General features: G+C 38.5%; 2 protein-coding genes and 1 non-coding gene across 3 annotated transcripts; 1 reads left to right on the top strand and 2 right to left on the bottom strand.

Annotated features, from left to right (window-relative positions):
- The first annotated feature begins 14,757 nt into the window (after window positions 1-14,757).
- LOC141601070 (uncharacterized) lies at window positions 14,758-15,516 on the top strand. The gene has a single exon (XM_074421332.1). It carries the CDS (start codon window positions 14,758-14,760, stop codon window positions 15,514-15,516), a length of 759 nt encoding a protein of 252 aa, XP_074277433.1.
- Window positions 15,517-17,566: 2,050 nt separating this feature from the next.
- Window positions 17,567-22,380, bottom strand: LOC141599796 (nuclear pore complex protein NUP35). Its single transcript, XM_074419912.1, has 4 exons — window positions 22,246-22,380; window positions 21,325-21,934; window positions 21,089-21,200; window positions 17,567-18,242 (listed from the first exon to the last, which is right to left on the bottom strand). Exons 2-4 carry the CDS (start codon window positions 21,894-21,896, stop codon window positions 17,943-17,945), a joined length of 984 nt encoding a protein of 327 aa, XP_074276013.1. The 5' UTR covers window positions 21,897-21,934; window positions 22,246-22,380; the 3' UTR covers window positions 17,567-17,942.
- Window positions 22,381-36,461: 14,081 nt separating this feature from the next.
- LOC141603088 (small nucleolar RNA R71) lies at window positions 36,462-36,569 on the bottom strand. Its single transcript, XR_012524984.1, has one exon. It is a non-coding gene; the product is annotated as a small nucleolar RNA R71 (small nucleolar RNA).
- Between the last annotated feature and the right edge of the window lie 35,520 nt (window positions 36,570-72,089).

Consider the following 72,089-nt stretch of genomic DNA (forward strand, 5'->3'; position numbering starts at 1 on the left):
TATGTTATGAAGGGCACCTGAGTTAAGTCCGGATGGGAGATATTCATTACCAAGTGGTAACTTACGTAATCAGGATTGGCTAGTTACATTTGATTAAGGGTCCTTGTTCTGTGTAGATGTTTGTGTGAGGTTCTGACCTCACGAGTCATGGTATGAATAATATTTATAAGGTTGGTGTCTGTGATTCCGTGTAATATGCTGCGTCGTGATCTAGTAGAGCAGTTTTAAGAAAGTCATGTGGTCAAGGATGTTGTGCTCAGTCAGTGTTATGAGATTGTAAAAGTTGTGATGACTATCGATATGGTTGTTATGTCTCGAGTGGCGATCTGAGCACGGTAATTCGTGTGGTGATACGAGTATTTTCGTGGTGTCATAGATTGTTGTTTGGTTACTGCTATTTCCTGTCAGTGTCGGTCGGGGCATATAAACCGTTGTTTTGTTTCTCGATGTTTCTTACCAGTGTCGGTATGGGTATGGTTCTGTTGGTTTTTATAGAGTATGATATGAAAGAGAGTTGGGTATGGTTCTGTTGTTGTCATGATATAGTAATAGGCTGTTAATGGGACACAGTTGTGAGAGGTTGTGGAGTACTTTTGATCTTGTTTTAGATGAGACGTTGGTGGACATAGTTGTGGCAAGAGATTGTGGAGCATGTGTGGTATTGATTTGGAACTACATGTGGTTAAGCACCTTTTCGTGAGACAGTGAGTATGGAGTTTTGGGACTTAGTATCATGTTAAGTCAAGGGTGAGTTTTGTGGTAATAAAAGAGGTGAACTTGAGAAGCTAATGTGAGTGTGTGTAATAATCATGGATCGTGAGTTAAGATCGTGGAGATGAGTGTATATGTATATAGGAGTATGTCGTTTTGCGGTAATTGGAAGAGATGGAGTAATGGTGATACTAAGGATTTTATGTTATATGTTATGTGAGTACAGAGTAATTGGAGGCACGAGAACTGTGAGAGAAAGAGAGCCCTGGATATAGGAATGGTTGTAGGTCTTGAGGTTATAGTGGGTGATCGTTGACATGCGATGGTAATGAGGTTTATGGGAGGCATAGCAAAGGACATAGTATTAGTGAGTTACGAGGACGTAACATGTATCTTAAGAGAAGTAGGATGCGACAAACAGAGTTTGATGGTTGTACATGTTATAGTATAATGGGAAGTTTGAGTGTTGGTGTAGAGTAAAGGATGGATTTGTGTTGGGGTTGATTTTATTACAGGTAATGGCAGTGCTTGTAGTAGTATGCTGTTTACGAGTGTGAGTAAACTCCGAGGACGAAGTTTGTTTTTAGGGAGATGTAATGTGATACTATGTCTTTCTATGTGGTTATTTGGATTTCCATTAGTAATTACTACTTCAATCAATGCGGTAACATGTTTGTTATATTGAATGATAACTTCCGTGTGTGGTCGAACTATAGTTGTATATGCTGTTTATATGTTTTATTTAGAATTGTATAGCTGCATATGTTGTTTATATGTTTTATTATGAATTGTATTCGTATGGAAAGACCGTGATATCGCATGGCTTGCGTGGTTTTATATGAGTTAGGTTACGGGGACATAACCTTCTTTTATGGGGGATAAAATGTGACAACCCGAGTTTACTCAAGTCTATATGAATTAGCATAGATTCTACTAGTTATGCATATGAGTTATATTATGAGTGTGAGTTATATTAGGATAATTATATGTGATGTTAGGTGTCGTTGGTTGTAGTTGGTGCGAACTTCGGGGACGAAGTTCTTTTTAAGGAAGGAAGACTGTAATACTCCGTATTTTAGTGGGAGTACTCGGTCGAGTACTTGGTTAGTAATCGGTCGAGTGTGTGTTACTCGGCCGAGTGCACTTGACCGAGTAAACCGGTTCAGCGAGTTAGACGGTTTAATTTATGTTTTGGCCAAGGTTTTTTTTATATAACAGTTGAGTCATTTCTAATTTTATTTTAGCATTTCTAAAACCATTTCTAAACCTAGAGAGAGGGAGAGGAAGAATAATTGTCGAGCCTTTCATTTGATTGAAGATTTCTCACCGATTTCAACCTAGTTCGATTTCCCTGTTTGTAAGTCGATTTCATTCCATTGTTTATACTGTTTTAAAATCTTTACCTTCGAAAAATTTGAATAGAGAGTCCTATTTATTTTATGTCTAATTTATGCATATCAAATATCGTAGTCAAATTCTTTATGGTTTGTCCTAGGTGATTTATTTATGAACATGTCGCTGAAAAGTCCGCGAATTTGATTTGGTTGTTCCAAATGATTTGAAACCCTAATTTATATGTCGACTCAGTTATGGGTCTTTTTTATACATCATCGTTGTAGAGTCTAGATGACAATAGAATTTGGAATTACTGAAAAATAATGTTTTAAACTCGTTTTATGAATCAATACTTTTTATGCGACGGTTTCTGTCAGTTTTTGGAAATCAGTCTGAAAACCCTTGATAAGTTTTGAATTTGAGAAAAATACGTTAGATGTAATTTGTAGCTAAGACTCATGGGGTTCCAATTCAATTGGCCTTGTATCAATTCGATTTTTCTAGAATTAGTTATGCATATTATACCGAGTCTGGCATGTGCTAGAAAATCAGGAAAAGTCGTGTTTGTTCTTTAAGTTGATATTCCTATTAAGTTATGATGAGTCTAGGTTATGTGTATGATTAATTGATTGAGTAGGTGGTAATTATACATAATTATGTTATGTAGGTGATGGATATGTGAAGGATCATAATTGATTGCTTGTGTGTGCTTGGATTGCGAAAAGGTAGGGTTTCTCCTACTCAGTACTGTTAATTGATTGAGATTGCATATTTTTTATAATTGTTGTTATCTGCTGATCATCGGAGGTTGGGTGTTGTGGTGACGGTATTGGTGTGGTTGTGCTGTGACGGTTGTGGTGTTGTGACAGCTATGATGCTGTGTGTGTGATTGTGGTGGAGTCACTTGCGGGAGTGGCTTCACACCATAGTTCGCCCTCCGTGGAACCCGTCATGGGAGGGGATGTGCACATTAAGGGATAGGGATTGTTAGTCGCTCGTTGATGAGCTGGACTAGGTGGGGATGGGTTGCGGTCACCCACTTGCGGCTAGGATTACCTGTTGCGATGGGTAATCTGGCAGGGCTACACACTTCGGTGTGTAGTCGGTTACTGTGTGAGATCGGGAGACCGGGATGGAGGATGATCAGCTGGTTGTATTGTTTGTTGTATTATATTGATTGAACGGTACTGACCCCGTTATTGTTGTTTAGTAAAACCTGCGGTGATCCATTCGGAAATGGTGATCAGATTATGACAGGTAATGCAGATGTGTAGCTTTGGGACAGTCATGGGGAGTCATCACTTCGAGTCTAGCTTCCGCTGTTACGAGTTTAGCTGTCTTTGATTTCAGTTGTATTGAGTTTCTTACACTTTTATTTTGAGTTGGGCTGAGATTATATAATTGTTAAACTCTTCATACTTTAATAAAGTTGTTTGGATTGTTGCTTTTGATATACTAACCTCGGGCAACCGAGATGGTAACAACCTCTCATGCTAGGGTAGTCCTTGGTAAGGTACCTTGGTATGAGGGGGTGTTACAAAGTGGTATCAGAGCCGATGATTCCGGCACCTGAAACAAATGAACCCAATGAACTTAGGGAGTCTAAATAAAATGAACCCGGGGAGAGTTGTTTGGAGCTACCGCAAAGACTTGGGAGACGTCTCGAAGTCGCATTAAGGCCCTTACGATCTCAAGCCGGTCACGGGGGGGACTGTGTTGTGTGTTTATTTGATTCATGCATGTGGTGTGTCGAAATTGAATGCTTGGAACATGTGGTAGAAGGTGTAATGCGTGAAAAATCTGTGAAGGACATTGTGGAAGTGGTAGAAAGGCATGATGGAATTGATGTGTGAAATCAGTTGAAACGGTTTTGGCATGAAAAGTATTGGCATGTTATGTGTTTACTATGTGGCTGGTCGGACTATATCTTTTCGGTAACTTGTCGTTAGGAGCACCTAGACCAAAACACAATGTATAGCTTCACAAACAACTCTACAATTAGTAAAGAGGCAAGCAAAGGTCGGATCCCAAGGGACGGGAATTGAGATGAGATTTCTATTGAGACTAGTGGTGTCTTAGGGGTGTCACAATTGGGGTTGATGTAGAAGGTCACTAAACTAAATAACAATGAAAGTAAACAAGCAAGATGAATTAAAAGGGTTGTAAACAATTGATAAAAAGCACTAGGGTATCATGGGGTCATAGGGGAATCATGGGAATTGATCATACAAACATGTTCTCAAATTATAAGCAAGCAATTATTGTTGTGATGGATTGAGTTGGGTTATATCTTACAATCCTAGGAAAGTTTGGGTCCCGGAGCCGAATCGATTAGATTGTACAACACCTACAAGTCGACTTAGTCTTCCCTACTCAACAACATGCATGGTCTAATAAGACTCGAGTTGGTTTATGTCTTACAAGTCTCATTGAAAAGATAGGTGATGGGTAAAAAATGCAAGGATTCATAGGCTCGCATTTCATCAAACATAACATGTGCATGAGTTGAGATTATAACAAGCAAGCAAATAAACCATGAAAGCATATTAATTTAAGCATGAATCATTCCCCATGTTGGTTTCCCCTAATTACCCATTAACCCTAGCTAGGTGACTACTCACTCATTATCATGTTGATCATGCTAGCAAGGTTGTCAATCATACCAACAAAGTGAAACATGATGAATAAATGAAAGTAATTAACAATAATTAAGAAGGGATTAAGAGAATTATACCTACTAATGATTCCAATAATAAAGCAAAGAATAAAAGAAGTACTTGATACTTGATTGAGAGGTTGTCAATCTCCCAATAATAACCCAAATAATCTTCAATTACCCAAAATAAAGGATGAACAAAAGAGAGATTAAGGAAATAAAACTTGTATTAAAACTTGATTAATTGTTGATTACAAAATTAAAGAGAGATTTGATTGATATTAACTACACTAGAGATTGCTAAGAAGAACATGCTCTTCAAATTAGACTAATGGGGTATTTATAGTGGGGATTAGGTGTAGGAATTAGGGTTAACTAAGGGCTTAAATGACGATTAAGTCCCTACTTAAGGAAACGCCGGTTTTTTTGGAAGGATGGGCATCTTTCTTTGAAGCTTGAAGAAACGAAATGGTCTGCTTGGGAATCCGTGCGTCTTAGGCACGGGACGGGCGGATTCGAAGGTCTCTGCCCGGGCGTCTTTGGGATAAGACGGGCGTCTTTGGGAGAAGACGCCGGTATTTTTGGGAGAAGACGCCGGTATTTTTGGTGACGGTATTGGTGTGGTTGTGCTGTGACGGTTGTGGTGTTGTGACAACTATGATGCTGTCTGTGTGATTGTGGTGGAGTCACTTGCGGGAGTGGCTTCACACCATAGTTTGCCCTCCGTGGAACCCGTCACGGGAGGGGATGTGCACATTAAGGGACAGGGATTGTTAGTCGCTCGTTGATGAGCTGGACTAGGTGGGGATGGGCTGCGGTCACCCACTGGCGGCTAGGATTACCTTTTGCGATGGGTAATCTGGCAGGGCTACACACTTCGGTGTGTAGTCGGTTACTGTGTGAGATCGGGAGACCGGGGATGGAGGATGATCAGCTGGTTGTATTGTTTGTTGTCTTATATTGATTGAACGGTACTGACCCCGTTGTTGTTGTTTTGTAAAACCTGCGGTGATCCATTCGGGGATGGTGAGCAGATTATAACAGGTAATGCAGATGTGTAGCTTTGGGAGAGTCATGGGGAGTCATCACTTCGAGTCTAGCTTCCGCTGTTACGAGTTTAGCTGTCTTTGATTTCAGTTGTATTGAGTTTCTTACACTTTTATTTTGAGTTGGGCTGAGATTATGTAATCGTTAAACTCTTCATACTTTAATAAAGTTGTTTGGATTGTTGCTTTTGATATACTAACCTCGGGCAACCGAGATGGTAACAACCTCTCATGCTAGGGTAGTCCTTGGTAAGGTACCTTGGTATGAGGGAGTGTTACAAATGATGTGTAAAAGAATTGGCTAGAGTGAAGAATTAAACAACAAAAAGGACGATTCCAGCAGTAAACTCGCACGGTGCGAGTTTTCTGGACCTGTTTTTCGCACCGTGCGAGAAATCGCCATTTCCCAGTTTTCAGCCTAATTTCCCACGAGTTCCTTATTTGTTCTTCCACAATTCTCTTAACACTCATCCTCTCTCTTCATCCTAACCTTAACCCACTCAAAATCACTCCCTAAAACCTTCACAAATCATCAAATTCAAGCAATTAACCTTCAATTTTCATCAATTTTCATTACCCAATATCAATTTGGGCAAGGTAATTGCAGAAAAATCACGCCACTATCAACAAAACCTCGACCTAGGGTTTCGTGTGATTTAAGATTGAAGATTTTCGGGTTTGCAAATTGGATTTAAGGGACTATTGAAGCATTCTTGGGTAATAATCATCATCCTACAACACAAACAAGGATCAAAGGGAGGTATAAACCTTATTCTTATCCTTGTCATTCATAGTTAACTTGATTTCGAAAATTTGTGTGGTTTAAGTCGAAATTTGGTTGTTTAATTGTGTTGTAGTTTGTCCCTAAACAATTTCTAAACTTGTGAGGTGTTTTAATTCCAACAAATAACTAATTAGCACATCATTCTTGTAGTGCATATTAGGTGTTTGTTCTTTTGCCTCGCCCAAAATCATTTCCAAAATTGTGTTTTTCTGAAAAATAATTGTTATATAATGGGAAAAGGTAAAGCTACCGAGGCTTCCTCCTCACAAGGATCCAAGGGAGCCTCGGCTTATGATGAGAATGAGTACTCGAGCAAGGAGGGCCTCCGAGACAAAGCCCTCACAAATTGGAAAAAGTTTGCTTTGGTGTCAACTGTAGCACAAACTAAATTCCTTGACCAAAACGTTCTTATCGGGTTGGGAATGCTTCCCATGGCCCGAATGCTCTTAGAAAAGGTCGGGCTTGAGTCTTACATTAACATGGCCGCACCCACCCGAAGAGGTGTTACCTTTGAGTTTCTTTCTTCCTTGGAGAGAGTGAAATTGGGAAGGGATAAGACCCCGGGGATCAAATTCCGGGCATGCCGGCTTACCCACACCTTGACTTATGATGAGGTAAGAGAGGCCCTCCATTCACCAAAGCCCCCATCAATGGAACCCTTGACAAAAAAAAAAGATGAGTGCCTTTTGGAATGATATCATGGGGGATGTGAGACATGGAAACTCAAAGAACACCACCATTCCCAACCCGGTTTTGCGCCTCTTAAGCCGCCACATAAACACCAACTTCTTGGTCATGACCGAACCTACAAAAATGAACTACCAACAAATACAATGCCTATGGTCCATGACCCCGGAGGGGAGGGGAATATCGGATTAGGTTGACTTGTTTGTGAGCGGTTGCCTTGAGTTACAAAAGGATCCAAAGGGGACCATTTTCATTGGGGGTATGATTGAATTGATTGTGGAAAAGACGGGTGTACCAATTCCGCCTAATGCTTATGAACTTGACGGTAGTGGTCTCATGGACTACCATTACTTGAAGAAAGCACACATGCTTGAGGTGGTCGACAAAATCACCTCCTTTGTAATTTGGTGCATGGGTGGCCAAAACTACAAGTACTACATGTACTTACCCCGTCCCCCCAACTCACCCTTGGGTTGGGGAAGTGCACAAGACTTCTATATGCCTCCCGACGACACATTTGTGGACCTTTAGGTTGATAGAGCCCAAGTAGTTGAACCGAATAATGATGAGGGTGGAGAGCAACCACAAGTGGGAGGAGCTTTAACTTTTGGTGACATGCCACATTATGATGCACCATATGATGAACCCATGCCTAATGCTCCGTATGATGAACCCCATTTCACTCCACCTCAAATGCCACAAGAACAACAACAACAATATCCTTTCACGGATCCTCAATTCAACTACCCGGCTTTCCAAACATGGCAATCGAACATCACAAACCGTGTCACAAACCTTGAGTCTACCCTTTTTCAAATGCAACTTACGGAGAATGCTCGGTGGGGAATCACCGAAAACCGCTACCACCACTACCAAGAGGATTTGGAAGAGATGCGTTATACCCAAAACGCAACTTTTGATATGGTGGCGGCTATGAATGCTCAATACATGCAACAATTCCCCACCCAATACCAAGGGTATAATGAGACTAAGGTTAATGAAACAAGAGCCGAAATGGCTAGATTTAGAAGAAGAAGAGAGTCAAGAAGAAGGGGAGGACCTCCGGGACATGGAGGTGTCTCAAGCTCACACTCTTGAGTGAGTTTAGGGTGTTCACCTCACACTTTGGGGACAAAGTGAAGATTTAAGTGTGGGGTGGGCATGAGTTGGTAAAATCATGTATATATTGTAATATATTTGTTTCATGCATCGTATTTCAATTCAAAACAAAAAGAAAAAAAAAGAAAAAAAGAAAAAAAAAAGAGAAAAAAAAAAAGAGAAAAAGAAAAAGAAAAAGAAGAAAAGAAAAGAAAAAGAAAAACCCGGCTAGGATGAAAACCCGGAAGGGCATCCTAGGCAAAAGTGGGAAAGTGGCCGAGGCCGGAGTGAAAACCCGAAAGGGCGCTCCGGGCAAAATGAAAAAAAGAGTGTGAGCCACGAGAGTAGAGGTGAGGAAAAGAGCTAAACCGAAAACCCGAAAGGGCGGTTTAGGCAAAATGAGAGAATTAGGAAAAAAATATTGAAAAATCTTGTTGAACTCTTTGAAGCCTTGAAATCATGTCACATACATGACTATTTCCTTTTGGTGTTGGTGACATAAGTGGTGGAGCTCTAGAAGGCCGGAAGGGTAGGTTAGTAGTGTGCCAAGACTAGGAAGGGGATTTGGAAGCTTACTTTGTTACTAGTGCTTGGCATACTTGTTGTTGGAGTTGATTTGTTTTGACTTGTCTTATGCATTGTTGGTAAGGTTGAGTTTGGTTATTGAGTTGTGAATTGTTGGAGAATTGTTGAAGTATGGAGGTAATTGAGGTTGCCTAATTGATAGGTTAGGACAGGCTTTGATGACTATGGTAGCCTTGTGTTGAACCAAGTGGAGTGATAAGGGGGAGTAATAAGGAGGATGCGATGAGTTTGGGAAAGAGGTGAATGATTGAATTGGTGGACTTAGGATCATCTTAGAAGAGGGATAACATAAGGAGGGGGAGTGAGAGAAGAGAGGTTAGTATTGGTGGAATTTGGGTCACTTACTCACTTGTTGGAGCTATGACGAAAAGTGACCATGTGCTTTAGTCGAGGGATGATATAAGAAGGAAGAGTGAGATGAAGAGAGGGGAATTAGGAGTGCCCATACTTTCTTGGCCTAGGTGGTGATTACGTTTACTCTAGTTTGCTCGGGACGAGCAAAGGGCTAAGTGTGGGGTGTTTGATGAGCTCTTATTTCTACATAGTTTTGGCACCATTTGGAGCTCATTTGGTAACATTTGGGGATGGTTTTTGACGATTTTCACATTATTTAACCAATTCCGAATGCATTATCAATTAGCATGTTTCTAATGAATTACAAGATGCCAAGAGAACAATGGAAGTGTCCAAGGAAGGGTGAAGAACAAGCATTGAAGAAATACCACGAGAAAGCCTTCCAAGGATCAAGCAAAGCACGAAAGAAAAGCGCACTACAGCAAGGAACTCGCACCGTGCGAGTTTCCAGACACCAGAACTCGCACGGTGCGACTTTTCTGGGTTTCATGCCGTTTTGTGTTACGGGCTTTTCCTGTGTTAAGCCCATGATTATTAGGTTACGTTAGACTATAAATAGGGTTTTTTCAAGTAGGTTAAGACATCTTATGCACACTTTTAATTAATCAAGTTGTAATTTGGGAATTATTCATCTTTGTTATTGGGTTTAGATCTAGCATGGAGAACTAATCTCCCTTTCTTAATCCGACTCAAAGGTGTAATCTTTGGTTGTAAGACTCTTTAATCTTTCCTTAATTATTATTATTGTTCTTAATCTCTTGTGTTTAATTGCTTAATTTTGGAATCCTTGTTAGATTGTTATGATTAAGTGTCATTTTCTTGTTACTTAATCTTTCCAAGTTCCTTAATTTACATGTTGTTGGTTTTGTTAAGTGTGATTTCCTTGTAATCCCATGTTGCAACAACTTGTTATTAGACTAATGAATGTGATTTCTTCTTGGTTTAATTAACATTAGAGAGATTAAGTTGTGATTGCTCATTAATTGTGATTTCAATGTGAGTAATTCCACCTATTAGATTCCTATTGCTTCATCTTCTTGTTAATTAATCTATGTGTGTGATTTCCACTAGAGGAGTTAATAAGTTGGGTCAATTATTAAGTGTGATTTCCTTGTGATTGACTTCTGGTTTTATCAACTAAAGTGCTTAAATTTGGATCGGATTAAGTCTCTCTTAAAATTGATTAATTTCTAACTTAAAACTCTTGAATGATTGCTTGCCTCATACTCTTGTTTGAATTTTGTCTTGCTCTTTTTTTTGACAACAATAAACTATCATATTAAAACTGAAAGTACGATACAAGAAACGGTTAGCCTGTTGCAAGGCTTACAGACCATAAACTACGAAGGACAAACAAAGTACGGATCTGAAAGACAGATTTCCGTACAGTAATTGGTACTGGCAGTAAGTTTGCCAGAATAGAGGATAGTTTTCGACATGTAACTCGGAAGCTAACGTTGCTGTAATCCATGCTTTGAGCATAACGCATAGCCAAAAGGAGGGCTCTTGCAGACGCGTCAATTGAGGTTTCGGCACGTATTTTGTGTGAAAATAAACAGCTCAAAGCAGAATCCCAAAAGGAGCAAGTGAAGATTGTTGAAGCACGATGACGTTGTGTAGAGACGGTTATCCAACTACTTCCAGATTGATAGGAAGAGGTACCTGTGATAGCAGTAGGAGAGAAACAAAGAGCAGGAGTCGTGAATAATGATCTACTCATTTGCAAATGAGTACAAGAACTTACCAGTTCATCGGTGAGTCGATAAACAAAACCAGGATCAACAGGATAGTTTTGAAACACAACCAGATTGCGCGAAGTCCAAATCGCCCGGATTAAAGAACAAAAGTAAATCAAGCTGTAGTCCTCATTCTGGCTCAAAGAATGATGAGAAAGGTAAGATAATAAATCCGCAGTCCATGTGCTAAAAGGAGTAAGCGGGTTCGCCATGGAATTGATACCAAGCCAGGAAGACCTCCATAAATGTTGTGTTATCAAACAAGATCTAAATAAGTGATCCATCGATTCAATCGAATTATGACAGAAGTGACATTCCTGTGGCACATTCAAACCGCGTGAAAGTAAATTCGCATTCGTTGGCAAAATATTGTGAGCCATTCGCCAGAGAAGCAAAGACAACTTTCATGGCAGGTTCTTTCTCCAGACAATATGCCAAGGAAAACGCGGTGCACTAGATCTAACAGAGGAACCAGACGAAGTTTGTGACCAGAGGAAACAATACCCGGACTTGGCAGAATAAGAACCATCCTCCGTAAATTTCCAATAAATAAAATCATCAATCTCAGGTACGGGAGGTTCCATAGCAATGATTACCTTTGCTGTTGTTGTCGAAAAGTAACGGAAGAGCATTGTTGGATTCCAATTCCCAGATGGCAAAATAAAGGATGATAAAGGTGGTAATGGGTCTTGACATTGTGGATTAAGAGTAGGTAGCTCGCCATTAACCCATCGACTGGACCAAATATTAATCAACTTACCACTTCCAATTTTCCAACAGACAGCCTCTTTAGTTAAATTCACAGCACGGCAAATTCCCGACCATGCGTAAGAAACATTTGAAACCAAAGACTTGGACTTCGGAATAGGTAAGTCTTTTTTATATTTAACCGTCCAGAATTTTGCAAGTAAAGAAGTTGGTTGAGAAGTTATGTGCCAGAATTTTTTAAGGAGTAAGGCTTGGCCCAGCACGAAAGTATTTTTAATACCAAGTCCGCCATATGACTTGGGAGCATGTAAAATATCACGACGAAGCCAGTGAATCGAATTCTTGTTCCAGTCACTTCTCCACCAGAATGCAGCAATCAAAGCATCAATCTTTCGACAAACCCCATGCGGTATAGGAATGCAGGAGAGGATATGGTTTAAAGAAGCCAGCAAGATAGAAGAGACAATAACAAGTTTGCTTGATTGGCTCAAATGAAGCGCGCACCACGAGGCAATGCGAGTAGTAAACTTGTCAATTAAAGGGAGAAACGGTTTCGATCTCTTGCGAGGGATATCAATTGGAACACCCAAGTAGTCACCAAAATAAGAGACCGTAGGCATCTTGAGTATTGACTTCATGTGTGTCTGAAAATCAGCTGGCGAATTCGGACTGAATTTGATGTAGGATTTATCCAAATTAATCATTTGACCCGATACAACTTCGAATTTCTTCAGCAAATCTCGTAGAACTTCAAAAGAGTTAGGAGTTGCTTTACAGCAAAGTAAAGCATCATCCGCAAAGAACAAGTGTGACAAAGTTGGTGCATATCGCGAGATTTTGATTCCCGTAAAAAGTTTCATCCTTTCGGCCATGGCCAGCTGACGAGATAAAGCCTCTATGCAGATAATAAACAAATACGGGGAAAGTGGGTCGCCTTGACGTAGACCAGAAGTAGGTCGTAAAATACTTGAAGGAGTCCCATTTATAAGAACACTGTAAGAAACTGTGGAGATGCATTCCCAAATAAGGTCGCGCCAGTGAGTAGGAAACCCCATATAGCGCAGAACCGCCATAAGAAAGTGCCAGGATACTCGGTCGAAAGCCTTGCTCATGTCTAGCTTCAGAACTGCATAATAAGTAGTCCCTTTCTTGGTTTTGTTGATATAATGCAGAACTTCATGAGCAACAAGGCAGCCATCCGACATTAGAAGACCTGGAATAAATGCTTGCTGTGAATCCGAAACAATCGAAGGGATAACAAGCTTGAGTCTATTTGCAAGGCATTTAGAAGCTATGCGGTAAATAACATTGCATAGGCTAATAGGACGATATTGAGTAACCAACTCAGGATGGTCAATCTTTGGGATGAGGACAATGTGTGTGTTATTCCATTCCTTGAGCATAACCCCCGAATTCAGGAATTGTAGTACAGCCGCGGACACAAGAGAACCGATTTGAGGCCAAAAGAACTGGTAGAACCATGGTGTGATACCATCTGGACCAGGAGATTTCGAACCATTCATAGTGCGGAGTGCTCGAAGAACATCAAATTCAGTGAATGGTGCAGATAAAATGGAGCTTTATGCCGAGGAAAGTGATGGCAAGTCCAAAGACAGAAGAAATGATTCCAAAGAAGCAAAGGATGAATCAGCCGACGAAATTGTAGGTGCACACAAAAGATTCTTAAAGTAAGATAGAATTTCATGCTCAACTTGTTCCGGTTCATGTAGCCATATCCCAGCAGGTGTGTGAATCGAAATCAGCCGTTGTCTAACAGAACGCTGTCGGACTCGATTAAAGAGAAATCGAGTTGGCAACCCATCTAAGACCTCATTGCGAAGCTTAACCCGCTGGGCCAATATCCATGTTGTTTGGAAATGAGCTGAAGATGATTAGAACGTAGCAATTGGAAATCATCAGCAGAATCAAAATCCGAAATATCAGTAGCTGATAGTTCCAGGTCCTTCTCAATGCACGACCAATTTATACCATAAGTAAGACGATGGTGAAGAACCCATTGTAGGATAGAAAATCTCACGGTAGCTAGTTTACGGGAAAGAACAAAAGGTAAGGAGCCATAGATCGGGGTTTGAAAGGCTGAATTAACAAGGGAGACAACTTTTGGAAAATTTAAACACCAGTTATCAATACGGTAAGGGCGTTTGAAGGTATTTTGAGCATGGAACAAATGTAAAATGATCGGGGAATGATCGGAAATAAGAATAGGTAAGTTTAGTAAAGAGGTCTGAGGAAACATGTCAAACCATTCCTGCGTTGCATAAGCCCAATCAAGTCTTTCCATGATACAATTATCACCTAACTGTCCATTCATCCAAGTGAAGCGAGGCCCAAAGAAAGGAATGTCTACCAAACAGTTTAGAAGTTTCCATGTCGTGAAATCAACCTGACCGCGTATAGAGCTGGAGCCACCGAATTTGTCGGAGTGCAATTCAACCTGATTAAAATCCCCAATTACAAGAAAAGGGGTACAACCCAAAATAACATTAGAGATCCGATCCCATAAACTTGAACGATACTGAAACATAGATTCCCCATATATGAACATAATGTACATATCATTATACACACCCTGAGGTAGATGCAAACCCAATTTACAGAAGATAAAATGCGGGTTACTACAAAGGACATGAACATCAACCGAATTTGGGTAGGCGCAAATAAAAAAAAATCCCTCTCTATCTCTAGAGAGTTTCTCTCTAAATGAGAGTTTCCTTGTTCAATAGGTTTTCTCCGCCGACTCAATTTTCCGACAAACAACAACTCCATCCACCCACTTCCTTATCTTTACGGCCAAACCCACTCTTCTTTCCCACTTGTTTATCTTTCTGCCAACCTTTCCACTTCCACATGAAGTGATGAGGTGTCCGGCTACCGGCCTTTGTTTTAACACGTGTCCTCCTTAGCTCTTGCTTTGCCACCGCGTGTTTCTTCGGCCAACCCTGCAATTAGTTGCTCCTTCTATATATTGCATTCTACATTTTTTAATTATCCCAGATCAACACACCTTTTTAAAATCAAAACCAAAAACAATAAACAATGGCCTCATCTTCATCCTTTGCTCCTTGTCGGGCAGGGGTGAGTATAAAACTTCCCCCACATCTTTGTGTTGATCTCACGGGTCTTGATTTCAACAAAGTTCTCACTGCTCGCTTTATAGACCAACGTTATCTGACTATTGACCGGATTTTGTTTCTGATTGGCATCAACTGGAGGTTAAATGGGTCGATTTCTATTCGACCCATGAAACCTTATTACTTGTTCAGCTTCTCCTCTACTGTTGACTACCAGTATTTCAGAAACCGTCAGACTGTCAATATTGATGGCAGTCTTTTGGTTCTTCGTCCTTGCTATGCTACTACCTTTCCTGACAATATGTTATTTCATATTGTCCCGGTCTGGGTGCGAGTTCTACATATTCCCTTTCATTTAATGCACTCTTCTGTTGTGGCTTACCTCTTGTCTCACGTTGGTGACGTCTGTGAGGAGGAGGTTGTCAATACTTTAACTCCTACTCGCTGTTTTGTTAGGGTGAAGGTCTGGGTTGACCTTTCAAAACCTCTGATCCCTGACTGCTATCTAGCTATTAGTGACAGGGATCATCAATGGATCGGGTTTTCTTATGAGGGAGTTTTTAGATTCTGCAAAACTTGTGGCGAAGTGGGTCACCGGGTATCCTTCTGTCCATCTGGTAAAATTCAAGGTGCTCGTCGTATTCATGCGCGAATGGAAGAGCTTAGAGCCAGGGGAATGTTGGTCCTTCATGGACCGCCTGGTTCGCGTTTTTATACTCCTTAAGTTATGGGCTTACCTTCTCGTGCCAAGTATTTGACCTCTAAGATTAACATCGCCGCTCCTGATGACTCTGCCCATGTTGACTCCGGAGGGGATTCACCGATTTTTTTCTTTCTCTTCTTCTCCATCTCAAAATGGAGATGATGAGGAAGCTCCTTTCTCTGCACCAGCACCTGAGCTTGTGGTTCATGAGGATGAGTCAAGGGAAGTTCTACTGGAGCATCATCCCCTGATTCGCGCTCTGCCTGACCCCACTGGAGCTTCTACTTCTGCAACTCCAGCTTCCCCTGCTTTTAAAATGACGGTTCCAGAAGAGGATTTGGATGCTACCATGGCTTTGGGACTCGTAGAACCAGTTACGCCCCCTCGACAGGTTGATGTGGGCATTCTTTTTCGCGACACTCTGGGTGTTGGTCCTAGTCGTGGGTCTGGTTTTAGTCATGATCCTATGGACTCGTCTGGTAGGAAATTAAAATTTGTTTTCAAAAAGAAGCGCTGAAGATGGGAGGCATCTCTTAGGTCAGGTGGTGGACCGTAAATCACCACCCGGGGAACAATGACTATCTTTTGTTGGAATTGTAGGGGCTTTGGTGAAGCGGATGATCCTACAATTCCGTATCTACATAGATGTGTCCTTAAATTCCATCCGCTACTTTTGTTTTTACAAGAAACTCATACCTCTGTAGATATTGCTTGTATGAAGACTTCTCTTTTAGGGTTTCCCAATTACTTTGGGGTGGATTCTAGTGGTCGTAGTGGAGGTCTTCTTTTATCTTGCTCTTGTTACAATTAAAAACCAAACCAAACCAAACCCCCTCACTCCCCCCTCCCCCCTCCCCCTTCCTTTTTTTTACATATTTGTTGTCACTTTGTCACACCCTTTTAATTTCACTATTGCAAAACCCCCCTTCTCTTGGGTTCGATCCCTTGCTTACTACTTTACTAGTTTAGAATTAGTGTTAATTAGTATGCTTTGTGGTATATAAATTGTTAATTTGGCCGTCTTTTATTGCGACATTTTAGGCGCGTCACCCGTCTAATTTCACATCCTTAATAATACTAGAAATTTTGCAAGGAATTTATTACCTTCCACAATTAACTTTGAGATTCTTAATTGTTTGGCTGCTAAAATGACTTATTTTAAAGCGAGAGCTTTCGCAACAAAAATACTATTAGATCTGCACTTTTTTTCTCCTAACAAAACGACTTTACCATTATAATCTCTTATAAAATATCTTAAAGCAACTTTATTATAATTTGTTTTCGATGCATCAAAATTTAGCTTTAGAAAACTAATTATATGTTTCTCCCACCAGATTTCTAATTGTGGAATAGTTTATTAAGAATGGTGACACTTTTTCTTTTTGTTGCTTTGTCACAATCCTTCATATTTTTTACGAACATGTCACGAAATTAATACTTTTCTTACCAGTTTGGGCATTTGGTTGTTTGTCCGCAGAATTTTAAATGAAAAAAATAGTGTAACGGGCCAGTGGTGTGGTTTCACGTTTGCTGCGCATCATAGACGATCGCTCAGCCAATACAAGATGATAATCGACGACCATCACAAGTCCACAACAACGATGAAAATATGTCGAGAATAGTATGAAGGCTACATCATTTGTTTGCTCACCAGTATGTCGAGATATCACTAATTTAAATACATACTGCCTATATCATCTCAAATTCTCCATGGTCACTGAAACAGAGGAAATAACCCAAACCTAGATACAAAAGCCGACAGTTGCACGGTTGCACCCTCAAAAATGCAGAAAATTGCTACAATATTAGATCACAATACCAGGAAAGTAAAAATTGCAAACTGTAAATGCAATAAAAGTTTAATTAGCTCAATTCTAAGATAGACCAAAAATAGCAATGTTGCTTTTACTTTTCTACTAAGCAAAGTTGATGGGTAAAGGTGAATATCGCCCTGTAGCGCACTGAGCACAAGTAAAATCATGCATACAGCTTTTCACTTGTGTACTTCAATAACTTGACCGCAATACGATATCCGGGTGTAGACTGTAGAGTATGGGTGACTGATGCACAGTTTGAAAGTACAAGTCTTGCCATATCACGAAGTGGAGAACATAATAGATCCTCCCAAGTCTCCAACAAGCAAGCAACTCGCTACAAACAGTGTGTTTTCAGATTACAAAGGTTTGCTAAAGATAACTCAAACCAGGTCCCCAACAAATGTGACAAAAATGAATGATTTAAGATACAAAATCCACCCTTTGGTGGTTACCATGCATTTAACATTTTTTTTTTCTCATCTTCCAAGCTCTTAAATACTGCAGACACATCGCTGCTTCTTGAGGAAACATTTAACATTCCTGGATACACAATAATACACTCAATTGTGCTGAAAATTAGTCATAACCTGCCTGTGATTTGAAGCCATAACGCGTCCGCTTGATTCCTTCCTAGACACCGAACATCAAATCGACGATCTTGGATACAACAGATTTCTCAGGGGATGCAATAGCGTTAGACTGTCGGGTTGTACCGGTGCCATTTTGAAGAAAAGGACGGCCGACAGTTCTAGAACCATTTTGTTCGATATTCGAGGCAGATGGAGGAGGTAAAGGGGTAAATCCTTGCCGATTCGCCCTTTCATCCAAATCCCGGCGTTGTGTTGGGTCTACGGGTTTGACACCTACTATAAGAACTCCATTAATTTGCATCCCATTCTTGCTTAGTGCTCTCTGAGCACCAGCTCGGTTCTGCATATAGGAAATCACGTGAAAAGTGTCAACGATGACCATCCAAGTCAGAATTCACTAACAAGACATGATGATTACAAAGGTCATTAGAGTGTTGGGATCTTTAACAGAAAAGTTGAAAAAATCTTAGAAGATAATTACTCCCTCCATTCACTTGAATTCACTACATGGGTTGAGGGCTTTTGGACAAAATTTTAGGAGATGGAAAAACGTCACACAAGAATGTCCCCAAAAAGGAACGTGTAATAAATCCAAAAGTCTAGAGGGAAAATTGGATAGTGCACAAAAAACCATATCATTACACTGTACAAAGAATATCAAAGCTAACATCTTTCACATTAAACACTTCGTGCTGTTTAGATATAGACACTAGTTATGCAACATGGTATTAAAATGCGGTATCTTATATTAAGCAATTCTCGACATAATTTTCATCTTCGGTCATTCGGAAACACAACCTCTTTATGTCGCTAACACAAGGATAAATCTGCATACATCCCCCTCCCCCCTACCCCGCAATTTGCTGCGGGAGGCATTGAGGCACCTGGGGTAATGTTGTTGTATGGTACCATGGTCCGTACTTGGTGTCTCTCCCAAACTAAATAGAATTAGAAAGTGAAATAGACTTGTTAATGCTGTTAATGTTTGAATTACTCAATTTCATGTAACATTCATATCTTAACAATCTCTACCAGGCTTCATGTCACGAGGGACTTAAAAAATATCCCTTACATGTTCAGTAAAGATGAGGTAAAAAGCTGCAGCACCCAATTACATAATGCTACATTTTATTTAGCTAACAATTAAAATTTGCAAACAATATCCCGGGAATAATTTGGCTTCTTATTTATCCCAATGAAAGGCCTGACTTGAGAAGGGGCGACATAGTTTGGACAAATCTGGATAATTTGCTGATAAATTGGATTTAGCAGTCAGCGTCATGTTTACATTTAAGGTGCTATTTGGCCAAGCTTTAAAAGTGTTTTTGTAACTGAAAAAGTAGTAGCTTGGCCAAACACCCTAAATTAGGAGTTTTAAAACTACTTTTAAAAAGTTAAAAACTGATTAATCACCCCCAAAAGTAGAAGTAGATATTTTCTACTCCTAATTCTACTTCTACTTTTTACATAAACAACCAAAAAAAAGCAAAACAAAAGTTGTATGAAAGTAGTTAGGCCAAACACATACATTTTATATAAACCGCTTTTACAAAAGTATGGCCAAACAACCAAAACATTTCCAAAAAGTAACTTGTGAATAAACCCCTTTTATGAAGGAAAATCTATTTTACACAAACAAGGCCAAACAGCACCTAAGAGAAAGTTAGGCCCTATTCTTTTGAACTTAAAGACACTCCCTTTAAGTTCATTTCAGATCCTACAAGTTCACTTCAATTCAGATCCTATCATCCTACAAGTCCAGTTCGGTCAGATCCTATTAAGTTCAACTATACTCCGTATTAGGTTATATTATGTTAAAAATTGTCAAGCAACTTGTTAAATTAAACTAATTTAGTTATGTTATGTGCTTTTCCTAAACCACCACTGTGCAACCAACACAACACCCAAATAACTAGCTCATACCTAGCAGACCCACGATGACAACGACACACACAACTACCGCTGTTACACCGAGCCAAGAGCTTGCCATTGATTTCTTCTTTATAACAATATGCTAGATTACTAGGTTACATGGTTCGGGGTTCGATTCGGTTCGAAATTCGTGATTCGCTATGTCTACTGAACTGGGTTCGAGGTGTAAATAAATAGTCTATAATTTAATTCGTAAAACTAAAATTTTTTTTATACAAGCTTTTTTTTTTAAAAAAAATTAAATACATTCAAAGAACTACCGTATTGAAAATAGGAAGTCTTATATTTCTGTCTTTGGAAGTTGTGTAAAATAAAGTAACACTGTCATAAATACTACGTATTACACTTTGGAAGAGTCTTAAAAGTAAGTGTTGCAAAAGACCAAACCACCCTTCTAAAAAGTAACCTAGTAGTCAGCCGCCCCCACTCTTTTAAGGGAGTAAAGATGTATTTTAATAAAATCTTACCTACCAATTATTCTCCATCTACTTTTTACAATCACTCAATAAAATATTAAGCGCGTTCCCTCCCTTCACCTCCAGCCACCAAACCCACCGTGCTAAGTCCTTCTCCGGTGAAGCTATATGGTCTTAACTCTCTCTGTCAACACAGTTCGTGGCTCTGACCGGCCTGGGTCGCAAACTCCGGCGACCTGGTTCGCGAACGACCCCGGTTCGGGTACGACGAACCTGGTTCGGGAATCGGGGGTGCGAACTCCGAATCATGTAACCATGTGCTAGAAAACATGGCTTACTAGGTTGACCATGTATTTTCACAACCAAGGCAGCTCAAGGATTTACTTTTAAATGACCATAGCCCTTGATGCACGTTGTGCACCTCTTAGTTTTGGTACACCACTAAATAAAATCTCGCTACCAAGCTCCTAACAACCAGAGCAATACTAACTGGTTTAGTTTTACACATTATATCCTTGATTTGGCCGCTGAAGAAACAATAATTTTTCATAATCCAGTAAAGTGATAGGGAATAACCACACTTATTGATACAACTAAAGTAAACGATCTAAGAGAAGCTTTGCTGATTAGTTGGTTTAAAAAGATGCACACGACAGTATATTGTTGCAAAACATGCAGAGCAATGATCAATTGGACATAAATACTAGTCAAATCCATCCTTCGCCACTTACAGCTAGCCATATTTTTCACATGGTAATGTTGACATGAATTTACCAAAAAGAGGGGAAAAGACGAACAGAGAACAAGAGAAACATAGCAAAACAGGCAAGTAACAAACCTGATACAGAATGTACATCCAATTAGCATTTCTAGGTCCTGGAACGTACTTCGAGATTACCCCACACTTTTCGAATTCCCGCAAGACAAAATTCGTGTCACCAGGGGAGAATCTACACGAGAGTGAAAATGTACTTTAACCATTTCTACTACGAAAAATAAACAAAACACTGCAGAATATGAATATCTAAGAAAAGAACTTCATCAATAGACATAACTGGTGCCGATGTAACATACCCATAAACAGTAACCCACTCTTCCTCGTTGAGGTTCCCAGCAGGAAAGCTACTTCTTTGTGTCTCGGGTCTCGCTACTTCCCTTGGAGGAGGAAGTGTAATCAATGCTCCAGGCTGGACTACACCCTCAACAGGGGAACCCTTCCCTTTCTCTTCTTGATCGCTAGTGCTTTTACCAGGCGACCACCAATTCAAACTCAAGGTCCCTTGTTGATTTTGCTGGCTTGGCGTCACACCATTTGATGTACTGGCCTCAGATTTATTTTTAAATGAAGAAGAAAAATCTCGGCCAGAACCTTGAAGAGGAGTTCTCGGGTCTGACTTGGCGTCAGGGGACATTGGATAGTCCATGATGCCAGACTCAGGCGAAAAATCAGAGCGGTCTTCTAAGGTAAAAACGGGGGGCGGTGGAAGATCAGAATTAGCAAAATTTTCACGCCATAACGCAGAAACTGCAGCAGCCTGACCAGTAGTGGAGAATTTACCCCTCCTAGAAGAAACCGGTGTAGCTAAATCATTGAAAAACAAGGACTGCCTTCCAGAATTAGGAGTTCTTTGATGCGGTGTACTCATCTTGTAATACTAATCCCAGAAATCCAAATTGAGTATAACTGCATGAACCGACACATGAGACGAGTATGTTCAAAGTAGAGAACACAAACTTAGTCTTGTGCAAGACGGTTTTACACTGATATAGTTGTAAAACGGATCCAAACACAACCCTATTAGCACAATTAGTATTTGTGTGAATAATTTTAATTAAAAAAGTTTGACAACCTTATTTAGTTTATTTGACACATTATAAATCGAAAAATAATCACTCCAACTTTAATTGACACATTAAAATTGACAAAATTACAACTTTGAATTGAATTAAAGAAGCAACGAAAACGAAGAATAGGAAGGAGAGAGACGAAATTACCTTGATAGAAACAGGATTTGTGCGGCGGAATTGAGAAGCTTGAAGAGGATGTACTACTGGGTTGATTTCAGGGATTACGGAGACTAGGGTTAGGGGGGACGAGACTACTGGGAGCTACGGAGTAATGTGTAATTCAAATTTGAGAGATGCCTTTTAATTTTATTTTATTTTATTTTTTTATCAGTCTTTAACCGTGTAAAAAGGTACGGGCTTGTTTCTATATTAGTGCCGATTACGTGTTAATACACAGTATTTCAGATTATGTTGATGAGATTTTAGTAATTAATAAAGGATTATTAGAGCTGATCAAATGCGGGCCGGTCCGTTTGACCTAACACATTCGACCCGTTAAAATAGCGGGTTTGGACAAGAAAAATCAAAAATTAAACGGGTAACGGACAAGAAAATTAGGCCCGCTAGAATAAATGGACGGGCTTGGACTAAACAAAATTGCCCACGGGCGGCCCGCTAGGCCCGCTATAAAAAGTAACCTCATAAAAGTCATCAAGCCCTTGATCCTGATTCTCCAAGAATGGACATGCTAACGGGATTATCGTATAATGATAGTACCTTTCAAGTATTTACACGAGAGTGTATATAACCGCTAACAATGCCGCACAAATACCAAGACAAAAATGAACTTTTAATGTTTGTAGTAGAACAGTAGAACATTGCCAAACTTGTGTTATTTTCCAAATTCTAGTAAACTTATTTTCTGAAAATTAGTATAATTTCTTAAGGGTAAACTTTTAAAGACAATTGTTAAGTTTTAGTGGGATGTAGCGATAAAAAACTCGTGTTTTAATAGAAACACTAATTTTTGTATTTGATTTAAGTTAGGCCCACGGGTCGGCCCGCTCTCTTGAAGTGGGCGGGTACGGACAATGGAAACTGGCCCGCTTAACGGGCCTGGGCTAAAAAAATAAGGCCCATCGGACACTTTTTTAGCAGTTGGACCCGGCCCGTGTCCGGCCCAAGCCCGCTTTCGATCAGCTCTAAGGATTATGCTCATTCATGTGCATGATTTACTCAATCATGGACATGAATGACTATTATACCCTTCCATTTCAACAACTATTACAATTTACTCAATTACCCTTTCAATTTCATCCCTCCAATTAACCACCACCAATCACCACCACCCAACAACCACCGCCCTCCCTTGTCCCACCGTTTCCTCCTCCGCACCCCGCCGGCCAGGCCTACTCTATATACCCCGCCACCCACCTTACTACTCCTAGTTTTGGCAGCACGGTCTTTCTTATTTTCTTTCTTCCGTTTCGACTTCCACACACTTACTACTACTATCATTGCTATTACGAGTATCATTCCCATATCTCTGATTACTAGTTTTCGCCTCTTCAATCTCAGTAATTTACCGGCTTAAATCCGAATTAATCGCACTATCATTAATAATATTATTATTATTAATCAACAAATGCGACGAAGCAACATCACGATCACAAGAATTACTTGACTAAACACCGGAATTACTCTTCGAACATCCCAAATTCGAACCCGCGGAAGAATTCGGATACGGATTCACCTCAATAACCGATGAATCATAAACCCAAACTACATCATTGAATGTCTGATTATTCCCCAAATTGCACGAATTAGGGTTTATCGGATCTTATGAGACATCGTTAATCGGATGATCAATTAAGTTTGAATCATTTATGATAATATGAGAATTAAATTCATACTAATGTAATTTAGTTTAGATTTGATTTGCACGAGTAATTTTGACAGGAAGGAGAAGAAAATTTAATTGTTTGTTTTTTGTTCTGGTTAGAAGAAGGGCAAAGTATGGAAAAATAATGACAAAAAGTCCGTGAAAGAGTAAAAGTCGTACTTGAAAGAGCAATAACTTTAATAAAAAAGAGACTTGCTCCTACACACAAGATTAATAAATCCCACACATTTTTCCGTCTTATTTCGAATTTACCCCTCTCATTTCTCACCCTAATTTCTCACTGTCCCAAAGGGAGAAATCAAAAAACAAAAAAAACCTTACAAACCCTAACATTATCCAACATCCAACAACCCCTCCCCCAACCATCTGCCACCGTCGACCACCGCTTAACGCCTCCATCCCCGCGTCGATCACTCCTCCTCGCCGCCATACCCGCGCCTACCATCCTCTCCCCACCATGTTCGTTGCCCCGACTCATCAGCCACAAGCATCATTTGATCCACCTTCAACCGCAACGAAGGTGTTGGACAGACGGCGAGGTGGGATGAAGTTGACGCCGAGGGGGAAGGAGGTTGACGCCGACGGCAGGCGGCCGGTGCGGGTGAAGGGTGATTGGGGCTGTAGGAAGGGGTGTTAGGGTTCGGAACTGTGGGTTTTTTTAAAGGGTAATGGTGGCAAAAAAAAAAAAATAGGCAAAATGTGTTGGATTTAGTAAAATGACATGTTAGATTTAGCAATTACGTTAAAAGAATACTCGTAGTACTTATTGCGCGAGAGACTGAGAGGTCTTATATTGTGAAAATGTCCCAATGTCTAAAAGAACTAATCATTTTATTAGCATTAATTAAATGAATATTTTTGAATTTTTCTACGTAGTACCCTTGTATTTTTTTCGCATTCTACGTGGTACCCCTCGCGTATAAAAATATCAGTGGTACCCATAAACTTAATGAAAACATCTTAAAATACACAAAATGTTCTAATCTGCCTCATTTAAATGTTTACTTTATGTATTTTTGATTGATTTTTTTGGCAATAATTTGTTATACCATTAACATAATTATCATTTACTCAATCGTCATATTTTCTTTACACAATTTAACTATTTAAAAACTTGCTTTTACTAGTTTGAGTATTTTAAGAATATTTTACTAAGTTTGAGGGTACCACTGATGTTTTCAAAAACCCGGAGATACCACTTAAAATTCGAAAAAACACAGGAATACCAAGTAGAAAAACCCAAGTTTTATGAAACCGACTTACCTTGTAATTTTGTGTTAAAAAATTGTAACAACATTAAGTATAAGGCTTTAGAAAAGATCAATTTGTTATCTGATAGGTCATATAACAATTTGTCTCACCGTTTTAGTATTGAAAGATCATAGAGATGATATAAGTAGGGGTGAGCAAGTTTAGCTCTGGACCCAAGCTAGACCGAATTTCTTTAGGTCCGGTTCTCGGTCCTTATTTTTTGAAGTTTCAGTCTTCAGTCCCGTCCAGTCCAAGCCTAGTTATTTTAGACCTAGACCGAATGGACCGAGATACATGATTTTTAAGTCTATTTATTAAAAGTTTGTAAATGAATTGAATATTTTACGCTAAAATATCACTATAAATTCGATTATACTAATTATTTAAATTAAACAATAGGTAAATACCTATTTTATTTGATTTGTTGAATTTAAAATTCAATAATCATATACTAAATAGCGACACATTGTATTTTTCGGTCGATTTCGGTCAATCCTCGATACTAAATACCACATTCATCACTTCCCATCCCATTGTAACATCGTTAATTAACCAATAACATGCTATAATATCGTTTAGTAAGTCAGAATCGCTTTTTAACGCCTTTAATACATTGTAAAACTGATGCATAATCTTTTAAAACCCTATTCAAAATGTCACGTCACAAGTTGGTACGGGACTACCATTTCGGATTCTATCACGTAAATATATTAACCTTCGAGCCGGTTTTATTCAGCGAATTTTCGCGTTTTATTAGGCGGTTTTCGGATAAGTTGGTTCGGTTCTTTTGGTCTGGTAAACTTTTGCCAGTTTTACCAGAATTTAACCACAAGTAGTAAAATAATCGAAAAAAATTGACCAGATAATGAATTGAGGAGCCAAACCCGACAAAACCTATCTCAAATTCGAAATGACCATATCCAATAGTGACCTGATTCGATAATATACCGTTAACAACCCGACCCGACAATGACTGGACCTAACCAAAACCCGGTGTAATACCCCCATACACCAAAGTGCCTTACCAAGGACCACCTGGGTATATAAGGGTGCTACCATCTCGGTTGCCCGAGGTAAGTAGATCAAATAAACAATAAAGAACGTTTATTAATTAACTTTATACTTTACATCATATACCACGTACGGGAGATTACAACATATACAACTGAAAGGACTACTAGACATGAGTGACAGCGACATCTAGATCGACAGCGTGATGAGTCGATTCCCTTCCATGTCCCGCAAGCATCATGACTAGCTGTACCTGCTAAACCAACTGCTCACTATCCCCGAATGGATCACCATAGTTTTACAAACACAACACGGCGTCAGTTCACTGAGTAATTAAGATAATCAATATATAAGAATACAACGACAACAACCCCACAATCATTTCCCATTTCCAATCATGCCAGAATACTGCCGCAACAGCTAATCCACACCGCCAGTGGGGGACCGCAGCCTTGCCCACCTAAGCCCCGCTCATCGCAACGAGCAACAACACATGTTCCTTAATGTGCACATCCCCTCTTATGGCGGGTTCCACAAGGGGCAAATCAAGGGCGTGAAGCCACTCCCGCAAGTAACTCCACTCAGCCGAGGACGCACCTCACCAACATACTCAATCCACCAAAACCCCAACAATTAAGAATACAAATCAACAACAATACTAAACATATGAATACAATCACAGTTACCACATCTTAAATCAATTATGCAATCAACTGAGTAGGGAAACCCTACCTTTTCGCTATTCCACGAAAGTGCATCTAACAACAAGCCAAGCAAGACTCCATGATGAATCCTACAAGTAGCAACCATATCTTATTACTAGACCATTCAAGACCTACTGAAAGATAACGACGAAACATAAACTCACCTTAAGACGCAGACCGATGTCGACCACGGTGACAACCCGACTCAATGACGTCAAGCATGAACTATATCCCTTCTTGGGTTAGTGTCAAGGCCATGTGGTAGTGTAGGGTGATGAGGGATAAATGGGAGAAAGAGAGATTAGGGTTGGTGGTCGGACTAAATCTTTTCGGTAACTTGTCGTTAGGAGCACCTAGACCAAAACACAATTTATAGCTTCACAAACAACTCTACAATTAGTAAAGAGGCAAGTAAAGGTCGGATCCCAAGTGACGGGAATTGAGATGAGATTTCTATTGCAACTAGTGGTGTCTTAGGGGTGTCACAATTGGGGTTGATGTAGAAGGTCACTAAACTAAATAGCAATGAAAATAAACAAGCAAGATGAATTAAAAAGGGTTGTAAACAATTGGTAAAAAGCACTAGGGTGTCATGGGGTCATAGGGGATTCATGGGAATTGATCATACAAACATGTTCTCAAATTATAAGCAAGCAATTATTGTTGTGATGGATTGAGTTGGGTTATATCTTACAATCCTAGGAAAGTTTGGGTCCCGGAGCCGAATCGATTAGATTTTACAACACCTACAAGTCGACTTAGTCTTCCCTACTCAACAACATGCATGGTCTAATGAGACTCGAGTTGATTTATGTTTTACAAGTCTCATTGAAAAGATAGGTGATGGGTAAAAAATACAAGGATTCATAGGCTCGCATTTCATCAAACATAACATGTGCATGAGTTGAGATCATAACAAGCAAGCAAATAAACCATGAAAGCATATTAATTTAAGCATGAATCATTCCCCATGTTGGTTTCCCCTAATTACCCATTAACCATAGCTAGGTGACTACTCACTCATTATCATGTTGAACATGCTAGAAATGTTGTCAATCATACCAACAAAGTGAAACATGATGAATAAATGAAAGTAATTAACAATAATTAAAAAGGGATTAAGAGAATTATACCTACTAATGATTCCAATAATAAAGCAAAGAATAAAAGAAGTACTTGATGCTTGATTGAGAGGTTGTCAATCTCCCAATAATAACCCAAATAATCTTCAATTACCCAAAATAAAGGATGAACAAAAGAGAGATTAAGGAAATAAAACTTGTATTAAAACTTGATTAATTGTTGATTACAAAATTAAAGAGAGATTTGATTGATATTAACTACACTAGAGATTTCTAAGAATAACATGCTCTTCTAATTAGACTAATGTGGTATTTATAGTGGGGATTAGGTGTAGGAATTAGGGTTAACTAAGGGCTTAAATGACGATTAAGTCCCTACTTAAGGAAAACCCGGTATTTTTGGAAGGATGGGCATCTTTCTTTGAAGCTTGAAGAAACGAAGTTGTGCTGCCTTGGAATCCGTGCGTCTTAGGCACGGGACGCCCGGATTCTGTGGTCTCTGCCCGGGCGTCTTTGGGAGAAGACGGGCGTCTTCTGGTGTTGCTGCCCGGGCGTCTTGTGGTGAAGACGCTCGGATTGTGGTGGTGGAGGACGGGCGTCTTTAGGACAATCCGCACGGATTGTTGAACAGTCTCATTTCTTCTTCTTTTCTTCCCTTTTCTTCATAAAATCCTTGGGGATTTCCTCGAGGATGCAAGGATCTTTTCTCATCATTGCCCATCTACTATAGTATGTACAAAGGCCTTCTAATCTTGTCTCTCCTTGATGCTTGGTCATTGAATTCAATCAATTTAGTCTCGTTTTGCCATGAAAATGCAAGGTTTGCACTCCTTTCCTACCAAGGGATCAAAACCTCAAAGAATATGCAAAACAAAGAACTAAAGACAATAAATGACCCAAATATGCACTAAAAAGCATGGGAACAAGGCTAATTCGGGGACTAAATATGCTCTAATTATGGTCACATCAGTTGGAAAGATAAATGAACCGTCGAAAATGAAATGAGGTTCACGATCTCACGTTTTATAATAACGCGTTAACAGACGTGATACTCGGTCAAGTATAGACATACTCGGCCGAGTATCCAAGCTACTCGGCCGAGTGACCTCAACTAGGTCGAGTAACCAGCTACTTGATCTTACTAACCTCTTCCATATCCCTTGCTAAGGCTCCCCCTTTGGTCAAAAGGTCAGTCAACGGGTCCTTAAACAGGGCGGGTATTACACCCGGCCTGACAAATCCATATGAATGACCTGATCCAACAATAACCTGAACATGGCCGACCCGATGTAACACCCCCATAAGTCAGGACCCTTCCTCAAGGCATTCCCAACACATGGAGGCATCACAAGACTTGGTTTCCCAAGCTTGTAGTGCGAACAATCGAGTAAAAAAATACTTAACATTAAACTTAAATAGATAAGTTGTTTGTTTTGACATTTTGTTCCTGTTTTGTGTCGATTGTTCATTGGGTTTGTTTTTGGTCGTGGCTCTTCATCCCTTTCTCATTTGCTCATGCTAATGCGAGGGCGATGACAAGCCAAACGGTTTCTGGGACCGTCCTATCCCTAGCCCGGTTTTAGGTCTCTTTTTATGTTAATTTTGGGTCATTTGTAAAGGTTTTAAATTTTCTTTGCAATTGTTGTCGTTTCTTGCTGCGTTTTTTTGGCCTATTTGGGCTGATTAAGGACCACACTCCTCTTTTACTCCATAATCACAACCAAGTATCCTCCACCATCCTCCATTGTCAACCAAACAACAATCAAGCCAAACAATTCCAACCAAGATAATTATGTAATCACATTAAACACAACAAGTATCAAAATGCTCAATTCTTCATTAATTCACCTCTTCTCATGTAATTGCTTCTTAACATGTTATAATGCATTGTAACCATCATGTGACAATTAACCATATACTTACCTTTGCATAATTATCATGAAACCATATTATGTCATAAACCTTAATTACCAAGAACATGTTATAATGCAACTACCATGAGACAAGTGCAATTAATGACAATAAATGTATAATTAAACACCCATATCATTATAGCTAAGTAGGGGAAACCCTACCTCAATCTTATCTTCACAAATCCTCAAGCTAGCCACTAGAAATGCTCCTCAATGAAGCTTCATACACAAGTTAATTACTACATTCATTACCATAATCCACTACAATAATTATACTAATTAAACCCCTTATTACCCATCTTAATTTCACATAACCTAATTAATTAGGAGATAATCTACTAAGATAAATTAAGGTTACTAATATAAGATTAAGAAAATAAAGTATAAATCGACTTACAAATAAGGTGGATGAACAAGGAAGAAAAGATGGTAAGAATCCTTCACTTGTTGATGCTAGGTTTTGAGAGGATAAGTTGGTGGATGTTTTTAGAGAGATTTTAGGGAGTTTAGAGAGTGGTGGGATAATATTGGGGAGTGAATTTAGGTGAGAAATCTGAAAAGATAAGGTTTAAAAGCGACACTCCACCAACCAAGCTTCTCGCGTAATCTAAACTCGACCGGCACTCGGTCGAGTGGATGGTCACTCGGTCGAGTGACCAATTTCCAGAACTTCCAGCCTTTAGCCAAAGTGCACTCGGTCCTCCACTCGGTCGAGTGGGGCTCCACTCGGCCGAGTGGATCATCTACTCGGTCTCTATACATGCGAGGTATTACACCCGAACCTGACCCAAATGCAATAACGACTCGATATGACCCGATCCAATCAGACCCAACCCAAACCGACTCGACTGACCCGATTGTCACCTCTAAGTAAGGGCTTTTTAAGTTGTCCATATAAAGATGGCAAGAATAAACAAGTCATATACACCTCACATCACATAGCTAGATAAGACAAATTATTTTGCTAGCCCCTAAGCTCTCTTTTGTTCTATCCTTTTATTTGACCTGATTAAAAAAGACGGCCCCGTCTTAATCAGAATTTGTGTCAAAACAGACAAATTAGCAAAATTGCTATATTCCGCCCCTAGTTTTACTCATTCCGTCCCTAACAAATTACTATTTTGCCCCTTTCTCCTTTATTCACTACCATCTTGTTTTTTTTCATTTCCGTACTCAAACTAATTCCGCTTCAAAAATTTAAAAACCCGCTTCAAAAAATTAACAAATTGAAATCCGCTTCAAAAATAACAAAAAAATTCGGAAAAAAAAAAACAAGAACAAGAACAACAAGAACAACAAGAACAACAAGAACAACAACAACAACAACAACAACAACAACAACAACAACAACAACAACAACAACAACAACAACAACAACAAATCCGGGTGAACAACAACAACAACAACAACAACAACAACAACAACAACAACAACAACAACAAATTCATCAACAACAAGATGTGTTTGCTAATTTTTTTTTTGCAATCTTTTTAAATTTGTTAAATTAGTGTAGATTAGTTTATAGAGTGACTTAGGATAGGTAATATGTGACGAGATTAGAGCCAAATTTGTATAGATCTACTAGTTAATTGACGAATTGACAACTTTGCCGTTCTTTCTCTAAAAAATATTCTTTGCATTTTTTTTCGATAAATCGGAAATGGGTGACGATAACCCATTTTTCCGATACATGTGTGAATCGTATACTAATGAAAATTCGTACAATTACGACAAAAATCAATTCTAAAATGATTGGAATGCCGAACAACATTATCGATATTACAATGAGTATGATAGTTATGATCAAGGCTAGGGAAGCGGATTTGGTTACGATAATAACAACACAGGTAACACGGAACTAAGGTATTAATCGAGTATCTTAAATTTTTAAATCTCGTTTTTTTTATATGTCGACTTGCTTAAAATTTGAATTCGGGTCAGATATGTATGATTTTGCCCGGACAAAACGTGTGAAAAACGGGTCTAAGCCCAGGCCTAATCGTGTAAACCACACGAAACTGACCAAGCCTAAGCGTGTGGATCACACGAAATAGACGAGGCCCAAACGTGTGATCTACACGATTCAACCCAGGTATGTTCGTGTTTTTCACACGTTTTGGCTTAGGCCTTTTCGTGTTTTTCACATGTTTCGTCCTTTTTTTAAAAAAAAAATATTTGCGTAATTTTTTTTAATTTCTGAAAATGCTGAAGAATCCCAAGGAGACGGTGTTGATTATAGTGATAAATTTGTATTTGATTATACGTTTCACACTTTCGAAGAAGCATTTGATCATATTAATGATGTTGTTTATGGGTTAGGGTTTCATTTGGTAAAATATAAGTATCACATGGAAAAAAGTCCTCCGTATAAAATTATTGCATGTGAGCGTTGTGGACCTTACAAAAGTCATGTGAAGGATCCCGACAAACCGCAAAGAAGGTCAAAAATAAAGAGATTTCAGTGTCCATTTGCAGTAAGGGTGATAAACAGAAGTTCAGGTGTGTGAGAAGTAGTTCCTAAGTGCGGTTTCATAATCGCAAGTTTGGAAAGTTTCTTGAAGGTCATAGACGTAGAGCAAAGTTAACCGATGAACAGAAAGAATTTATTAACCAACAACGGCAGTCTCATGTGAAACCGGGGATGGTTAGGCATGCATTTACGCTTAAGTTTCCTGATCAGCCGGCCCCAGTTTTGAAACAAATTTACAATGAGAATGCCCGATTTAGTGCAAAGGATAGGGATGGGAGGAACAGTGTGCAATATATGTTACATCTAGCGACCGAAGCTAACTATCTCAGTGAATTCATGGTGGAGGGGGAAACAAAGGCTCGTATACATGTTTGGTTTGCTCATCCTGAGGGAGCAGAGATGTTAAAAGCGTGTCCCGATGTTATTCTAATCGATTCTAAATACAAGACGAACAAGTACGACCTTATATTGGTTCAATGTGTAGGCGTTACACCTGTTGGAAAAAGTTTTTTTAATAGGTTACGTGTTAATTAAGAGGGAAACTACTGAAGGGTATACTTGGGTTCTGAGAAGGCTGAAATCATTGTTGGGACCAGATGTGAAACCAACAGTCATTGTCACTGATCACGAGCCTGGTCTAATTGCTGCACTCCCTCACGTATTTCACACTTCCCATCATTTTTTGTGCCTATTTCACATTTACAATGCAGTTGAGGCCAAAGCAACAATCATGGAAAAGAATGGTAATTTTGGGAAAGCGGTAGTACATGGCGCTTGGAAAGAAGTTATTGAAGCTAAAACTTTTGATGAATGTCAGTTGGAGTGGAATGAGCTGAAAAGGAAAGGGTTAATTTATTGGAATAATCCGAACTATTCTCCATCTTCTTATAATAATCCGAACAAGATTTTAACTCCCAATAAACCCAATTTTCACTATCATTTTCTTAAATTAGAATAGGTGACCGGTTACCCGTTAATCAGGTTATTACTCTATTTTTTTTAGCAATAAAAACCACCTTAAGTACCCAACCATCATCAAACATTCAGAGCACCAACAATCTCCAAATTCAAATACACGTCTTTGATAATATGTTCCTAAAAAGATTATGAAATTGCTCTATATGATCAGCCATGCTATCGAAATAACGAACTCAAGTACCATCAGACCACCAACATCACCCAACCACCACCACCGCCGATTTCCACAAACTCACCATCATCACTGCCGAATCCTTAAGCCACAACCCTCACCTTCGAACCACCACCCACAACACCTACGACCACCATAATTAATAATTTAACACCAGTACTACCCTCGACTCACTTGTTCTATAACCCAGAAATTCCCAGATCCATTACTTGTGGTATTTAAAGATCGAACATTGTGTTGGGGTTGAGCGGCAGTGTGGCGGATTTTGATGGAAATGGTGTTGGAGCTCGGTTACGGCGGTGTTGACTCCAAGTGGTTGATACGGCGGGGTTAAATTTTGGTTGTTGGGGTGAACGGTTGACGAGAGATGGTCGACGGTGTAGGCGGGGTCGATGATGGAATATCGATGGCGGCAGGTATGAGATAGTCGTCGTGGTAGCTGCTATGTTGCCATGTTGGTTGAAGGGTAGTGGTGATGAAGGTTGTTTAATGGAGGAGGAATAAGAGAGAGGTTTAAACAAAAAATAGGTCACCTGTTAGTTTACCGGAATTTAAGGGTCAATAATGGGTTAAGTGTAGTATGAGAAGAGGGGTGCAATAACATGGTTTATTTTGAGTTAAATTAAAGTTCGGATTATTTTGAGAAGATGGGCGATAGTTTGGATTATTCATATCAAATAACCCAAAAAGAAATATTGTAGTCATCCTGCTGATAAGTGCATAATTTACATTGTTTTACCCCTTATATTAGCTCCATTTTACATGTCATTTAGCACTTATCATAGTGTTTTGAGCTAATATTTGTTATTCTAGTTGCAATTGCTTGTTTCCACATGTTTTGTAGGAGTTTAAGCTTTTAGGAGCTAAAATCCAACAAAGATGCAAGCTAGAGTGCAAAAGCTAAGCAAGACCAAGTATTAGACTAAGTGTATGAAGTTGCATGAGTTTTTGCATGAAGATTTAATGGATTGAAGTAAGAATTACAAATGAAGTCAAATGGAAAGTCAAGCCCAAAATGAAAGTCCAAATTAAGTTGAAAGCATTGGATGCTAAGAAGCTTTGGATGCTAAGAATAAGAAGTATTATCGGGTGATTAAGGGAGCATTAAAGCATGAACATTGGATCCCTCAATCATTAAAACAAGAATTGAAGCCAAAATGACCGGATAACCACGCCCCCGATCGAGGTTGACCCTCTCTTGCTATTTTACGTTATGCCCCTATTTTCTTATAAATAGGGGCCTTAATCCGTCATTAGGCTTATCTTTTCTCACATATTTCATACTCTATAATAGCCTTAAGCAATATTCTCTCATTAGTTTTCATTTGTGTTTTCAATATTGTTAAGCATTTGGTTGTTAAACATTTGGTTATTTATATAAGCATTTGGTTCTACTTTGTTCTTCTTTGCAATTCAAGTTCCATCTCCATTCGGTAATCCTAATTCTAGCTTGTTTAGTTTACATTTCCATTATAGTTATCACATAGTTTTCATCATTAATACTTTTATATCACATAGTTTAATTCTACATTATATGCTTTATCATTTAGTTTACATCATTTCCATTAGCATGTCTATCATTTCTTTTAACAAAGTTTATAGTTTTTACTTTAATATGAGTAGCTAAATTACTTAGTCTAGGGGCTAGGGAAGCCATGCAAAATCAAATATGTAAAATGATAAATTAGGTTGATATAATATTGTCTAATTGTTTCTATCACATGTTTGCATCGTCACATTTAATCTATGTTTAAAGGCCTTATTCATTGAATAAGTTTGTTAACTCGTTCTAAAAGTTGAGAGGCACGGAATCGAATTAGACTAAGAATGTGTAGTAGGATGACCTAGGCATAAACGAGAGTTTCTCTAGAACCTGGTCTATGGTTGACACTAATATCGTAAGGTGGGCGTCTCTAAGCCTAAACAATTGACAATGTTATTATTACCGAGTTTAACATAATCATATATTTATCTTTGCATGTGTGACCCGACTCCCCTAGACTCCCTTTTATCATATAGTTTATTTATATCTTAATATTTGTTAAATCATCAAACCAATCAATAAACAAACCCAAACGAAATCGACCTTGATAGAAACCTTCTCATAGCATTTCACAACGCAATTCCCGTCTCCTTGTGTTCGACCTCTATTACTACATTAATTTGTGTCTAGGGTAATTAACTTTGCATAGGTGTATGATAGCCTATCAAATTTCGGCGCCGTTGCCGGGGAGCACGGTTTTATTGTGTTTTGAATTGTCGATTTTTATCTTGTTTTATTTTGTCTTGAGGAACACTTGTTCCTTGAAACCGTTACTTATCATTTTCTAGAAATTTTTGTCTTATGCCCTGGTCCTCTCGTAGTGGAGAATTGCTTTCACCGGATTCCGATCCCGAGAAAACCTTTAGGAGAAGGCGACATTTTTAGAAAGAAGTGAAAGAAGCCGCTTCTCCCGTGCAAGTTGAAAGTGCTAGAAAGTCTTACTTAGACGATCTAGAAACTCTTGAAGAAGAGGAGGTTTCAAGTTCATCATCATTTCCACCACCACCACCATCTCAAACTAAAAAGATGGTAAAACTTTCCGATCACTCAAAGCCCACGACGGTTATGCTTCCGGCCGGTATCACAACTACTCAAATTACCGCGCCGGACTTCGAGATCAAACCGGCTTTCATTAGCCTTGTGGAGAGGAAGCAATTTGGGGGAAGTCCTTTGGAGGATCCTAATTTGCATGTGCAAAATTTTTGCGACTATTGCTCCATGATCCGTCAAACGAGCGTCACTCAAGCCCAAATAAGGGAAATACTTTTGCCTTTCTCTTTGAAGGACAAGGCCAAGCTTTGGATCAATTGCCTTGACCGCACCGCTATGGGAATCAACAATTAGGAGACATTGGCTCTTGCTTTCTATCAAAAGTTTTTTCCACCGGAGAAAACTAAACCTTGAGAAGCTAAATCACCGGATTCCGTTAACAAGCTCTTGAGAGCTTATACGAGGCTTAGGAGAGGTACAAAGATTTGTAAAGACAATGCCCACATCATGGGTTGGATGATTGGTTTCTAGCTATAACATTCTACAATGGATGTTGTGCCGAGTCCCGAAGGATTCTTAATTCCGCCAACAATGGGCGGTTTGATCAAATTGACACCGATATTGCTCATGCCACGATCGAATATATGACGGTCCATGATGCACAATATGTCAATTCCCCAAGTGTGCCACTCAAAGGTAAAGAAGAATCCTCCGACAATTCCGTCTTGTTAGCTCAAATTGCCTTACTTCAACAACAATTGGCGGAACGAGATGCTAGAGATTCGCTTCAATAACTCAATGTTGTATCTTCTACAAGTCAAATCATTGTTTGTGATGGTTGCGGGGGTGCGGGTCATTATACCGCTCATTGCCAAGCTACTATTGAAGAGGTAAATGCTTTTCAAGCTCTAAGATAAAGTTATTATCCACCGGGTACATTTTCAAATACATATATAACCCAAATTCAAGATTCCACCCGAATATGTCTTATCGAAGTAATAATGTGCTTAATCCTCAACCTCAACCCCCACCACAACAAAATGCCTATGTCCCTCAACAACAAAAGTATAATCCTCCACCGGGTTATCAAAACCAACAAAGGCCACCACAACACAATTACCAACAAAATCAACCCCCACCATAAAATGGCCAACAAAACAACCAAGAAGGAGGTAAGCTTAAGAGGTTGATAGTACAAATGCAAAAGGAATTGTTGGCTCAAATCCAAAAGAATGGGCAAGCTTAAAATGCCGCAATCAAAATGTTAGAGTAACAAATGGCTCAACTAGCCTAATCTAGCTCTTCAAGGAAAACGGTCAATTACCCCCTCAAGGTGAGCAACCACATGACACCCTTAATGATATCTCCTTAAGAAGTGGTACGAAATATGATGGACCATCCATGCCCAAGGAAGATGAGGAGGTACTTGTTAAGTTGGAGATTTATCCAAATGGTAAAGAAAGTGAGGATGTTCCAAAGGAGGTGGACGATCCACTTGTGGTTGAGAAAATCAAAGATGTGGAGGATGCTCCTCCAAAGAAAGATGTTGAAACAAAGGTGCCGAAAAAAGTCAAAGTGTCATTCCCTCATAGATTGGCAAAACATCAAAAGAACTCTCAATTCGGTAAGTTCATGGAAGTTGTGAAAAATCTCCAGGTAACCGTTCCTTTTACCGAATTAATCACTCAAATTCCATCTTATACTAAGTTCATGAAAGACATTTTAACTAAGAAGAGGACTTTTGACGAAGTTGAAACGATAGCCCTCACCACCGAGTTGAGTGCTCTTTTGCAAAACAAGTCCCTCCTAAGTTAAAAGATCCCGATAGCTTTTTTATTCCATGCACAATTGACACCTATCAAATTGATAAAGCTTTATGTGATTTAGGTGCTAGTGTGAGTGTAATACCTTACTCTATTTGTGCTAAGCTTAATATGGGAGTCTTAAAATGTACTAGTGTCACATTGCAAATGGCAGTTCGTTCTATAAAACGCCCTTTGGGTGTTTTGGAGGATGTTCCCGTTAAGGTTGGTAAGTTTTTTATTCCGGTTGATTTTATTGTTCTTGACATGGTCGAAGATGCCCAAATCCCAATCATTTTGGGAAGACCCTTTTTACATACCGCGGGTACGTTAATTGATGTCAAGAATGGTAAAATTACATTGGAAGTGGGTGACGATAAGGTCACATATAATTTGAATAGTGCCATGAAGAGTCCCATGATAGAAGAGTCTTGTTATTCTATTGACATTTTGGATGTTGTTGACATTGTTATAGAAGACTCTACACCTCGATCTTTATCTAAAAATCCCTTGGAGTCACTCTTGCTATTGGAATCTTTTGCAGGTGATGATGAGATTGGAAATGAGGAGATAGATGCTTTGGAGCATGAATTGGATGGAGAAGAGCTATCATTAGAGGAAAGCTCACACTTTATAGGTTTGGTTGCTACACCTCAAGATCTTGAGGTGCAAAAACCCGAACTTAAGCCCCTCCCTTCAAATTTGAGGTATGCTTTTCTAGATGATGAGGAGATGTGTCTGGTAATTGTTAGTGCTAAATTGAATGAGAGTCAATTGTCTAGATTGCTTGATGTCTTAAGGTCTCACAAGAAAGCCATTGGATATAAACTTGATGATTTAAAGGGTATAAGCCCCGAATTTTGCATGCCTGGAATTAATCTTGAGGAAGATCATAAACCATGTGTCCAAGGTCAAAGACGACTAAATCCTAACATGTAAGAAGTGGTAAAAAAGGAAGTGCTTAAATTTTTGGATGCGGGAATTATTTATGCAATTTCCGATTCTAAATGGGTGAGTCCGGTCCAAGTGGTTCCTAAGAAAGGGGGAACCACCGTAGTAAAAAATGATAAAAATGAACTAATTCTAACTAGAATTGTGACGGGTTGGAGAATGTGTATTGACTATAGGAGGCTAAATTTGTAATACTACGGTTTTCTATGTCTATGGGTACTCTATCGAGTGAGGCTTACTCTGTCGAGTAAGTATCTTTTTACGCAAAATAGTAGCTGACCTGATGGGTACTCGATCGAGTAAGTGTGAAACTCGATCGAATAAGGGACACTCGATCGATTAAGTGACTTACTCGACCGAGTAAGTGTGTTTTACGGGGGTTTTAGCCGGGTTTTGTTAATAACGCGAGATTAATATAAAAGGCTTCCGTCATTGTTCTTAATCATTTTTACTTCTTAAAACCTTTCAAGAGAAGAGAAAAGAGTTACGTAGTTCGCATTCGTCACGTTATTAACAAATCCCAAAGGCTAAGGTGGTCAGATCATCGTGTAATTTACGCCGTTGAGTTCGTCGTGTCGAGGGTAAGATCCTTGTATAGTTTTTATGTTGTTTCTTTGAGTTTGGTTAAAACCCTAATTGGGTAGATTTGGGAGTTTTGGGTGTATTGTATGAATTGGGTGATAATTATGTGAATATGTGTTATAGGAGGAGGATTCGTAGAGGGACATTCTTGTTTATTTCTTTGTGTGACGGTCTTGTGGCTGCTATTCCAGGTAGGGTTTCCCTACTCAGTATTGGTTACATGGTTGTGTTTGTAATTGATTGTTGTTGTTGTATAACGTATTGGTATTGGATTCTGATTTGGTGATTGTTGGTAGTGTATTGTGATTATCGTATAACTGTCTGTGATCTTCGGGGTGCGTCCCTGGCTGAGTGGAGTCACTTGCGAGAGTGGCTTCACGCCCTTGATTCGCCTTCTGTGGAACCCGCCACAAAAGGGATGTGCACATGAATGAATATGGGTTTATCGCTCGGATGAGATGAGCGGGGTTTAGGTGGGAACGGCTGCGGTCCCCCACTGGCTGCGAGGATTACCTGTTGCGATGGGTAATCTGGCAAGACTACACACAATAGTGTGTAGTCAGGTGTGTGGTGAGGTGATGGAGTTTAGGTTGATTGAATTGGTTGTGGTATTGTTTTATTGCAGCTGTTTATTTTGTGTAATCATTACTGACCCCGTTTAAATGTTTTAAAAACTGTGGTGATTCATTCGGGGGTGGTGAGCAGTTGTCTAGCAGGTATACTATTGATGCGCGCGGGATTAGCTGGGGATGGTGTTGCCATGAGTCTGATAGTAGTCTTCCGCTGTGTTGTCTTTATACTTTTGTTACTTCAGTTGTAGTTTGGTTGTATAACAGTTGTACTTTACTTTACAGTTGGTTTTGTTATGTAATCACTTAAACTTATTTATTAAAGTACGTTCTTTTATGTTCTATTTGATATACATTGCCTCGGGTAACCGAGATGGTGGCATTCTCATGCTTTAAGTGGTCCTGGTAAGGCATTTGGAGTATGGGGGTGTTACAAAGTGGTATCAGAGCGACGATTTTGTAACCTGTATCTAATGAACCCAATGAACTTAGGGAGTCAAAATAAAATGAACCCGGGTAGGAGTTGTTAGGAGCTAATGCAAAGACTTGGGAGACGTCCTAAAGTCGCGAACTCGCCCTACAACTTTATACCGGTCACTATGGTGTGTCATGGGATCGCTATGTGTTTACCAATGTTCTATTGCATATGTTGGATGATGTGTTGTATAGAAATGTTGGAAAATGATTGTGGTGGAATGGGAAAGTGTTGTGAATAAACATGTTGCATGATAGTTGGTTTACAATGATGTTTGAAATTGTTGGAAAAGTACATGAGAAGATGAATGATGTGGTGGAAAAGGGAAGTAGTTCATATATGATAATATATGATGAATAATGATGTTACAGGATAGATGATTTATAATGTGTCTATACTAGTAACATGTGATTAGGGGATGTGATATGATTATACATAATCTTGTTTGCATAAAGTTATATAATAAGTTCATATACTTGTCTATTGTTGTACCATATGCACTTGTTAGATGAAGAATGTGGTTGAAATGGATGAATTGATTGGAAAAGATAAGTGACAATTGCATGAGAATATGAATTTTGTGTTTAAGATTATGTTTAGGTGACGAAGTGGAGTTTTAATATTGTTGTATTAGTAACATGGAAATAGGATTTGTAATGTATGAGTATGTATGTTTTGTTTTACGAAAAGTTATAAAGTTAAAGCATGTGGGTAGTACATGATTGATAAGTTGAATGTTATAGTGCATGATGGATGTTGTTGCTTGACTTTTGGTAGGTAGTAACATGTGGTTAGGGATAGTGGTTTTACAAGTATCGAGTCGCTTTTGTTCACTTTGTTGATGTTTAAGTTGTTTGAAAGAGAAAATCAAATAGCTATGTTATAACAACCTGACCTACCACGGTCGTAACACAACCCAATAAGATGGGATATGTACCTTTGGGCTCATTACTTGTCCTCACTTAAGCCCAAAAGCACAAGGCCTTGTTACTAAGTGGTGGGTGAAATCCCTTATAAACATATCACAACCTCCTCAATTCCCCGATGTGGGACAACCTTACTCTCAATAACTTGGGGTGTTACAATCTCCCCCACTTAAAGAACACAACGTCCTCGTTGTGCCTCCAACTTGACCGCAACCAAGCCCAGAATCCTCTCCCGCTAGGTGTGTGACCCGGGTACTCCCGACCACGGGCTCACCACACGGTCGCAGGGTCGCTCTAATACCATTTATAACAACCCGACCCACTACGGTCGTAACACAACCCAATAAGATGGGATATGTACCTTTGGGCTTATTACTTGTCCTCACTTAAGCCCAAAAGCACAAGGCCTTGTAACTAAGTGGTGGGTGGAATCCCTTATAAACATATCACAACCTCCTCAATTCCCCGATGTGGGACAACCTTACTCTCAATAACTTGGGGTGTTACATATGTTGTTCGATTATAGAGAGGTTGTCTTTAAACTGTTATAACTTGAGATGTATATATGATTTTGATGTGATTCCAATTGGAAGTGATAGCTTGTTCTTTTACGATTCTAACGATAGGTCACACGCCCAAAATGACCAAGAAACGAGTGAGATATGACCGTTTTACGAAAATTGTACAGTGATGAGAAATGCGTAGGGTACTCGATCGAGTGGCCCTCACTCGATCGAGTGCACCTCTTATTACTCGATCGAGTAACCTTTACTCGATCGAGTACCCCTGGTAATTTCTTATACGTGCTTCTGACCTTCGCCTACTCGATCGAGTAGGCTGTACTCAATCTAGTGACCCCTGTTTTGGGTCATATGCTTATCTTTTGACTTCGTTGCATATTATGTTTAATTCAAAGGTGGTATTTTGCTTCTTTATGCTTTGTTTTACGTATGTGTTAGTCTTGATGCATAAGTTACCCAATCTTATGATGCAGTGAGTGGCACCTTATGGTGGGTAAGAGTTCGGTGGGGAGGACATGAATTATATGTGGTTGTGATGGATAGTGGAAAAAGGAAAAGGAACTATGATGAGCTGATTGAGGCATGGTGCAAGTTTTGTGAGATGTAGTGAGTGATATAATAGCGAATTTGAGTAATGCGAAGGTAAGGTATACGAGTAAGGAGTGATGTAAGTGTAAGGAACGTGAGAATGAAAAGGTTGAAAGGAAGGATGTGGGTAGTAGCAACTTGAGATGTGTAAGGAATTATGGAGGGAGATGGTTAGATTGTGTAGGTTAAGAATATATGTAATGAAAGGTTGTTGTAGGAGGATGGAGAAGAGTGGTATATAATGAACTTAGATGGAGACATGACGCGACGTGGATTTGCAGATAGTGAGTGAGTTTGGGAGATTTGGTTTATTAAGAGGTAAAACTAGTGTGTGCTTTTCTTGGGCAAATAACGGTATGAAACGAGTTTTGGTTTGTGAGTGATAGCATGATGAGAGAAGATCCATGGTAAGAAAGATTGAGACGGTACTGATATGAAAATGAAATTTGAGTTTTGGAGCAACGAAAAGGAAACTGGATTACTAGAGAGTTAGGTACAAGAAGTAAGGAGATGAACTATTAATTGGTTTTGTTGTGTGTAAAGAGAAAGGAAGAATAAAACCAAGCTTAGAAAAATATTGACCGGAGTTATGTGATATAGAAGTAAAGAATCGTCGAGATGTATGATACTATCATGAGGATATGAGTTAATGGTTATATAGGAGTTTCAGGACAACATGATTAGTCATGAGTTTCGAGGAATTAAGGGAGTAAGAAGTTGGTAAAGTATTTGCACGATATGAGATTTTGGAGGTGAGTCAGGTGGCGATATATTTAAAGGCAAAAATTGGGACAAATGTTCAGGTAGATTTTGTGGATGGGTTTGATGTTGGTCATTTGGGTTGTTAACCAAGTTGGGAAAGATCCGTGATATTTATAGGTGAGTGTAAGAGATTTGTTATACGAACAGTGGTGGTGTTGTGGTGTTGTCACTAGTGGTTAAGGGTGGTGATTAGTAGGAAAGGTAGTCATTCTAAAGAGGTTGATTTTGTAGAGGCCGGATTGGTATGTATGGTTGTGAGGGGGTATACGACGTGATTATAGGAGTCGGTGGCAAGTACTTGGGTACTAATGGTATGGTTACATTTGGCAGGAGGTGTTAGTTATGCGAATGGGAGAATGTGTTATGAAGGGCATGCGAGTTAAGCTCGGGCGAGAGATAACCTTTATTAAGTGGTAACTTACGTGATCAGGATTGACTGGTTGGATGTGATTATGGGTCTATGATGTGTATAAATGTTTGTATGAGGTTCTGACATCACGAGAATGTGGGAAATAATCTGTATACTTCCCTTAAAATTAAAGGATTATAACGAATTTAATGATGACGATCACTAGTCATAAAATAAAATGCATAAACAAAAGAAGAGGATTCAGAAATAACCTTCGGTCCTAGCAAATATGGCCTAAGAACAATATCAAAGTAGATATTCGCCTATCAGTTGCACCCAAGACGATATGAGATATGCCCTTTGACAAATGCTAGAATCGATCCAAAATTTTCTGTAAAATTATGTTGTTTTGTGTTTTTCTGATGAGAGAGGGGGCTAGGTTAAAAGAGAATTAGGGTTAGATAATGATCACCCTATTCTACTTATTGTAACCGAAATATGGGAGTGAATTAGGGAGATTTAATCTTCCCTAATTCGGCCCACTATAACCGAAATAAGGAGTATAATCTCCTTATTTGTGGTTATTCCAAAAATGTATAAAATGTGTTAAAATTGCCATCTAGTGAGGATCGAACCCATGACCTCTTGGTTTGTGTACCCTCACTATTACCACTATGACACATTCATCTTGTTGATATTAAATATAACCGATTACATTTAATTACGAATTAACAGATTAATTCGTCCAAGCTAACATTACATACATTTAATTAAATATAACTTATTATATTTAATTTACGAATTGATAGTTAATTCGTCTCAACTAATATTATTTAATCTTCATTAATTAATTGTCTCATCAACACATTGACTAACTGTTTAGTCATATTAGGCATCAATGTGATCATATTTCTATAACCACATCTCTCAAACACATCCTATAGGTGTGACCTTTAGGGACCAGTTGATCACCGCCATCTGTATGATAATAACTTCAAACTTTCTAGCAAGCCAACCGTTATTAGGTAAACGTTAATCAACTGATTAAATATACGAAGTATACCCTTGTGAACCTGTAAGAGATTTACAAATGTTATCACACTAATTTATGGAGGAAACAAGCTCCAACAGAGAAGTGGTATGGTGTGATAGTTATAAAGTTGTCATCTAAATGTCTTGTAATATATGTTGGCTACAGTAACCTAATGGAATGATAATCAAAAGTGATAGTTTGGGTGATCTGGCATGGCTAGTTATACTTGTGTGTGTATTGATGATACATGTTTATTCCGTGAAATGGTAGGGATGATGTTCATGAGGTTCTTATTTGTTTATTCCGTATAATATGTTGCGTTGTGATTTAGTAAAGCAGTTTTGAGTAAGTTTTCTTATCCGGGAAGTTATACTGAGTCAGTGTTTATGGGAATTGTATAAGTTGTGATGTCTGTCGATGTGGTTGTTGTGACTCGGGTGGTGATCCGGGCACGGTACTTCATGTTGCGATGAGGGTATTTTCGCGCTGCGGTGCGGCTGTTGGTGGCGGTGTTGCGATGCCGTCATCGGTTGTGGTGGAGTAGGCGGGATGATTACGATATGAGTTTTCAAAAGAGTATACCAGTTATATAGATTGTTGTTTGTTTACTGATGTTTCTTGTGAGTTTCGTTTGGACATATAGACTGTTGTTTTGTTTACCAATGTTTCTTGCTAGTTAGCTTGGGAGTGAGGGTAGAGTATGATATGGAAGAGAGTTGTGTATGTTTCCGTGGTTGTCATGGCATAGTGATATCCGGTTGATGGGACACAGTTGCGAGAGGTTGCTGGAGTACTTGTGATGTTCTTTTAAAGGAAGCATTGGTTGACTTAGTAATGACAAGTGATTTGTGGAACATGTGTTGTACTGATCTGGAAGCTGCAAGTGGTTCATAATCTTTTGTTGGGACAGTGAGTGTAGGGCATTGGGAATTAGTATCATGTTAAGCCATGGATGAGTTTTGCGGTAATGAAAGAAAAGAACTTGAGGATCTAGTGTCAGGGTGGGTAATAAATGTGGATCGTGAGTTATGCTTTGGGGATAGGTGCTTTGTATAGAGGAGTATGTCGTTTTACAGTAATGTGGAAGAATTGGAGTATTGGTTATGCTAAGGTTTTGTGGTATAGGTTACGTGGTGTATCGAATGAATTAAGGTATAAGAACTGTTTAAGTAAGAGAGCCCTGGAAATAGGAATGGTTATAGGTGTTGAGGTTATAGGCAGTTATCTTTGACATGTGGTGGTGATGAGGATAATGAGAAGATACAACTAAGGATCTAGTATTAGTGAGTTACGAGGACGTAACATTTATCTTAAGAGGAGTAGGATGCGACAAAGAGAGTTTAATGGTTGTACATGTTGTAGTAGATTTGGAAGTTTGAGTCTTGATGGAGAATAAAGAATGGATTTGTATTATGGTGGATATTGTTAAAAAGGTCATGGCCGTGCTTGTAGTAGTTCAATGTTTAGGAATACTTTGATACTGTTGACAGTTGGATGATGATGTTTATGAGTCCGATGGTGTTGATAGTTGGATGATGATGTTTATGAGTGTGAGTAAACTTCGAGGACGAAGTTCCTTTTAAGGGTGGTAGAATGTAACATTCCGTTTGATGTGTATGAGTGTCTTGATATTGGAGATCTAGTGGATAATATGTAGTGAGACGAAGCTAGCGACGTTGGTGGATGGTATTTGGAAATGTATGGAGTTAGTCTCGACAGAATATAATGTGGTGGATACGATATAGTGAGTCATGTTGTGGAGGTAGGCATAGTTGGTGGAGTTGGTGTTAAGAGTTCATGTTTTATAGGTTGGGTTTCGTTTTGAGTTCTTAGTTGCGTTGTTGTGTTTTGGTCGAGTTAGTATGTTTGTTTTGAGTATGGGTTGAACTTCGGGGACGAAGTTCTTTTTGAGGCGGGAAGACTGTAATACTACGGTTTTCTATGTCTATGGGTACTCTAACGAGTGAGGCTTACTCTGTCGAGTAGGTATCTTTTTACGCAAAACAGTAGCTGACCTGATGGGTACTCGATCGTGTAAGTGTGAAACTCGATCGAGTAAGGGGCACTCGATCGATTAAGTGACTTACTCGATCGAGTAAGTGTGTTTTAAGGGGGTTTTAACCGGGTTTTGTTAATAACGCGAGATTAATATAAAAGGCTTCCGTCATTGTTCTTAATCATTTTTACTTCTTAAAACCTTTCAAGAGAAGAGAAAAGAGTTACATAGTTCGCATTCGTCAAGATATTAACAAATCCCAAAGGCTAAGGTGGTCGGATCATCGTGTTCTTTACGCCGTTGAGTTCGTCGTGTCGAGGGTAAGATCCTTGTATAGTTTTTGCAGTGTAAACCCTATAGATAGGCAACAATGCAGCTGGGCTTTACAGGATACTTTAAAAATACCAAATGACCTTGAAAAATTCTGAAAATTTGCAGTATTTTAATTTGGATATTAAGCTGTGACTGAACCAAGTTTCATGAATTTTGAAGGTGTCTAAGTATTTTTAATATTAATAGAAACAGCCTGAAATCCTGAGATTCAGACAGACTGGCTCAACTAAGAATGTGATTTGTTTGAGTGACTCAAGGATATAGCTAAGACCCTAAACCTCCACAGATAATTCACAGGAAATTTAAGATTATAACTTAACAAATTTCAGACTCAAATCCACAGACTGACACAAGATTAAAGCTGAACTTTGCTCAACACAATTAAAAGGAACCACAGATGGACACAGGTTCAATTTAATGATGCCAAACTGACTTTGATCAATTAACCACTAAGTTCACAGGTTAATTATCAGGACAGGTTTCCAAACTACAGTTTAACACAAGTTTGAAAGAAATGAGAGAAGTGTCAAGGCTATTTTTTTCATTCAAAAATAATCTGCCTGAAACAGATGAGACACAGGTCCTTATATAGGCCTTGTCTTTGCATTACAGTTTGAAACCCTAGCATCCAATGGTCCAGAATTAATCTAAGATGAATACAAACAACATAAATTATCTTATAAGCTGGTAAATAAAGTGAACAAGTGAAAACAAAAGCAATTGGGGTAAAACAGACTGAAATAAAGCATGGTTGCAGGCTGTCACTGTCAGTTGTCCTCTTGTGCACAGTTTCTGTTTATTTGGTGGCTAGCTGAAGTTAAGGCTTCTTGTTGCTGCCTATGGCAGGCTCTATGGGAAAAGTTGTAGCAACTCTTTTCAAGGAGCCTCAACAATGCCTCGCTAAATAAGAAAATGCTGCTTTATGCTTTAACTTCAACATGTGACTGCCTTGCCTTCCTGTTGCTGGAATTTCTGCTGAATTACATTGCATTTTAGGATTATTGGTAGGATGCTTAGGGACCTTGCTTGGACTTTCAATTGAGGCATGCTCCAGCTGGCCATATAGGCAGCTGATAACTGGACCTGGTGAATCTCTTGGTTGGCTGAGCTGGGGGTGGTTCAAGGGGTGTTGCTGGGACTTGTACTGTTGTCAGGTCAGGATTGGGGGCCCCTGATTCAGCTCCTGCTGCAACCTCCCCTTCTTGAAAAGGGCTTGACCTCAAGCCTGGTCCCTCTTCATCATCAGACTCACCATAGTAAGGACTTAGGTCTCCTATATTGAATGTGCCATGTACCCCATACTCACCAGGAAGGTCTATCTTGTAAGCATTTGGGCCAATTTTCTCAATGACCTCAAAAGGACCCTCTGCCCTAGGCATCATCTTGTTCTTTCTCTTAGAAGGGAACCTCTCATTCCTTAAGTGGATATATATAAGATCTCCTAGCATGAATTCTTTCTTCTGCTTAGGACTCTTGGCCTGTTTCTTATACCTGTCATTGGCCCTTTCAATTTGTTTCTTGACAGTTTCATGGAGCTTCAGCATCTGTTCCACCCTCTTCTGAGCATTATAGTTCATTTCTTCCTTAGGTACACTTGAAAGATCTAAGGGCATCAGAGGATTGATCCCATAAACCACTTCAAATGGACTGTGACCAGTTGCAGATGCAGGAGCCCCGTTGAAAGCAAACTCAACTTGTGGCATTTTTAAATCCCAATCCTTCAAAGACTTGCTAACAATGCATCTTAATATTCTTCCCAAGGTTTTGTTAGTGACCTCAGTCTGGCCATCTGTCTGTGGGTGGTGTGATGTACTGAACAACAACCTGATATGGAGTAACTTCCACAAGCTCTTCCAGAATAACTCATGAACTTGACATCCCTGTTTGAGACTATGGTCTTAGGGACCCCATATAGCTTGATAATATTAGTGAAATAAAGCTCAGCAACACTCACAGCATCCTCAGTTTTCTTACAGGCTATGAAATGAGCCATTTTGCTGAACCTGTCAACTACAACCATCACTGAGTCATTCCCCCTTGAGGTCCTTGGTAAGGCTATGATAAAATCCATGCTCACATCCTCCCAGGGTTTTTTTGGTACTGGCAATGGGGTGTAAAAGCCTCCTTGGAAGGAGCTCTTAGCTTGCTGGCAGATGGAGCATTTTCTGAGTGTCACCTGGACATTTCCCATCATTCTGGGCCAATAGAACTGCTCCTGTAAGATATCCAGAGTCTTTTGGACCCCAAAATGACCTCCTAAGTCACTGTAGTGGACTTCCTTGACCAGTAGTTCCCTGTATGAACCTCTTGGAACACATAGCTTGTTCCCATGGAACAGGAATCCCTTCTGTAGCAGGAATTTAGTTCCCTGAACCTTAGTTACTTCTGTTTGAGCTAACTAATCCTCATAGAAATTAGGATCATCTTTATACAGCTCTTTCATAAACTCAAACCCAAGAAATTTCTGTTCCATGATTGTCAACAATGAATATCTCCTAGACAGTGCATCAGCAACAATGTTTTGCTTTCCCTCCTTGTACTTCCTTGAGAATGTGAAGGATTGTGAGAACTCAACCCACTTAGCATGTCTGTGATCCAGCTTGTGTTGGCCATTGATGTATTTCAAAGCTTCATGATCTGAATGCAGCACAAAAGGCCTTGGCTTTAGATAATGACTCCAATGCATAAGAGCTCTGACAATTGCATAGAACTCCTTGTCATAAGTGGAGTAGCTCAGTTTAGCTCCACTCAGCTTCTCACTAAAGTAAGCCACTGGCTTCCTTTCCTAAATTAGTACAGCTCCTATGCCAACTCCAGTGGCATCACATTCTACCTCAAATAAGCAGTTGAAATCAGGTAGCCTGAGAACAGGTGCCTCACACAGCATTCTCTTGATCAGGTTGAATGCTTGTTGAGCATTCTCGGTCCATTTGTACTCTCCTTTCTTCATACACTCTATGATTGGGGCAGCAACAACACTGAAGTTCTTAATAAATCTTCTGTAAAAGGAAGCAAGGCCATGGAAGCCCCTTACTTCAGTGATGCTCTTTGGGATTGGCCAAGATTTTATGGCATCAATCTTATCTTGATCCACAAATATTCCCCTCCAAGAGATGATGTACCCTAAGAACTTGATTTTAGAAGCCAAGAAGGTACATTTCTCTAACTTTCCAAACAGCTTGCTGCCTCTCAGAATCTGGAACACTTTCTCAAGATGGCTCAAATGTTCTCCTGTGGATTTGCTGTAGATGAGGATATCATCAAAATATACCACAACAAACCTTCCCAAACAAGGCCTCAACACTTCTGTCATTAATCTCATAAAAGTGCTGGGGGCATTTGATAACCCAAATGGCATAACCAACCACTCATAGAGCCCTTGCTTAGTTTTGAAGGCAGTCTTCCACTCATCACCTTCTCTGATTCTCACTTGGTGATAACCTTGCCTAAGATCAATTTTATAAAAGATCCTGACATCACTTAACTCATCTAGCATGTCATCCAATCTAGGTATAGGGAACCTATACTTGACTGTGATGTTGTTGATAGCTCTGTTGTCAATACACATCCTCCAAGTGCCATCCTTCTTAGGTACCAATAGTGCTAGGACAGCACAGGGACTCATGGATTCTCTTACAAACCCCTTGTTTATTAGCTCATCAATCTGCTTCTGTAATTCTCTTGTAGCATTAGGATCACACCTGTATGCAGGCCTGTTAGGGAGTACAGATCCTGGCACAAGGTCAATCTGGTGCTCAATACCTCTTAGTGGGGGCAGTCCACTGGGCAATTCAGCAGGGAAGACATCCTGGTATTGTTTCAGTAATGGTCTAATCTCTACTGGCAGCTTATGCTCCACATCCTTATGAATCTCCCTGGACAGCAAGAATAGAACAGGCTGCTCTTGCTGCATTTCCTTGACCATTTCTGCTTCAAATAGAAACAAGACTCCATTGAGTCCATCAGTCACACTTGGACTCCCATAGTTCTTCTTATTAGGTGGTACAGGGGTTAATGTGATCTTCTTGCTACCTTGCTTGAAGGAATAGGTATTGCTCCTTCCCTGGTGGATATAATTCTTATCAAATTCCCATGGTCTACCCAACAGCAGGTGGCAAGCATCCATAGGGACCACATCACATAAGATATCATCCTTATAAACATTGCCAATTAAAAATGGAACCAGGTATTGTTTGTCCACCTTGACTTCTGCTCCCTTGTTTAACCATCTGAGCTTGTAAGAGTTGGGGTGCTCCTAGGTGCTAAGATTGAGTTTATTAACCATGGTGACAGATGCCACATTGGTGAAGCTTCCCCCATCAATGATCAAATTGCATACCCTTCCCTGAATAATACATCTACTCCTGAAAACGAGGGATCTCTGATACTCCTCTAATGGTGCTTGTTGAGAGTGCATCACCCTCCACAAAATGAGACTATGGCATGTATCAGGGTGAGCCAAGACTTGTTCCTGGTTGGGTTCCTCCTCAAGAGTTGTCTCCTCATTCACTGGCTCCTCCTTATACTCAACTGAACCCTCTCTTTCCTACTCTTCTACTTCCATTGCTATCAATGCTCTCTTGGAAGGACAGTCCTTCCTAAAGTGATCATACCCTTGGCATTGAAAGCATTTAATCTTTTCTTTAGTTAGAGGTGGGTTGGACTTAGGGAACATGGGTGCCTTTTTTTATCTCCTCTAGTTTGGGAAACTGGTTTAGGTGTCTCAATAATTTTAACACCAGTGTAAGGTCTAAACACAGGTCTGGGTTTCGGAGTAGTATGTTTAGATTTCCCTATTTTTTCCACTCTGAGTTCCAAGTTTACAACATCATCATAAGACCAAAGTGGTTGCATTCTAACCTTAGTAGCAATGTTCTTATCAAGCCCTTCTAAGAACCTAGCAATTCTTTGTTCAGGTTTCTCATTTATCTCACACTGTAAGGTTAGTTGTTCAAATTCTCTCAAATAGGACTCAAGAGGTCTCTCATCCTGCCTAAGCTTAGATAACTTAATGAACAGATCCTGGGTGTAATCCTTGGTAACAAATTTATCCAGCATTTTCTTTTTTAAGCTTAGACCAACATCTAATGGGTTCTTTCCCCTCCCTTAACCTCTGATGTTTAAGGTTGTCATACCACAGTGATGCATAACCCTTTAATTTCAACACAACAACTTTACAAGCCTTAGCATCATTGTAATTTTTGAATTCAAATATCTTTTCAACATCCCCAATCCATTCTAGTAAGTCATCAGGATTAAGACTACCAGAAAAATCAGGAATTTCTACCTTTAGATGTTTGTCTGCTTGCTCAAGAGCCTCCTCTTATGTTTTGATGCTTTCCTCAGACTCTGACTCATTACCAGGTGGTGGTTGTCCTCTCCCTGCTCCCATAACGAAGCCTCTGCCTCTGCCTCTTCCTCTTGGAGGTGGTTGTCTCCTGGGATCATGGTTTGGAAACCTCTCCATCACCACATGAACATCATTGAGTAGTGTGTCTACATTTCCTGCAAGTGTTTCTATTCTGGTTTCAATATCAGCAAGTCTCTCTTCACTCATGGTTGTTTTTTTGTGTTTTTAATGTAGGTAGGGATAATTATCTCACAGCTTCTCTCAACCCAAGATTAACACAAAGGTGGAATTGTGTTAAACCTGAGCTCTGATAACCAAAGTTGTAGTGTAAACCCTATGGATAGGCAATAATGCAGCTGGGCTTTGCAGGATACTTTAAAAATACCAAATGATCTTGGAAAATTCTGAAAATTTGCAGTATTTTAATTTGGATATTAAGCTATGACTGAACCAAGTTTCATGAATTTTGAAGGTGTCTAAGTATTTTTAATATTAATAGAAACAGCCTAAAATCCTGAGATTCAGACAGACTGGCTCAACTGAGAATGTGATTTATTTGAGTGACTCAAGGATATAGCTAAGACCCTAAACCTCCATAGATAATTCAAAGGAAATTTAAGATTATAAATTAACAAATTTCAGACTCAAATCCACAGATTGACACAGGATTAAAGCTGAACTTTGCTCAACACAATTAAAAGGAACCACAGATGGACACAGGTTCAATTTAATGATGCCAAATTGACTTTGATCAATTAACCACAGAGTTCACAGGTTAATTATCAGGCTAGGTTTCCAAACTACAGTTTAACACAAGTTTGAAATAAATGAGAGAAGTCTCAAGGCTATTTTTTTCGTTCAAAAACAATATGCCTGAAACAGATGAGACACAGGTCCTTATATAGGCCTTGTCTTTGCATTAAAATTCGAAACCCTAGCATCTAATGGTCCAGAATTAATCTAAGATGAATATCAACAATATAAATTATCTTACAAGCTGGTAAATAAAGTGAACAAGTGAAAACAAAAGCAATTGGGGTAAAACAGACTGAAATAAAGCATGGTTGCAGGCTGTCACTGTCAGTTGTCCTCTTGTGCATAGTTTCTGTTTATTTGGTGGCTAGCTGAAGTCAAGGCTTCTTGTTGCTGCCTATGGCAAGCTTTGTGGGAAAAGTTGCAGCAAATCGTTTCAAGGAGCCTCAACAATGCCTCACTAAATAAGGCAATACTACTTTATGCTTTAACTTCAACATGTGACTACCTTGCCTTCCTGTTGCTGGAATTTCTGCTGAATTACATTTCATTTTAGGATGACTGGTAGGATGCTTAGGGACCTTGCTTGGACTTTCAGTTGAGGCCTGCTCCAGCTGGCCATGTAGACAACTGATAATTGGACCTGTTGAATCTCTTGGTTGACAGAGCTGGGGGTGGTTCAAGAGGTGTTGTTGGGACTTGTACTGTTGTCAGGTCAGGATTGGAAGCCCCTGATTCAGCTCCTGCTGCAGTTTTTATGTTGTTTTTTTGAGTTTGGTTAAAACCCTAATTGGGTAGATTTGGGGGTTTTGGGTGTATTGTATGAATTGGGTGATAATTATGTGTAGGAGGAGGATTCGTAGAGGGACATTACTGTTTAGATGCTGTGACGGTCTTGTGGCTGCTATTCCAGGTAGGGTTTCCCTACTCAATATTGGTTACATGGTTGTGTTGGTAATTAATTGTTGTTGTTGTTGTATAACGTATTGGTATTGGATTCTGATTTGGTGATTATTGGTAGTGTATTATGATTATCGTATAACTGTCTATGATCTTCGAGGTGTGTGCTTGGCTGAGTGGAGTCACTTGCGGGAGTGGCTTTACGCCCTTGATTCGCCTTCTGTGGAACCCGCCACAGAAGGGATGTGCACATTAATGAACATGGGTTTATCGCTCGGATGAAATGAGCGGGGCTTAGGTGGGAACGGCTGCGGCCTCCCACTGGCGGCGAGGATTACCTATTGCGATAGGTAATCTAGCAGGCCTACACACTTTAGTGTGTAGTCAGGTGTGTGGTGAGGTGATGGAGTTTGGGTTGATTGATTGGTTGTGGTATTGTTTTATTGCAGCTGTTTATTTTGTGTAATCAGTACTGACCCCGTTTAAATGTTTTAAAAAATGTGGTGATCCATTCGGGGGTGGTGAGCAGTTGTCTAGCAGGTATACTATGGATGCGCCAGGGATTAGCTATGAATGGAGTTGCCACGAGTCTGATAGTAGTCTTCCGCTGTATTGTCTTTATACTTTTGTTACTTCAGTTGTAGTTTGGTTGTAGAACAGTTGTACTTTACTTTACCGTTGGTTTTGTTATATAATCACTTAAACTTATTTATTAAAATACGTTCTTTTATGGTCTATTTGATATACATTGCCTCGGGTAACCGAGATGGTGGCATTCTCATGCCTTAAGTGGTCCCGGTAAGGCACTTGGAGTATGGGGGTGTTACAAAATTTAGCCACCAAGAAATACCACTACCCATTGCCTTTTATTGACCAAATGTTGGAGCGGTTAGCATGTCACAAGTATTTTTGCTATCTAGATGGTTATTCCGGGTTCTTTCAAATACCCATTCACCCGGATGACCAAGAGAAGACCGCATTTACATGTCCCTATGGTACCTTTGCTTACCGTAGAATGCCTTTCGGTTTTTGTAATGCCCCCGCCACTTTCCAACGTTGCATGATAAGCATATTTTCCAACTTTATCGAGTCTATCATGGAGGTGTTGATGGATGATTTTAGTGTCTATGGTTCTTCTTTTGATGCATGTTTGGCTAACTTTTCTAAAGTGTTGAAGCGTTGTGAAGAGGTTGACTTAGTGTTGAATTGGGAAAAGTGCCACTTGATGGTAAATGAAGGAGTGGTGCTTGGTCATATTGTCTCGGAAAGATGAATTGAAGTGGACCGTGCTAAGGTCCAAGTTATTGAGCAACTACCCCTACCGGTAAATGTGAAGAGTGTAAGGAGTTTCTTAGGCCATGCGGGATTCTACCGCTGTTTTATTATAGATTTTTCTAAGATTGCAAAACCCCTTACGAAGCTTCTTTTAAAGGATGCTCCCTTTGTGTTACTAACGATTTTCTTGAGTCTTTTAATAGGATCAAGAAGGCTTTAATTTCCGCACCTATCATCCAATCACCGGATTGGAACTTGCCATTCGAGCTCATGTGCGATGCAAGTGACTATGCGGTAGGATTCATGCTAGGACAATGAAAGAACAAGGTTCTCCATGCTATATACTATGCTAGCAAAACCTTGGATGCGGCTCAAATCAACCATGCCACCACGGAGAAAGAGCTACTTCATTGTCTGTGCCTTAGACAAATTTCGCTCTTACTTGATCGGTTCAAAAGTCATTGTTCATACCGATCATGCCGCACTAAAGCACCTCCTAGCCAAACAAGAAGCTAAGCCAAGGTTGATACGATGGATCTTACTCTTGCAAGAATTTGATCTTGAGATTAAAGACAAGAAGGGGGCCGAAAATGTTGTTGCCGACCACCTATTCCGTTTGAAGTTCAATGATGGAGGTATTGAGTTATCTATCGATGATTCCTTCGCCAATGATGTTGGAAGCCAATACTCCTTGGTATGCCGACATAGCCAACTATCTAGTTGGAAGAGAGTTGCCACCTAACCTTTCATATCAACAAAGGAAAAAGTTCTTACATGATGCCAAGTTCTTCCTCTGGGACGATCCAAATTTGTTTAAACATTGCTCCGACGGGCTATTCCGAAGATGTATCTCACATTGGGATGTGAAAGGGGTGCTAGAAGGATGCCATTCTTCTCCTTATGGTGGTCATCATGGACCATCCAAGGCCGTTGCAAAGGTATTGCAATCCGGCTTCTATTGGCCAACTATGTTCCAAGATGCTAAAAATTTCGTGATGGCTTGCGATGCTTGCCAAAGGACGGGTTCCATATCAAGGAGGCACGAAATGCCTTTAAATAGTATCTTGTAAGTTGAGGTATTCAATGTTTGGGGTATTGATTATCAAGGACCGTTTCCTTCCTCAAAAGGGAATCGGTATATTTTGGTTGCCGTTGATTATGTCTCTAAATGGGTAGAGGCAATTGGTACTCCAACAAACGATGCCCATGCCGTGATCAACTTATTCAAGAAGATCATATTCCCAAGGTTTGGCGTGCCAATAGCGGTCATTAGTGATCGTGGTACTCATTTTGGTGAGAAACAACTTGATGCATTATTGGAGAAATATGGAGTCTATCATAGAAGAGGCTTAGCTTACCATCCATAAACTAGTGGCCAAGTAGAGGTTTCTAACCGTGAGATCAAGTCCATACTTGAGAAAGTTGTTGCCAAGTCACGAAAGGATTGAAGTATGAAGCTCGATGAAACCTTGTGGGCCTACTGTACCGCATATAAGACACCTATTGGTACCTCACCATATAGGTTGGTTTAAGGAAAGGCGTGTCATCTCCCCGTTGAGAAGGAACAAAAAGCTTATTGGGCGGTTAAGGAGCTCAACATGGACCCAAAGTTGAGTGGAGAAAACCGGTTATTGCAACTCAATGAACTTGATGAATTCCGCTTACAAGCTTATGAGAGCTCCCGTATTTACAAGGAGAAAACAAAAAGATGGCATGACAAGAAGATCTTGAACAAGGAATTTCAAATCGGTGATAAGGTGTTGCTATTCAATTCCCGTTACAAGATATTTTCGGGAAAGTTACGATCACGGTGGTCCGGTCCATATACCGTCACAAATGTCAACAAGTTCGGTTCCGTTGAAGTGATGACTACCAAGGGCGAAAAATTCAAAGCAAATGGCCATCGTTTGAAGATCTACCATGAGAAAGTGATCGTTGGTGTGATAGAGGAAGTGACCGTTCAACCTCTACTAAAGAAAGCTTAAACCGACTCAAGCATTTACGTCGTGCGGGACGTTAAACCAGCGCTTCTTGGGAGGCAACCCAAGCTTTTTTGTTTGCTTTTATTTATTTTTGTTTTTAGTTTTCCGTAATTTACTGTTTTTCGTAGATTAGACATAAAATACTAGACTTGACGATGTTTTTTTTTGTGATTTACAGGTGAAAATGAAGAAAAGGAGAAAATAGCACGCTTCCCCATGCAAGAACCCCGTTCGGGGACGTAGTTTTTGAAAAACGGGACAGAATTACTAAAATCCGGAAGCAAAGGCGAAAAGAGGCATGGGCTGCTTAACCCCGATCGGGGACGTGATTTTGTAGCTGGCTGGCTTTTCTTTAGCACGGGTAAAAAAAAAGATCATTTGTTCATTCATTCAAGCAATCCGACAGTACTCATTCTCCTCTTTCTCTCTATCATATTTCTTTATCTCTTCACTAAAAATCACTATGAAACATCTATTTCTTCATCATTTTGCAAGATTCAGTCAACCATTAACATCAAGAAGTAAGTTTCTCTTCCTTTTCTCTTTAATTTAATCCATTTCAATCCATTTCATCAAGTTTATCAAACCCTAACACAAATTGGGGGAATTTGATTTTGTGCTTATTTGTACTAGAAATTGATGTTAGAATGCTCTATTCATGTTTATAGTATGAATTAGGTAACTAATTTGTTCTATTATGTCTATTTGGATGAATTTTGGTTTGCCTTAAGATGAATTTTTGTCTTAAATTTCAGAAAAATGGCACCAAGAAGACCTCCTACCCAAGGTGCTTCTAAGAGGAGAATGAATGATGCGGAATCCTCCCGGGCTGCGGAGGATGTGGAAATGGAAGAGGTCCCGGAATGGCAAGATTCGGATTTTCCCGGAGTAATTTTCAATTGTCAAAAGCAATATGACAATTGGGTCATCCTAAGGAGCAAAGGTATGAAACCGACTAAATTTATTAACCAAGCTTCTTTGAACAATATTGGAATTGAAAAGAATGTTAAGGCATTGTTTAAAAATCTTGGTGTGAAGCATTGTTATACAATGGATTATAAGACCTTTCCCGAACTCACCCTTGAGTTCTTAAGCTCTTTTGAGTTTCATAGGTCGAAGAAACCCGGTTTTGTGCTTTTTGTGACTTTCCGATTGTTTAATGATGACCATAGAATGGACCTAGCGGACTTCGCTAATATCTTCCAATTGCCTCATAAAGACTTACCTACCGAATCACCCGAGTCTTATAACCCGGTTTTGACATGGAATGCCATTTCTCACTTCCCCTTTCAAAGTTGGGACCATTGCCTTCACCAATATATACACTATCCCGACATTCGGATTTGGCAAAGGTTTATGGGATGGACCTTTTTTGGGAGAAATGAGCCTCACTCGGTGAGGAAGGTTGAGGTGAAGATTTTAGGTGCATTCTTAAATGTTAATGGTGAAGATAATTGGGGGATCAATATTCCCTACCATTTTGCGGTCCACTTGACCAAACAATGTAACCCGAAGAATAGTTGTATTGTCTTAGGAGGTTTGGATACAAAGATTGCTCACCACTTGTGTCAAAATACCGACTTGAGACCATTGCTTGTGTCTAGGGAAAAAGGGGTTAGGCTAGATTATGAATATTTCCTTTCTTGCAAGTGGTTTAGGGACTCTCACCCTAACATGGTTTGGAAAATTGATAGGCAAGACTCAATTAGTCTACCGGAAGAAAAGAAGGAAATTAAGGTCTTAGTTCACACTAAGCCCTATCATGGGAGTGCCCCTTTTACTAGACCTACTTACCATTTGCCTCTACGGGGTGAGATACGTACCACCGTTGAGCGGCGTGAGGGAGGTCAACCCTCTCAAGCACGCCATTCCACCTCTAGTATTCATTCACCCTCTAGTCTAGAGATGATGGATATGATGCGAGACTTAAGCTTAAGTGTTAATACAATTCGTGATGACCAAAGACTTGCACTGCATCCCATATATGATCATTTTGCTAGACAATGAGTAATCCAACCCAAGGGGCCGCATCCTTCATTTTATACTTATCCCCCGAGTGGATTTCCTCCTCCTCCTCCTCCCCCTCCTAACAATGATGCAGGTACTTTTACTACATATGCTCCTGGTCCGTATTTTTGTGGTTCAGGTTATGGAGTTGAGGCATTACATAGAGGATATGGATGGTATGGTGGCTATGGTGGTTATAGTAGCTATGGTGATGGTCTTGGTAGTGGCCAAAACATTGGTGAGTATGTCACTCCTCTCCAAGAGGATGATTCTAGTGGAAGTGGTCAACAAGGTGAAGTAAGTGGAAGTGGTAAGAAGAAGAAAGGAAGGAAGGGGTTCAACTTTTGGCCCTTTTCTTAGATGATTGATGAAGAAGTCCCCCGTATACATACTAGCTTTGGGGGGGGGGGGGGGTAGCAAGTCTAGTAAGTTTTATTCGCTTTGCATTTTAGTTTAATTTCTCGCAACCCATTAAATACAACCTCTAGTCCTTCTTGTTTTGTGCTTTGAGCCATTTTTATGGTTTAGTTGGATAATTTAATTGTTGGCACATTGAAGACAATGTTGTGTTTAGCTTGGGGGGATTGCATTTGCATTGTAGTATAGTTTGCATGTAGTGTAGAAAATTTGAAAATTTTTGAGAGAAATTTGTGGTTTTTGTTTGCTTGTAGCCTACTTTCCCTCTTGCTTATCCTAATGATAGCTTTTTAGCTAATGATTTACTCTTTTATGATGGGATAATTGCTACATGAGGATGTCTTGACATAGTAGGTGGGAGATGGAAAATGAACCGAATAGGCTTGATCTTGACTTTTGGCGAGCTACAAAATTGGTAAGGTAGAGTCTGTTTAGACCGACTCATCCATATCCAGTCTCTCTTAGTTGAGTGTAGGTGTCTCCTTATGATGTGTGTTTCATCAAAACGCACAAGTATGGTTCTCATGTCATCTCTTTATAAGCATGCATTCATTTGTTATAGCATTTTGGAGCCATTCACATGAATATATTTGCCTTTTTAACCCTTCACAAACATTTATCTCTAGCTACATAATTTGCCTACCTTGTTGAGCTAGTAGCTTTGTTTGGTCTTGTTTGGGCGCTCAATTGGGATTTGTTTCAAAGTTTGGAAAATCATGTGAGCTTGGTCTTAATGTTCAAGAAAGAAAAAGAAGGAAAAATGAAAGAGAAAAATGATGAATTGAAATGAAAAAGTTGAGAAAAGAAAAAAATGAAAAATCATGAAAAGAAAATGAAATGAAGAAAAAAAGAAGTATGAATTGGAAAGAAAAAAAAAGAGAAGAAGAAGTTGATGTGAGGAACTCTCATACTTTATTCACATATTTTGGAGAGTTTACTTAAGATTTGAATTACAAATTGGGTTAGATTTGGGATTGAGCATCCTTACATTTGGTTGTTGCTAGCTTGACATTAGCTACACAATCCATAATTCATTTGTTTCCCTTTCTTACCCATTACATATTGCCTTCTTCCTACCCATTTGCCTTCTTTATCATTCTTGCATTTGATTATTTTGGCTTACTAGTTTTTATTGCTTACCATATTAGATTGCGGGTACATTATTATAAGTCGAGGATAATTGAGTGTTTATTCACAAAAATGTCCGTTCACATATAAAAGAGTTTGAGTGCTCCATGAGAGTCCATAAGTCGAAAGATCATGCAAGAGCTTAAAGGTTCATTTCAAGTTTTCCATGCTACGCCGTCATGTAAATCTCATCCATTTTTTGCTTTATTCCTTGCCCACGTTGTTTCGGGTTTTTAAATCTTGATGCTTAGCTTGTTTTAGGATATTGAAATTGATGGGATATGGTTTCTTGCTTGGGGACAAGCAAGGGTTTAGCTTGGGGGAGTTTGATAAGTGCATAATTTACATTGTTTTACCCCTTATATTAGCTCCATTTTACATGTCATTTAGCACTTATCATAGTGTTTTGAGCTAATATTTGTTATTCTAGTTGCAATTGCTTGTTTCCACATGTTTTGTAGGAGTTTAAGCTTTTAGGAGCTAAAATCCAACAAAGATGCAAGCTAGAGTGCAAAAGCTAAGCAAGACCAAGTATTGGACTAAGTGTATGAAGTTGCATGGGTTTTTGCATGAAGAGTTAATGGATTGAAGTAAGAATTACAAATGAAGTCAAATGGAAAGTCAAGCCCAAAATAAAAGTCCGGATTGAGGTGAAAGCATTGGATGCTAAGGAGCTTTGGATGCTAAGAATAAGAAACATTATCGGGTGATTAAGGGAGCATTAAAGCATGAACATTTGATCCCTCAAGCATTAAAACAAGAATTGAAGCCAAAATGACCGGATAACCACGCCCCCGATCAGGGCTGGCAACCCCGATCGGGGTTGACCCTCTCTTGCTATTTTACGTTATGCCCCTATTTTCTTATAAATAGGGGCCTTAATCCGTCATTAGGGTTATCTTTTATCACATCTTTCATACTCTATAATAGCCTTAAGCAATATTCTCTCATTAGTTTTCATTTGTGTTTTCAATATTGTTAAGCATTTGAACATTTGGTTATTTATAAAAGCGTTTGGTTCTACTTTGTTCTTCTTTGTAATCCAAGTTCCATCTCCATTCGGTAATCCTAATTCTAGCTTGTTTAGTTTACATTTCCATTATAGTTATCACATAGTTTTCATCATTAGTACTTTTATATCACATAGTTTAATTCTACATTATATGCTTTATCATTTAGTTTACATAATTTCCATTAGTATATCTATCATTTTTTTTAACAAAGTTTGTAGTTTATACTTTAATATGAGTAGCTAAATTCCTTAGTCTAGGGACTAGGGAAGCCATGCAAAATCAAATATGTAAAATGATAAATTAGGTTGATATAATATTGTCTAATTGTTTCTATCACATGTTTGCATCGTCATGTTTAATCTATGTTTAAAGGCCTTATTCATTGATTATGTTTGTTAATTCGTTCTAAAAGTCGAGAGGCACAAAATTGAATTAGACTAAGCATGTGTAGTAGGATGACCTAGTCATAAACGAGAGTTTCTTTAGGACCCGATCTATGGTTGACACTAATATCGTAAGGTGGGTGTCTCTAAGCCTAAACAATTGACAATGTTATTATTACCGAGTTTAACATAATCGTATATTTACCTTTGCATGTGTGACCCGACTCCCCTAGACTCCCTTTTATCATATAGTTTACATCTTAATATTTGTTAAATCATCAAACCAATCAACAAACAAACCCAAACGAAATCGACCTTGATAGAAATCTTCTCATAGCATTTCACAACGCAATTTCCGTCTCCTTGTGTTCGACCCCTATTACTATATTAATTTGTGTCTAGGGTAATTAACTTTGCATAGGTGTACGATAGCCTATCACTTGCACTTATCACTCATCTTCAGTTGACATGGTGGCATAATATCCATATGTTTGGCAAATGTTTTACTAATTTGGTGCTTCATTTTGGTAACACAACTTCGTCTAGAGTTGAGTCAGCGCATGCTCAATTGAAGATGTGGTTAGGTTTAACTAAAATTACTCTTGACAATCTATGGAAACGGGCTGATGTTATGATGCACGGGCAACATATCGAGATTAGAAAGACGTTGGAAGATTCTATAAGCAAGACAGTTGTCAGCAACTTGAATTATGGGAATATATTTTCAATGTTGAGTGGAAGAGTTTCAGTGACCGCCATTGAAGCAATGCATGTGGAATATAATCATGGGACTGATCTGGGTTATTGCTTGGAGGACTATTGTGGTTGCACAATATGGACCACCCATAAGCTATTGTGTGCTTGTCAGTTATGCAGTGGTCGAGGAAGGTAAAAAAAATTCATCCAACTGATATACCTGTTTTACGGTCAAGGTTAGCTTACACGGAATCCAGTCATCGTCGTTATAGCCATAATGATGTCATGGAGGAACTTTTCAATAAAGTTCAAAATTCTCACCTTTCTGTCCAAAGAGATGTTAGTGAGACACTATTCAGTAGTCTGTATCCAGAGGACGAGCCTGTTGAAGAACCTGAAAATGCAGAAGCATGGCGTGGTCGTCCGAGGAAGTCCAATACCCGTAATAAATCCGGCGTCGAACTTGCTAGACGTAGTCAGCCGAGTATGACAACAACTACCGATGGAGGTATGTCATGTCTGATTGTCATGTTTAATTTTTAAAATTTTTTAATTGTATTAATTGTTTAATAATTGTCTATAAATTGTTAATTGTTTTAATGTTTAAAAAATAAAATTGTTTTTCAATGTAGGTGGCGGAGCTCCCCATCAGCTCAATTTGAACCCTATATCCCACATTGGGGGTTTCATATATGAGGAGTTCGTGTAACACCCCGATTTATGAAGGAGCCTTTAGCAAGACATTCCCTAATAAACCGGACTGTTACCATCTCGGTTTCCCGAGGTAGTGAATAACAAATTAAACTCCAAGGCAAAATATATAATTACTTTAACTTAATTATTACAAAACCTCTTTTACATCAAATTACAAGGAACTAACATAAATGAAAGTGAAAGTCTTCTAAATGATGATCTAGCTACTAAGTCTTCTGATCCAGTGTCTCACGCCCATCAAGCTCCCAGCCTATCTCATAAACCTGTCAAGCCTGCTCCCCAATATTTGGATCGTCACAGGTGTTCACGAATACACAGGGTCAACCACGAGGTTGAGTAGGGAATACAATGAAACAACAAAATATGATATGCATGCTCCTCCATCACCTCCATCTCCATCTCCATCTCAACTCATATCTCATAACCCGGAACACCCAGCCATACCGATCCCCGGTAGACTATATATCGACCGTAGCCGATCCGCTCGCTTGTTGAGGACACCAGGGCAAGTCCTGCAGAACCCGCCTGGGCCTTATCACAACATCATCTTCACCACACCACATCACCACAACATCCTCCATCTCCAATGCATATGAATGCTCAAAAGAAATTAATGCAACACAATATATATATATATCTTTGAACTGATCAATCATAAAATCATGTCGGTTACCAAATGTTGTGATAACATACTCAATACGATCAATTCAGTCAATCACCTTCCAGTATATGAATCATAACGTAAATCAACAGCCACGAAGCAAGTCAACGTTCACAGTTTGGTCATACGAAACACAAACAAGTCAACACAATTCAACATCAACGATAATAAGTCAAGTGTATTTCCCTACCTTTTCACAATCCAAGCACACACAAGCAATCACTTATAATCCTTCACTTATCCATCACCTACATAACATAATTATGTATAATTACCATCTACTCAGTCAATTAATCATGCACATAACCTAGACTCATCATAACTTAATAGGAATATCAATTTAAAGAACAAACACGACTTTTCCTGATTTTCCTGCTCATGGCAGACTCGGTATAAAATGAATAACTAATTCCAAAAAATTCGAATTGATGCAAGGCCAATTTAATTGGAACCCCATGAGTCTTAGCTACAATTATATCTAACGTGTTTTTCTCAAATTCCAAACTTATCAAGGGTTTTCAGACTGATTTCCAAAAACTGACAGAAACCGTCGCATAAAAAGTATTGATTCATAAAACGAGTTTGACAAATGATTCTTAAGTAAACCCAACGCCTAACTCATCTAAACTCTTTAAATTAAATATATGAAAAAGACCCAGCACCACTTCAATATCTAAATTATGTTTTAGAAGTAATCTTCCAACCTCTACTGATTTGCGGACTTTTTAGATAGACGTTCACAAATAATTTCTTCAGGAAAAATTACACGGTGAAATACTACCAATTTTCACAGACATAAACTAGGCTTGGAATAAACATGAGTCTCTTCTTTAACTTTTTGCATCCCACGGCTTTAAGACAGGTAAAACACTCAAATAACACAGACCAACGAATCTGTAAATTGCTGTAACTATTCCATTCATTTATCTCATACAATTTATAATCAAAAACCCCCAAACCAATTCTAGGGTTACGAAAATTATCCCAATACTACTATAATTATGCTAATAATTGAATAAAGAGGTAATAGGATAGTCTACTTACGAAATAGGATGAGAATAGGCTGAGAAATCGCCTCGTAATTCCTCACGCGGCTCCCTTCACACACGGCTCCCTCTTCTCTCTTTTCTCTCTTTTCTCATGGTTAAAATGAATATGGTGATAGGGAGATTAGGGTTTGGTTAGATGGGTTATACATATAGAATAGGTGCTATTAAGACGATACGGGCCTAGCCTAGTTAGATTAATTAAAACCCGAGTCAAATAATTACACGAGTCACAAATACACTACACGACACAGCTGGTAACTCGGCCTAATATAATATCATATTAAAATACCGGGTATTACAGTCTACCCTCCTTAAAAGAAACTTCGTCCCGAAGTTTACCCTCTCTACCAACCAACGCAAACGAATTATGAAACGCATATACAAAAGTATGTAAGGCACCCACCAAATTGAATATTAAACGCAGTATTACATTCCACCCTCCTTAAAATAAACTTCGTCCCCGAAGTTTAACCATAACAGAAACACATCATGTAACACTCCAACATAACCCACACAACACATAACCAATATACCCAAACTACTGCTAACAACTGAAAGAGGATAAAAGATTCACAACTCACGTTCAAGTTAACTAATCCCTACTAAAGACAATCAATATACAAGCTCTCTCAAGGAAGCTACGATTCACTTGCTTTCTGACAAAGACATCGCCACGGATCGGAGCAAAAGCCATATTGAATAACTTAAGACATTTCAGTATTAATCTAAACACTCTTCATATCAATCAATACATGCAATAACATTCACAGGATCTGCTTGTCAATCTAATTTATACATTACTACTCAGGTTACAAAGATGAAGATGCTTAGGTGCTCACATATGGTTCATGTCAAATAGCATATTTTCCAAGAAATATTGGTCGAATGACGAATGACGAATGCACACTGATTGACAAATTTTACAAGCTTATTGGTCGAGTCAGTCAAGCGAGTAAACAGCGATATTGGAAAGTTAACATACAATACTATCATACATAAAATTTCATTCTTGGTGTTAAATATATTTAAACTGCACCCAACACCATGACATAAAAGATTAAATGTATTTAACTACACCAATTTTACAAATATTCATTACATATCATGCTAATATCAACATACCATGTTAACACACAACTCACTTAAATCACCACATTACATTTCCCGTTTTGACATTCGTAACTAACCACAACCCACTAATTCACTACATGAACGAACAACATGACTAAATTAACCCACTATTTGTGACTCCGTTCTAGCTTCATCCCCCTAGACTAGCAAATATCATGAAACCATACAACCAGACACTGGGTGGAAATCTCATTCCGAATTTATACTCACACGACAAAATTTAACTTCATTTTCAAAACTTTTACTTTCATACTGGACGGTGAATAACTTTCTTAACATAAATCTTATAACAGAGCTGTCCATAGAATCCATTTGACTCAAAATCAGATAAACTTAACTCAATTCCTTCAAACAATACAAGCTTAGGTGTCGACTCATATTTCGTAATTTACAGGTTCATCTTATTCATTTCAGTCCTATCTTTACTAATGAACGACTATTACCTCAACATCAGGATTTTAGTTGCACTTCTTTACTCAGTTATATTCACGGCTAACACGACTACAACATTTAATCGGAGACCTTTTAGATAGTACACATTCCCTGGTGACGTCTCAGCAAAGCATACGATTCGTACCATGATGTAAAGCAAGTAACTACAAATTAACTGTGTTCAATCAAAATTTTACCTCTTTATTACAGATCTATTTATCACGGGTTGCATGGTCACACAAAAGTATAAGTACCAACTCAATCACATGTTAAATTTTAAAAAGATTTATCACGTCATAAGAACTAGACAAGAGTCTAACCATATAGTCAATATAAGAAGATTATTAGTTTAGATCGGAGGCACATTATAAAATTCCCTGTTAAACTCCTTACGGAACCATCGACTGTGCGTCATGAGTAATTAACTTAATAATGTAGAAGTCAAACAACTGAAATTACAATTGAGTATTAATGGTTATATGATTCACAATAACAACAAAATTACTTCCATATCACACATATGTTTAACATTTTAGCAACCATACCATTCAATTGTATCCATCAACTCAGTATAATTCATTTTCAGCAAAATAAAAGATATCGCATAAACAACTTAAACATGTACATATTGTTGGGAAATGTGTCCTCAACAATAGTGCGATCATATGATTTAAATATCATTATTAAATCTCATTTTAAAGAATACAATTGGGAAGTAATATTGTTACTGTCAACTGGTCAACATATATCGGTAATGATTGGCTGACTAGAGTTTGACATTCTTTGTCGTGTGACGGTGGTGATCGTTGACCCCCTAGGTCATACCTATAGGGCAATACTCTTAATTGATCATTTAATTAATCGTATAATGTTACGAGTTAATTAAATTACTTGAAAATTGACGGACCATTTTGGAAGTAAAATTTACGTATCAAATTGAAATGTGATTAAATGAGATACGATCTGAGTAATCGAATTGTATCATTACTCGGATGAAATTATTGTTTACAGAAACAATTGGATTTGAATGAATTATTATAAATGCGATTTATAAACGGTAAAATATTTTGGTACAAGTAATTATGAAATTACTAAGTCGATTTTGTATGTGACGTATTTTAATAATACGTTGATTTTTAATATGTTAAAAAAATTACATAACAAATTTATGTCACATATGACATGTGACATATTGACATTTGACAAAAAATAATATGGATCCCATATTATCATATGTGCCGAAATTGGGAGGTTGTTTGAACAAATATTGTGTTTGTTTAAGTTAGTGGTAAGCATAATGATAATTACTCTAATATAGGCATGCATACCTAGTGCCTTTTGTGTAAGAGCACAAAGGCCATGCATAGGCCATTTCCCTCCACCCTACCCGGTTCTCCCTTGGAAAGAACAAGGAGTTCTTTTGCTTATTTTAATTATTATTCACAATATGTATTGGTGTGTAATAATTTTAATTCATTCACTTTCATAATATAATTTTTAGAGAGATAAAAATTACATTCTTCCTCACCTCTACTCCTACCCGGTTTTAGGAGCAAAACCAAACAATTTTTGGTTCAATTTTTCACTAGATTAATATTATACTAGCTCAAATAATATTAATTAGATTAAGAGTTAAGCTTTGGGTATTATTCCTAAGGAGAGATCCTACACTTGGATCTTGTTTTTCCATTAAAGGAAAGCTCAAGAACAAAAGAAAAGAAAAGGAGATTTCTTTTGTGCCCATTTGAACCGAAATTTCAATGTAAGGATATGATTTCTTCTCTATTTTATTATATTGTTTGCATGCATAAAATCCACATTTAATTTTATGACAAATTAATTTCGACATATATGAGTATGTTAGTATGTATATGAATCTACATTTCCTTCAATTGGTATCAGAGCCACGGTTGTTTGCATGCAAATTGGTTAAAAGTTTTTCCGAGTTATAAGAATAACAAATAAAACTTGTAAAATTTGTGTTATTATGAGATATCACGAAATTAATCCATGCATGTTAATATTTCTGGTCCTAAAATGTTTTAGGATATTTTGGTTAATTTTTCGGATTTTTATTGTTCATATTTCACTATAATGACATTTAAATGTGATTTTATGAGTAAAAATGTCATTTTTGGTCTAAAATTAGCTATACTTCGAATTTTCAGTTGGTTTTTGGATATGTTGTTACATATATTATTTTGAGATAACCTGTAAATTTTCATAATTTTTGGACTTGTTATGCTCGAAAAATGAATTTCTCATTATTAAATTCGGATTTAAGTGAAAAATAGGTTAATATGAGTTAAATTTCGAATATGGTCATAGAAAATTAATATTTTGTCACATGCAATTTTACAAGATGTGTGTAAAATAATTGGCTATAAAGAAGTCTTTTTGCATGATTTATGAATTTTTGAAGAAAAATAGCATAAATAGTGACATTATTAGTGGAAAATTAATAAAACATAATCTATGACTTAGGAAAAACGTATAATGTTGCATTTTATTATCTTTTTCAGATCTAAAATTTAAAAGTTAGTGAGAATAATTTTTTCCGTGTTTTTATGATTATTTTATTAAAAATCGGTAAACCGCAACATTATTTTTCCGGAAAAATTTCGAAATTTTTAACCTAAAATTTTGAACATTATGAGTGTCATGGAATTTTTCCAGAATGTTCATGAGATTAAATTTCAAATTTCAAATTTATTTGAAATTTTGTGATTTATTTGAAGTTTAATAGCTTATTTTTGTAATTTTGGACCATTTATGAACAATTTTATAAAATATTGGTTAATTATGGTCAAATTATTAGTGAAGACTAAATTTTGAGTCCTAAGAGGTTAGGGTAATTAACTTATGCATAAATATGAGTTTATGTATTTTTGTGATTATAAAATGTTGAAATCACGCAAATCCGTAAAAACCGAGTAATATACGATATTGGCTAATTAAAGGCGATTTAGCATAAAATGGAGCATGTTCATACATATTATAATGCTGCATTTTCTTTATGATTGTCATAATTTTAATTTATGTAATTTTGAATTATGTAATTTTACTTAGTATGGCCTTAGATTTTAATTGGTATTTCCCGAAATGTATGGGAATATCGATTCGGTTGTAATTTTTATTGTGATCTCGTATCACCGTTTTGTAATTTAATAGATTTATTTTATTTTAGTTACAAATGTATAATAGGAAATTATGTAATTTATTATGTAATTTTATTCATTCCGGAAGTTCCTAAAGACGGATTTCTTCAAGAATGGCGATACATAAAGACGGTGTTACCTTGAGATGCGTGCCACAACCGAAGTTCAAGGGACCAATGGAGTTGGTTTCCGAATATGTAATAGTTAAAGAGTTTTTCTATTTTAGGAAAGGCCATACTAGGATTTATTTACTTTTATGCTTGCATTTTATTTTATGTCACATGCATTGCTAAATCGCCACAACTAAACATGCATTGTCATTTTATCGAGTTTATCGACCGTGTCAATTAGAATTATCGTAGTTCACCGCTTTAGTTCACTTAAAACGTGATAGATAATAAATTGACATGACCTCTCGCTAAAACAATCAATTGAGACATAGCCTTACCAAATAGTAGAAACCATGAAAACCTATTTCGCGAGGGAGTGCACTCGGCTACCCCGGGGTACAAACCTTGTTACGTAGGGGAAGTGGGTGATAAATGTTAATCCACCGAATTCATGTTGATGAGGGTTTCATCGGCTACCCCGTGCCTAAATTGATGTGGGTTTGGATAATGGACACATTTATTCGAAATTTGGATTGAACTCAACAAAAGTAATTGATAAGGGTTTCATCGGCTACCCCGTGCCCTTGTTGATGTGTTTTGGGCTATAGATAAATATTAGAGTAATTTTATCGACCGAGAGTTCTAAAAGTAGAATCGATTAAAGAGTTAATCCACCGAGTTATATTGATAAGGGTTTCATCGGCTACCCCGTGCCCAAGTTAATATGAATTTGGATCTTGGAATCATTTATCATAGTTGGGTAGAGGTCACTATGTAAATGCTATACTTGTTTACAAGTATTAATATAACGATGAATGTTTTGTTTTCCACTATTCCGTTATCATATTGTTCTATTTCTTTACCACAATTCATATACGATATCATTTCGATTTTGATTCAAATCTCCTTATAACATCGTAACTAAAGACAAATTTGAATTTTCTTCTTAAGACCTCAAATGAACCATTGCTAAGGATCTCTTGTAAAGAGTATAGATAAAAGTTATTCATTATCAAACAGGTTTTTGATTCTTGACTAACACATCTACTTACAATGGATTGTTTTTCATATACTTAAATGAATTAAGTACCTTGAAAAGATAATATTGTTTTGGTGATTAGATTTTCAGAATTCGTAATTGACCAAAAATAACGCAACCACTTCGATGAAAGTTTAAGACTAAAGCGAACAAATGAAGAGTAATCTTCATGAATTCAATTTTGCTTCTCAAAGCAAAGACTCATTGAAATGAGTGGGAGCATTCTCTTAAACTGTTAAGATGAGGACGAGGTTCAAGAAGTAAAGATTATAATGGAATTGATACAAGGTAATGTTAAAGGTAAAGTTGTTGAGAATGACGGTACTAAACCTATCAATCTCGACCGATAAAGTTTCCATTGTCTTAAATGTTGGACACGAGAAAGGAAACTACCCCAAATTATTGAAGAATCAAACAAATTAGTTGTGGGACATCTAATGGGATCTTATTCTTTAAATGTTTATATGATTGACATAAATTTTGCTAGTACTACTTCGTCAATATTAGAAACCGGTGGTGGTTTTCATCATTGTACTTGATACATAGGATGCTTAGAATATGACGACTAGCAACAATAATGTCGAGAGATAGAGTAATTGTGTACTCAATCTAGTTTTTTGGATTTAAAGTGGTACTTAATTGTGACTATTAAGTGCATAAACTCTAAATAAGAATATAAAATTGTTAAGAGACAAAAGAGGTTTTTCACTTTTGTGACCCTATTCACCACGATTTGATGAATGGCTAGCCCATTATCAAGGTGATTATATTCTAAACCAAACTAGAATGACATATCATGTAGATGATGTAAGATTCAAATTGGTAACCCAAGATTAAACCTTAAAAGATGGAATAATGAACGCAAAGAGTTATCGAGTACTCTTGAAACCATTAGATTGTTAATGGTATATGCGTATCTTGTATTCAAAGCAAGATATCTCGTGCCTTT

This window comes from Silene latifolia, chromosome 9 (genome assembly GCF_048544455.1).
Source record: "Silene latifolia isolate original U9 population chromosome 9, ASM4854445v1, whole genome shotgun sequence".
Taxonomy (NCBI): domain Eukaryota; kingdom Viridiplantae; phylum Streptophyta; class Magnoliopsida; order Caryophyllales; family Caryophyllaceae; genus Silene; species Silene latifolia.

Coding starts and splice junctions, on each gene's coding strand:
- LOC141601070 (XM_074421332.1), top strand. CDS start 14,758: ATGGCCTCATCTTCATCCTTTGCTCCTTGTCGGGCAGGGGTGAGTATA.
- LOC141599796 (XM_074419912.1), bottom strand. CDS start 21,896: ATGAGTACACCGCATCAAAGAACTCCTAATTCTGGAAGGCAGTCCTTG. Junction 21,201..21,324: donor GAGTGGGTTACTGTTTATGG/GTATGTTACATC, acceptor ACTCTCGTGTAG/ATTCTCCCCTGGTGACACGA. Junction 18,243..21,088: donor GGATGTACATTCTGTATCAG/GTTTGTTACTTG, acceptor TCCTATATGCAG/AACCGAGCTGGTGCTCAGAG.